At 43.2% G+C, this 58020-nt stretch overlaps 1 protein-coding gene across 3 annotated transcripts; it reads left to right on the top strand.

The window, feature by feature from the left end:
- Nucleotides 1-21192: 21192 nt before the first annotated feature.
- On the top strand, nucleotides 21193-57734 carry RBM17 (RNA binding motif protein 17). Of its 3 annotated transcripts, none has more exons than XM_033957985.1 (13): nucleotides 21199-21353; nucleotides 23795-23926; nucleotides 30050-30166; nucleotides 32166-32332; nucleotides 34431-34528; nucleotides 37809-37865; nucleotides 41359-41491; nucleotides 41961-42112; nucleotides 46012-46068; nucleotides 46841-46917; nucleotides 48051-48149; nucleotides 48444-48516; nucleotides 57132-57734. In XM_033957985.1, exons 2-13 carry the CDS (start codon nucleotides 23804-23806, stop codon nucleotides 57233-57235), a joined length of 1257 nt encoding a protein of 418 aa, XP_033813876.1. In that variant the 5' UTR covers nucleotides 21199-21353; nucleotides 23795-23803; the 3' UTR covers nucleotides 57236-57734. The 3 variants fall into 3 exon arrangements, with proteins under 3 accessions (XP_033813877.1, XP_033813876.1, XP_033813875.1); XM_033957984.1 differs by having other exon boundaries at nucleotides 21199-21357; nucleotides 23801-23926; XM_033957986.1 differs by lacking the exon at nucleotides 46012-46068 and having other exon boundaries at nucleotides 21193-21357; nucleotides 23801-23926.
- The last annotated feature ends 286 nt before the right edge of the window (nucleotides 57735-58020 follow it).

The following is a 58020-nucleotide window of genomic DNA, read 5'->3' as shown; positions in this document are numbered from 1 at the left end:
ATAATGCACACTATTTTATTTTATTTTTTTAATTTACATGTTTTTGGGTTTTTTCCAAGTATTTCTTTACAATCCTTCCATATAGTCTCCCTGCTTTGCAATGACCGAGTCCCAACGTCCGGGAAGTTTCATTATTCCATCCAAGACACCGTTTTAGTTCAGTTGCCGAATGGCTCGGGTGCCGGCGGAAGAAAGCTCTTGCAGAGATGCAAAACGATGTCCACGCATAGGTTGTTTCAACTTTGGAAAAAGGTTGAAGTCTGGTGGACTCATGTCTGGACTGTAGGGAACATAAGAACATAAGAAATGCCTCCACTGGGTCAGACCAGAGGTCCATCGTGCCCAGCAGTCCGCTCACGCGGCGCCCCAACAGGTCCAGGACCTGTGCAGTAGCCCTCTATCTATACCCCTCTATCCCTTTTTCCAGTAGGAAATTGTCCAATCCTTTCTTGAACCCCAGTACCATACTCTTCCCTATTACGTCCTCTGGAAGCGCATTCCAGATGTCCACAACACGCTGGGTAAAGAAAAACTTCCTAGCATTCGTTTTGAATCTGTCCCCTTTCAGCTTTTCCGAATGCCCTCTTGTTCTTTTATGTTCTGAAAGTTTGAAGAATCTGTCCCTCTCTACTCTCTCTATGCCCTTCATGATCTTGTAGGTTTCTATCATGTCCCCTCTAAGTCTCCGCTTTTCCAGGGAGAAGAGCCCCAGTCTCTCTAATCTTTCAGTGTATGAAAGGTCTTCCATGCCTTTAATCATTCGTGTCGCTCTCCTCTGAACCCTCTCAAGTATTGCCATATCCTTCTTAAGATACGGTGACCAATACTGGACACAGTACTCCAGGTGCAGGCGCACCATTGCCCGATACAACGGCAGGATGTCATTCTTTCGTTCTGGTTGTAATACCCTTCTTGATAATACCCAACATTCTGTTTGCCTTCTTTGAGGCTGCTGCGCATTGTGCCGTTGACTTCATTGTTGTGTCCACCAGTACGCCCAAGTCCCTTTCAAGGCTACTTCCCTCTAATACTAATCCCCCCATTTGGTAGCTGAACATCCGGCTCTTTTTCCCTATATGCATGACCTTGCATTTCCCTACATTGAAATTCATCTGCCATTTATTCGCCCACTCCTCCAGTTTGTTTAGGTCCCTTTGTAGTTCCTCACACTCTTCGGCAGTTGTAACCCTGCTACAGAGTTTGGTGTCATCCGCAAATTTTATAACTTCACATTTCGTCCCCGTTTCCAGGTCATTAATAAATACATTGAAAAGCAGTGGTCCGAGTACTGACCCCTGCGGAACTCCGCTCGTGACCCTCATCCAGCCCGAGTAATGACCTTTCACTCCAACCCTCTGCCATCTGCCTGCCAACCAGTGTTTGACCCATCTGTGTACGTCCCCTTCCACCCCGTGATTCCACAGCTTCCTAAGGAGCATGAGGTAACACCTCCCAGCCGTATTTGCGTGGTTTTTCAATGACGAGTGGAGACCTCCATCTTCCCCGCGACCAAAAAAATTTCAATAAGCTCAAAAGTCAAACACATGATGATTTTTGCTTATGATCATGAAGGCATAATCATCACAGACAAAGTTCCATGTGGAAGAAGTGTCACAGCAGTGTATTATCGTGACTTTTTGCAAAAAAATGCACAGAAAAATGCACAAAACCCAACCTCAGTTGCTCTTGGCTGGGCCATTCATTCTTCACGACAACGCTCGCCCATACATAGGGAATGCATTTAGTGTGCTGCCAGTCGAAAAAGTTTGTGGAACACTGCCCTAGAGGTTGAAAACACAATACAGGCTCCTCTACTTAAGCGCCTCAATGCCATGCCATTCATGTCAATTCTGTACTGTTTATTGGAAGTTTCTATACCACTAATAATGACTGGGGAGTCAATTCTGAGCGGTTTGCATGAGCTTATACATGAGCTAAATATATGTGAATCTTACATATTTATACGATCTACTATATATACGTATACTATTACCCGAATAGTCCATCCAGTCTGCCCAACCTGATTCAATTTAAATTATTTTTTCTTCTTAGCTATTTCTGGGCAAGAATCCAAAGCTCTGCCTGGTACTGTGCTTGGGTTCCAACTACTGAAGTCTCTGTCAAAGCTCACTCCGGCCCATCTACACCCTCCCAGCCATTGAAGCTCTCCCCAGCCCATCCTCAACTAAACAGCCATCTACAGACACAGACCGTGCAAGTCTGCCCAGTTCTGGCCTTGGTTCTTCACTATTGACTATTATTTTCTGATTCTAGATCCTCTGTGTTCATCCCACGCTTTTTTGAACTCCGTCATCGTTTTCCTTTTCACCACCTCTCTCGGGAGCGCATTCTAGGCATCCACCACCCAGTGGCGTACCAAGGGGGGGGGCAGGGGGGGCGGTCCACCCCGGGTGCATGGCCCAAGGGGGTGCACAGCTGGCCACTCACCGGAGAATAGGCTGCCGTGGGGGAAAGGCTGCCATTGCCGTCATCAGAAAGAAACCGGCTCTGAGTTCTCCCTCCCTGCTTCTCTTCCCCGCGAGCTGACCAACTCTAGCCGTCCGATGTCAATTTTGACGTCGGAGAGGACGTTCTGGGCCAGCCAATCGCAGCCTGGCTGGCCCGGAACGTCCTCTCCGATGTTAGAATTGACGTCGGGCAGCGAGAGTTGGTCGGCCCGTGGGAAAAGAAGCAGGGCAAACTCGGCACCGGCCTGTTTCCGATGGCCAGTGGCAGCCTTTCCCCAGCGGTGATGGCAGCAGTATGTTTCCCAATGGTGGTGGCATGGGGGAGGGCAGGGAGAAAGAAAGAAAGGGGGGGGGGGAGACAGGGAGCCAGAAAGAAAGAAAGAAAGGGGGCAGGGTGAAAGAAAGAAAAAAATGGGGCATGGGGAGAGAGAGAGAGAGAAAGACAGACAAAGAAAGAAAGAAGGGGGCAGGGTGAAAGAAAGAAAGAAATGGGGCACGGAGAGAAAGATAGACATACAGAAAGAAAGGGGGCATGGAGAGAGAGAGAAAGAAGGGGGCAGGGTGAAAGAAAGAAATGGGGCACAGAGAGAGAGAGAGAAAGACAGACATACAGAAAGAAAGGGGGCATGGAGAGAGAAAGAAAGAAGGGGACAGGATGAAACAAAGAAAAAGTTGGGGGAGGGAATGAGGTCTGGAGGAGAGGAAGCATACAGGAGGCTGAAAGAAGGGAAGAAATATTGGATGCACAGTCAGAAGAATAAAGTGCAACCAGAGACTGATGAAATTACCAAACAAAGGTAGGAAAAATGATTTTATTTTCAATTTAGTGATCAAAATGTGTCTGTTTTGAGAATTTATATATGCTGTCTATATTTTGCACTATGGGCCCCTTTTACTAAACCACAATAGCAGTTTTTAGCGCAGGGAGCCTATGAATGTCGAGAGCAGCGTGGGGCATTCAGCGCAGCTCCCTGCGCTAAAAACCACTATCGCGGTTTAGTAAAAAGGGAGGGGGTATATTTGTCTATTTTTGTATAGTTGTTACTGAGGTGACATTGCATAAAGTCATCTGCCTTGACCTCTTTGAAAACCCGTGGAATATAAATGATAATTAACATTTTCTCTGCGTACAGTGTGCTTTGTGTTTTTAAAACTTTATTGTTGGTAGATCATTTTGACTTGGCTACGAAGGTAAGGGGGAGGGAGGGAGGGGAGCTGCTGAAAGACATCTAGTAATCCTTGCAGGCTTGACTGTGCAGGGAATTATTTTTGTAAAATCATGTTTTGTTATGTGACTGGAATTATGTAGATTTTAATTTCTATGAATGAATAGAATGAAAATGATATAAAATTACTTGCTTGTTTTTATGTGCATGCGCTGAAGGAAAGTGGAGAGAGAGTGGGCTGAGGACGCTGAAAGGAAATGAGGAAGAGAGAGTGGGGAGAAGACGCTGATTTATAAATTGACAATTGTACAGAATATTGTTTCTTTTTATACTTTAATATAATAAGTTCAATATAAAACAATTCAAGGCTTGTGTGGATGGAATCAGGTGGTTTGTGGGGATGAGGACCCAGCTTACGGGGATTAGTCCAATAAAATGGTATTTTCTTATTTCTCATTATTTGTTTTATTTTTATTTGTTAATTTGTAAAGTGGTGATTGTTATGTATCAGTTTTCTCAAATTTACATCTACTGTCTTTATATTTTGCACAGTATTAGAGGACATGTATTACTGTTTTTGAGGTGTTGTGGTGTTGCTTTGTATGCAGAGTCTGGTTTCTTGGCAGTTCAGTTTAACTTTTGTCTACATATTTCTATTTTTAGTTTGTGATTATTCCATTGGGCGAGGGTGTATCTGTCTGTGTGTATGAAAGGGACATGGCTTTCTGATAGCATCGACTGTACAGGATCAATTGACTGTGCAGGATCTGGTTTGTTTAGTTTTACAATGTATGTGTTGGTGTTCTAGTGCTCACTGCAGTGTTTAAGATGCTGCCTTTTCCTAGGTACACTCTTGTTGGGCGATATGTAGATTGTTACTAAAAATCATATTTTTCATATAGATGGGAGGAGGGTGTCAAATAATGACGGGCCCCGGGTGTCACATATTCTAGGTACACCATTGCCACCACCCTCTCCGTAAAGTAGAATTTCCTAACGTTACTCTTGAATCTACCACCCTCAACCTCAAATTATTTCCTCTGGTTTTACCATTTTCCTTTCTCTGGAAAAGATTTTGTTCTACGTTAATACCCTTCAAGTATTTGAACATGTGAATCATATCTCCCCTGTCCCTCCTTTCCTTTAGGGTATACATATTCAGGGCTTACAGTCTCTCCTCATACGTCTTTCGTTGCCCTCCTCTGAACCGCTTCAAGTCTTTTTACGTCCTTCACCAGATACGGAATCCAAAACTGAACACAATACTCCAAGTGGGGCCTTACCAATGACCTGTACAGGGGCATCAACACTTTCTTCCTTCTCCTGGCTACACCTCTCTTTATACAGCCCAGCATCCTTCTGGCAGCAGCCACCGCTTGTCACACTGTTTTTTTGCCTTTAGATCTTCGGACACCATCACCCCATGGTCTCTCTCCCCGTCCGTCCATATCAGCCTCTCCCCTCCCAGCATATACGGCTCCTTCCGATTATTAATCCCCTTTCCTCTAACTTGTGTAGATCCTTTTTCATGTTTTCCACTCCCTCCTCAGTATCTACTCTGTTACAAATCTTGGTATCATCTGCAAAAAGGCAAACTTTTCCTTCTAACCCTTTGGCAATGTCACTCACAAACATATTGAACAGGATCGCCCCCAGCACTGAACCCTGAGGAACTCCGCTACTCACCTTTCCTTCCTCTAAGCGACTTCCATTAACCACCACACTTTCCATTGACCAATGTCTCTCAAACTTTTTTAGTTCTGGCATACTAAACAGAGTAAATGTTTTTCATGGCACATTATAATTGAAATTATAAAATTGCAAAACCAATAAAAAATTAAATTTGAGAGTTTTTAAAAGTTTTTTTAAAAGTTATGTATGGGTAATTGTAACAACAGTGAAACTAAAGTACATAGAATAAAATTGCTAATCAATGGAATGGATGAGCTTGTTTTTGAGGGCAAATGAACTCAAAACACGGCTCAATAGTCAATAGCTGATTTAATTTCTGACAGAGCTGAAAATCCAAGTTTGCAAAGATAAGAAGATCCAAATGGTACCACAGCCTTGATTGCTTTGTTGCTTGAGTTAGAATAACTGCTGCATAAAAAATACAAATAAAATTACTTGCCTTTAGTTTTCAAGGTCCAATCGTGTCAAAGAATGATGCTTGTCTGGGCAGTTGTATCCTTACGCACACAGATGCTCATAACATTGACAGACTCTTGCGTACGTGACGTACATGTCATCTATTCTAATGTATGAAGGGAATTTTGAAAAATAAAGTAAAATTCTGGAATCTCTCCTGGCACACTCACAATCTCGGGATCTACGCATTACGGGAAAGAGATGCAATCCAGTCCTCAGGGTACACCCAGCCAGTTTGATGTTCAGAAAACCCTCAATCAATAAACACGAGACAGATTTGCATGCAAATAAATCTCATCTTGTGGATATCCTGAATAACGTTAGTAGTTTTTCTCCTTAAACCTCCTACTCCATCTCACCCCAACAGCCTTTCTCTCTCTCTCTCTCTCTCTCTCTCTGTCTCCCCAATCAAGGCTGAGTCAAAGGTATCTGATGCCCCTTGTGTGACTGCCCCCTTCCCAGTGGCTCAAGGAAATCTGCTGTCTGAAGCAAAGGAAGAGATGGCTTTGACAGGCAGCTCCAGATTGGTGAGGCCCAATTTTAGTACAGGAAGAGGCGGTCGGAGCATACTGCGAGTGATTTCCTTCACTTGCCGGCGCTCCAGCTGACTTCTCCTGCCCTGTCATTCGCGGTCAGAAAATACCGCGAATGACCGGGACCGCGAATCGCGGGCTGCGAATTCGCGGAGGAGCACTGCTAATGACTGGGGAGTCAATACAGAGCAGTTTACATGAGCTTCTGTAGAGATGTTACAATACATGGGCTCTATAATAGGGCTCTATTCGTAGTTACAGGGGTTTCTGTAGCGGTGTTACAATACAGTTATTAATGCCATCATAATCAATCACCCTACTTATGTTACTGGCACATCAATCATCCTACTTATATGCATATGTTTATACCAAATCAATCAGGGGCGGAAAATTTCATGGCGACACCAGAAAGTATTTCTTCACAGAGAGAGTGGTTGATCATTGGAACAAGCTTCCAGTGCAGGTGATCGAGGCAGACAGCGTGCCAGACTTTAAGAATAAATGGGATACCCATGTGGGATCCCTACGAGGGTCAAGATAAGGAAATTGGGTCATTAGGGCATAGACAGGGGGTGGGTAAGCAGAGTGGGCAGACTTGATGGGCTGTAGCCCTTTTCTGCCGTCATCTTCTATGTTTCTATGTTTAATCGTCCTACGTATATTCACATAAAATACTAGGTTTAGTATTGCAGCTAAGTATACAATATTTACACACCTCCTAAGGAGGTTAGACAATTCAATTAAATATAGTCTATGTACACCTATCTGTATCGTGTTTTATGTTTATCTTTGAAATATTATCTTCCTCAGAGACTAGTTTTCTGGACTTCTGTGCTTTGTCTATTTATATCCCTATTGTGTTCATCCTATCAAGGATAACTTTTAGGGCTGACTCTGACCCACTCCTGCTTCCTTCCTGTGTCTCGGACCTCCCCAGACCTTACCTGGTGGTCTAGCAGTGACGCGGGGCAGAAGCGACCTTCCTACTCTCCTGCCCTGTGTAGGGCCGCCATCAAAAATGGCTGCCATGAGTTCCCGTTGTAGTCTCGTGGGACCACAGTAACTCACGGCAGCCATTTTTTATGACGGCTTTGCACGGGGCAGGAGTGTAGGAAGATCGCTCCTGCCCCACATCACCTCTAGACCACCAGGGGGAGGTCCGGGGCAAAAAATCACGAATAACCGAATTTGCGGGTACTAAACCCGCGGATTCGGAGGGAGAAGTGTAATTTAAAACACCTTTATATAATAAAATATGTTTGCTCTTTAAGCGATAGGTTTGGAGAATGCCTGGTCTTTATTTAATTTGTAACATGTCGTTACTCAACCAAAACTCAAATCCACGTACGTTTATGGTCATAATAGGATTAAACTAGAGGAATTTTCCAAAAGAGCTATTTTCATGGCACCTCTTTGTAGCTCTCCTCACCTAAAATTCAGGCAATTGAAGAGTTTTTGAGGATCCTACATTTAAGATGACCGCGATGGACAACCCCACTCTCCAATCCTTGGGAACCAATGTTGTATTGCATTTAATTTTCTTGAAGTAAGCTCTATGCAGTGGTGAGGAACTGAAAATATCTCCTCTGCACAGAAAAAAAAAAAAGAAAAACAAACTAAACTCATTAGCATATACTTTGTAATCTGTTTTTAAGGTCAGAGTTCTAGATACTTTGACAACATTTCCTTTTACGTGAATGTGGTCTAGCGATGCGGTAAAGATAATTTTGTGTTTATACCCAGAGGGTTGACTAAAGTTTTTTGAGATTGTTAATTGGAAGAAGTAGGTGTGCCTTATATGCATCAAGACAGGTGGGGGGGGGAGGTATTTTTTCATTGTGGTGGGTAAAGTCCCCATGTCCAATCGGCAAAAGGGTCCGATGGCTGTAGCCCACTGCCTGCCGCCATGAAGGGTCCATCAGCACCCGCAGTAGCAACGACAAGCAGGGGACCAAGGAATATCACTAACAGTGCATAAAGTAGCAAATTTCTTCATGAAAGAAGCAATTTTGGTTTATCCAAATTAGTCACTACTCTTCAAATGTATATGACGTTACATGTCTTCATGACTTGAGGAAACAGAAGCGTGTAATGCCAGTTGTGTTCTATGAAGGAATAACAATGTCATATAGGTGCAGTCATGTCAGTTGAAAAATGTGTTTTGAATTCATGGAAAAAAACCCCATAAGAACATAAGAATTGCCGCTGCTGGGTCAGACCAGTGGTCACGCGGCGGCCCTCAGGTGATAGACCAATGCTCTAAATGAGTTCAGCCTCACCTGCGTAGGTTCCAGTTTAGCATGAACTTGTCCAATTTTGTATTGAAACCCTGGAGGGTGTTTTCCCCTATAACAGACTCCAGGAGAGCATTCCAGTTTTCTACCACTCTCTGGGTGAAGAACTTCCTTACGTTTGTACAGAATCTATCCCCTTTCAGCTTTAGGTAGTGCCCTCTCATTCTCCCTACCTTGGAGAGGGTGAACAGTCTGTCTTTATCTACTAAGTCTATTCCCTTCAGTATTTTGAACGTTTCGATCAAGTCCCCTCTCAGTCTCTTCTTTTCTTTAGGATTCGTAATGTTATACAGGGCATTTTCAAAAGAACGTCCCAGATAATCATCCATCTGGCCGCCAGTTTTGAATAGGAAAAAACATTTGGACAATTGCAACATTCATTGGGATTTTCTGTCCAAAAATACATGAAGAGAGCATTCTTGCGTCGAAAGGCCCGGATTCTGTAACCGGCGATGTTGTTGGTGGCCGCAATTGTGTGTCAGTTTTGTGATGGTGCGGGAAACAGAACTGCACCTCTGGCAACGGTAGGCAATGGGAATGTAGGCCAGGGTTTTCCAGGCCTACATTTTCCAGGCCTATGCTAGGAAGGGAATGAAAGCCAACAATGAGAAAATTGTAATGCCTTTGTATTTACACCGTGGTGCGACCACACCTCAAATATTGACCTGGCAACTTATTCCACACATATAGACCTGCTATGGAAAAAAAAAGTTCTTTCAAATGTTACAACATAATGCATCATACAACAGTATATTTCTGCATCTTGATGGTCACGAATATGGTCTTGGAGGTTAAAGTGTACAGTGTCAGCATCTATGAGACAAGCTTGGTTATTTTTATTACATAGGATTTTTTGGACCCCAGTTCGTTTACAAAAACTAGATAGTTCTAAGTCTAATAGATGCCGGCATTGTCATATTGATATAGGGACTCTGGATCATCTGTTATATTTTTGTCCATTGATACTTAATTTCTGGAGGTCAATTTGGGGACAAATCAATCTTATTCTTGACTCATCTATTCCCTTAACTTATGCAGCCATAATTTATGGTATGTTATTACACATGAAGCCTACTTTGGATAAATATAAAAGCCATCTTTTCTTGATCATGACGGGAATAGCTATCCAACTGGAAGAGCCATGACAGACTTAATTACACATTCTGATGGGCAAATGTGTGTACTGCTTATAAGTACAAGAGAATGAATGCAGATTGTTTATGGTTTAGTAATTCATTTAATAAAGTGTGGAGCCCATTGACTACATTTGTTACCTCGCAATAATGGTCATGTATCTATCCTTTTATTAGATTTCCTTACACATCCGGGGGGGAGAGAGGGGAGGGATTTAAGGGCAAGTTAGATGCACATCTCCTCGTAAGGCAAATAGAGGGATACCGGTGACTAAGTTTTCACCAGGTCGCACCTGGCTGGGCCTCCGCGTGAGCGGATCACCGGACTTGATGGACCCAGGGTCTGATCCAGTGATGGCAGTTCTTATGTTCTTATGAGTATTAAAAATTACTTAATTATAATTGTATTCACATAATATGTCTTCTTGTATTAATAATTAGGAGGGGGGAAATGATTGTTTTATGTATTACTTGTGTATTTAATAGTGCATTTTATGCAGTGTTTATGTTCAATTAATTGTTTTGCACTGTCAAAGTTTGAAAATCAATAAAGATTTATTAAAAAAAATAAATAAATAAAAAAATACATCTTAGCCAGAGATGATTGCACCAAATGTCGGGATCCTGTTGACCTGAACAAACAACCTGACTCATAAGGTTTAACAACTTAGTACAAGTGAGATCATTGAAGAGCTTAAAAAGCAACATTAATAATTTATATGGTATTAATTGGCAAACACGCCTTCCTCAGGGGTCCAATGGTTTGCAAACTCACATATAAAGAATTGGACTGAAAACAGTCTATTGTCTTTAAACATGTGAGCGAAGAACACCGCAGACAAGCTGAAGTGGCAAACCATTGGACCCCTGAGGAAGGCGTGTTCGCCAAAACATGGACCATATAGGGTCCGGTTGGATTTTTTACCACTGTATTTTTTATCATTGTACTTTTTTCATTGAATTTTCATGTTTTTATATGTCAGTATATAATAAATTATCTCCAGAGCATCTGTATCCACAGTTTTTTGTTTTTGTTTTCATCGGAGGATTGTTTTCACTGTGGATCATTGGGTCTCCTTATTTTTCTTGTTGTAATTCAATTTTAACTGCCAGATCTTAGACTATTCTTATAATTTCTGTAGATCCTTCTGTAGTGTATACTCTGCTAGATATTTTCGTGTCATCCATAAAAAGATAAACCTTTCCTTCCAGTCCTTTGACAATGTTACTCACAAATATATTAAACAGAATTGGTTCTAGTACTGATCCCGAGGCACTCCACTATTCACTTTCCTTTCTTCCAAATAAACTCATCACCCTCTGTCATCTGTCAGTCAATTTTCAATCCAGTTCACCACCTTGGGTCCTAACTTCAGCACACTCAATTTATTCAGGAACCCCAGTGGAGGCTAGGATTCATTTTAAACTGTGCACTCTGCTTTTTAATATCATTCATGGTTGTGCACCTTTATACTTGACATCTTTGATAGGCCTTTCAGATAGATTGAGACTAGATTTATTGCGAAATTCCATATCCATTGAAGTATCTGACATTGCGCGTACAACAAATTTTTAATAAACTTGAAACTATTTGTTTTAAAATAATATTTTCCACGAGTTCTGGCTGATCAGTTATGGAGTGTGATTTGGAGTCAAGGCCGGATCTTGATAAATTATCGCTGACTTTTACAAAGCCACGGTAGAGGTTTCTACCACGGGTCCTTAAAGCTAAGTGTTTTCCTTTGTATATGTTCCTCCAAAACAGAAGTAAATGTTGAAAATTTTTCCAAAATTGATTTAAGTCAAGCTGCATAATTGAGACTACAATGAAAGAAGATATGTGTGATACTTTAGGAGTTTTTTTATTTAAGACATTCCATATATTCCCTTAAAAGACATTCTGCCCCACCTCATGCATCCCAGAATGCACCTACTAAATAAGGTGCTGCCATTTTGAAGATGACATCGCCAAAATAGCAGCAAATGGTGGGCATTGCTCCTGTCTCATTAAAAAATTTTTTCACTCAGAGAAGAATTAAGCTCTGGAATGCATTGCCAGAGGATGTGATAAGAGCGGATAGCGTAGCTGGTTTTAAGAAAGGTTTGGACAAGTTCCTGGAGGAAAAGTCCATAGTCTGTTACTGAGACAGACATGGGGAAGCCACTGCTTGCCCTAGATCAGTAGCATGGAATGTTGCTACTCTTTGGGATTCTGGAATCTTGCTATTCTTTGGGAATCTGTATGGAATGTTGCTACTCTTTCGGTTTTGGCCAGGTACTAGTGACCTGGATTGGCCACCGTGAGAACGGGCTACTGGGACTGATGGACCATTGGTGTGACCCAGTAAGGCTATTCTTATGTTCTTATGGCTCTGAAGGGGAGCTTGAGCAATGAGTTGAGGGGGGAGGGGTCCCCACAAGACACCAGGGACTTTAAAAAGAGTCAGGTTAGGTGGGGATCAGATAAGGGTGCCACTGGACACAAGGAATAACTGGTTAATAGTAAAAGTGTCATTTTAGAATAGAACGGGGGGGGGGGGTTATACAGGGATGAGGGCTACAGAGGGCTCTGGAGAAGGGATGTAATATATAGTTTTGTATTTGGGTCACACCACGTTGTTACTTTTGATCTGTGAGATAAACTTCAGGAAGCAAAGTTTTTCACAGGTCCCTGATCACAGGAGAAAAGAAAATGTCAAATTCACTCTGGTTGCTGAGCTCGGTCCTTTGTAGTAGACTCCAGACTTGTGAAAGGCAATTCAGCAGTCAGGGTGGGCTATTGGTGTCTCCACCCTAACTGGGGTCCTCCCTCCAGTCTGATCCCCCAGGCCAAAGAAAGCAGTGCTCTTCTCTTCATGGGTTTCCATCTTCTGCTGCCCAACACTCGCATTTAGGTTATCATTTTTCCATATACCAAAAAAAACAATCCAACCAGTCTGCAGTGAACAGTCAAGCGAAAAATGAGAAAAGGGAAAAACTGCAGAGGCAATGTACAAAGTGTCAGGTTACTTTATTAAAAACAAATCAAATATAGTAATCTCAATAGCGGTTCTCATATGTGAAGTGCAGGACCCGACACGGGCCGTGTTTCGGAGAAACACTCCTTCCTCAGGGGTCCGGATGAAACAGAATCACAATTATGGAGAACTGTGAGTGTTGAGAAATTAGTGCAATAAATCGGTGGACCCTGAATGCTGCCAGTTATGTCCTGCTTAATAAAGTAACCGACACTTTGTACATCGTCTCTGCAGTTTTTATTTTCCTCTCCAGATTGGACTATTGCAACTCTATCTACTTAAGCCTAACTAAGAAAAACCTCCACAGACTCCAACGGATTCAGAATGCCGCGGCCAAGCTCATCTTCGCTAAAAGTAAATTTGATCATGTCTCCCCGCTCCTGGCCAAGCTCCACTGGCTTCCGATAATCGCCAGGGTCCACTATAAATGCGCCTGTTTAGCTTTCAAAATCCTATATGGTATCCTCCCTCCCTTTATCCCTCTTTCTTGGAATTCCTCAAACCCTAATACCACCAGATCCTCCCACAAATTAAAACTATCCTTCCCCACACAGGAAAGCTAGGGACCTCCCTCCACTTCAAAATCACTGAGCTCTGGAACAACCTTACCTCCCCTCTTCGGAACTTGAGCTCTCTCCAAGTTTTCCGCAAACATCTGAAAACCTGGCTTTTCTCAAAAAATGTAAGTCTCCCTCCAACTTAGGAATCAAGGAAACTCTTATATCTTGGCATCCCAAGTCCTCTAAATTTTCTTCCCACTTCTCTGTTGTAGTTCCTTCCTATTTCTCCTACTGTAAACCGCGTCGAGCTCTACGAACGTGGAGATGATGCGGTATACAAACCTAAGGATTAGATTAGATTAGATTATTGTTCTACCCCAAGGAACTTTACACTCGGGGCAGCCGCCACTTTTGCTAACTCCTTGTTACAGCTCTGCTAGACTCATACTGGAGTGGCATAAAATCAGTGAGTCCAACCAGGTGTAAGATCAGCAAGACAAATGCCCAGAAATCCATCTCATGCAGGATGAGGCGTGGTCTAGTGGTAGAGCTGCTGCCTTGGCACCCAGAGGTTGTGGAATCAAATCCCAGGGATGCTTCTTAATTCTCCATTGCCCCAGGTACAAAATAAGTACAGTACCTGCAACCACTTTGTGTATGGTTGTATAACTACCAAAAGGTGACATACAAGGCCCGATCCCTTTCTCTTTCCATGTGCACAGCACACTTTTGTTAATGCCAAAACATAGAAACATGATGGCAGATAAAGGCCAAGTGACCTATCTAATGTGCCTATCCGTAGCAACCATTATCTCTTTCTCTCTGTGAGAGATCCTACGTGCCTATCCCACGCCTTCTTTGATTCAGACACAGTCTGTTTCCATCACCTCTTTTGGGAGACTGTTCCATGCATCTACCACCCTTTCTGTAAAAAGGTATTTCCTTAGCTTACTCCTGAGCCCATCACCTCTTAACTTCATCCTATGCCCTGTCATTGCAGTTTCCTTTCAAATGAAAAAGACTTCGACTCATGCGCATTTACATTACGTAGGTATTTAATCGTCTCTATCATATCTCCCCTCTCCCGCCTTTTCTCCAAAGTAGACAGATTGAGATCTTTAAGTCTGTCCCCATATGCCTTATGACGAAGACCATGGGCTATTTTAGTAGCCTTCCTCTGGACCGACTCCATCCTGTTTATATCTTTTTGAAGGTGTGGCCTCCAGAACTGTACAAACAGGATAGTGAAAAATATATCAACAATGTGAAAACAAGAACTACAAACGGTTGATATTAATGGAGGAAAAGATCTCAGATAAACCACAAAGGGAACATGTGTTTTTTCTCCCTTAATTCTGTGGTATAGGGTTTCTTTCATCGATACAAAAACCTCCATTACATGCAAATAGCTAGCCATTATATTATTTTTTAACTTTTTATATTTAAATTAATGGCAACTAATTTAATATTTTGAAATGACATTCATAAATAAATAAACAGCAGAAAAGATTATTACTTATCTGCAACTGAAGAGATGGGTTAAAGTGCTCGAGTGCTTCAATAAAGTGCAGGGATATCAGCGCTGGAAAAATATGCACAAAAGATAAAGTGCAAAGTGTTGGTTAATATTGCACAATATAACAGCAAATACTGCTAGTAAAACATACAAAAAGCACTTATCTGTAAAAACAGATCCAAAAAGCAAGTAAAGTGCAGCGTGCTCATGGCAAATCAACGGGTATAGCACAGTACGCTCAATGCACAACCCTCTCTATGTTCATTCATTCAACGGGTCCCGTTTCACCCCGAAGAAGGGCTTCATCAGGAAACAAGCTGTATCTAATGTTGAAGATAATAAAAAAAGTCATTCAAAATAACATTTAAGATGAACATATTCACATACGAACCTAAAAAACTTTTTAAGAACTTACTTTTCGTGTGGATTTAATTCATCCTATTCACATTATGTGGCATACAAAATGGCGCTTTTAACCATCCCCACGCCGACGCATGCGCAGTAAATATGTAAATTAGTCAATGACATCATGTTAGACGCACTGACATTTTCAAATGCTGAAATAGCTATAAAGCTGGTTCGTATGAAAAATATTCAGTATAAAGTTGGATTGATTTAGGACTATACAGTAACAAGGTTGTATTATATCAAAATTAAATGAACGTCGACCGTTCAATTCTGGTGTTTAATCCATGAGGATGTGAGCTGTTCAACCTGTGAATCCATCGCGATTCTCTTTGTTGTAAACGACGAAAACGATCTCCACCTCTGATAGATCTTGGTTCAATATCAATAACTAGACATTTTAAATCTTGAAATCGGTGATTAAATGCTTTGCAATGTTCAACTATGACTTCAGAATCCGTAATGTAATGTAATGTTCACGTTTCAAATTTGATTTATGTTCTCGCATTCTAGTTCTCAAATTTGAGAACTAGAATGCGAGAACATAAATCAAATTTGAAACGTGAACTCCAGAACTGTACTCAATATTCTAAATGAGGTCTCACCAAAGTCTTATACAGGGGCATCAATACCTCCTTTTTCCTACTGGCCATACCTCTCCCCTATGCAACCTAGCATCCTTCTAGCTTTCGCGGTCACCTTTTCAACCTGTTTTGCCACCTTAAGACCATCACATACAATCACACCAAAGTCCCGCTCTTCTGTCGTGCACATAAGCTCTACACTCCCTAATCTGTACTGTTCCCTTGGGTTTTTGCAGGCCAAATGCATGACCTTGCATTTCTTGTTCCAGACTTTAACCAATCCATCCAGTCAGCTATTAAGAAATGAGTTTTGCTTAATAAACACTCAGAAAGAAATAGTGAGGGTACTGTAGCCTATAGCCAGGACTGAAATTTTCAGTTGGCAAACAGCAATCACCAGTGACCAGTAGGCACCCTTCCTCTTACCTCCCCCCACCCCACCTAAATTAAAATTAATTAGCTGGAGGGGATCCCTACATTCCACCAGCTGAAGAAATCTGTAGCCCACCTGACCACCTAAACAGCAGCTGTCAGCGGCTCAACTGTCATGCTGATGTTTGAATGGCAAACCTGGTCAATTCTAGTATGTTCATGGTGCTGGGGTAGCAACAAAAACAGCACTTTGAGCTGCTGGCAGCTGCCACTTAGGTAATTGAGCAGGCTTCACATTTCTATAGCTATCAGGGATTGAGAATCTCCACCAACTACAGAAAGGTGTGTTTGGCTGGGCCTGATGTACATAAGGCCATAAGAATGACCATACTGGAACAGACCAAAGGTCCATCAAGCCCAGTATTCTGTTTCCAACAGCGGCTAACCCAGGTCCCCAAGTAGCAGACAGAAACCCAAAGAGTAGCAACGTTCCAGAGCTGAGATGGTGATGTCATAATGCCTCATTCCATCGATGCCTAAGAGCCAACCTCATCAGTGATGTCACAATGGCTTGATTGTCCTAGACTTGGCTCACATAAAAACATAAGAGCTGCCATACTGGGAGAGACGGAAGGTCTATCAGGCCCAGAATCCTGTTTCCAACAGTGGCCAACCCAGGTCCCAAGTACGGTAGTAATTCAGATTTTATGCTGCTTATCCTAGGAATAAGCAGTGGATTTCCCCAAGCATTCTCAATAAAATGTGTAAATGGATGGGCTCAGGCTATACTCTTGATTGGTGAGACCTTTTGATTGGGCTAATGCTAACTTATTTGACTAGATTTTGAAAACTGCTGCCTTCATTGAAGGTGAGCTAAGGATGGTACAAGATGCATTACAACATCAGTGTGTGTGTGTGTGGGGGGGGGGGGGGGGTGTATTCTCACAGTTGTAAAAGGATGAGAGTAATGAGGGTAGAGATGTGTGAGAAAATTGAAGGGGAGGAAGAAACATGTTTAGAAAATCTATGTCTGGTTATGAGTGAGGAAACCAACATTTGTATAAGGTAAGGTATGCTTGTTTTGAATTTCAAAAGTGTTAAGTTCCTGGGTAGTCTGAAGTTCTGTTTTTAGTATGTTGTTCATAGAATTGTGGATGTAATTATCCGTCCAGGAAATTTTATCCCCATTTTTTTAAGGTCATTGTAATGGTCATTTTGATAAAAATTAAGGCAATTTCTAAAAATCATATACTTCTACATATTTACTTGGGTCCTTCCTTCATCAATATGGACTGGTTGAAAACTTCCCACCACTTTTGTTCTCAGGGTTTCCGCAGCTAACATTGTGCTTATTGCAGGTTTCCAGGTTTTGCTGCATCTTGTCAGGTAGAAACCGATGTTTCAGCCACCATGCTGTGGCTTTCATTAGGGTATGCTGTGAAGTCTGCAGTTGTCTTTGAAAATACTGGATCCACTGACCTGATTGGGAACAGGGCAGTCACCAATTTGAGTGGAAAAGTCTCTGGTGAGTTTAAAAAGGTGCTCCCCGTGAAGCTTGGTTATATATTTTCTCAGGGTTTCCACAGCTGGCATTGTGCTTATTGCAGGTTTCCAGGTCACAAGCAGCCTGTTCACAGTGTTGCTTCTGCTGGTCAGCCACCGCCAGCTCTTTGACAATATGCGGCTGCTTTGGAAGGCCCGAAGGTATGTCAGATCTCACAGTTGGTCAGGAGGTGCTGCACAGGGGGATAGGAGGGATGGAAAGCTGCTGCACATTGGGGGAGAAAGGAAAAAGTAAGATTGTTGGACATGGGGTAGAGGAGAGGAAGGGAGAGATGTAAAAAAGAGGTAGAAAGGGATGAGAGGGAGAAATCCTGCATATGGTGGAGGGGAGGGAGAAATGTTGGACACAGTAGCATAAGGGTAGAAGGCACTTGGGGCGGTGGAACCCCCCCCGTGCCCTCTTCCTTGCACCCATGCTCCTTTTGCATCCCACTCCTTCATCTGCACACCAAGCATCCAACAGCATCCCCAGCCTCTACATACTCTCACTCTCCCTTCCTCCCCACATACCTCTAAATCTTTGCCAGCGTTGAGTGGCTTTTCTCCAGCATGCTCATTGCGCCAGTGTTGGATTTGCCTCTAATATCACTTCCTGGTCCCGTGGCCTGGAAGTGATTCAGAGAGGAACCAAGCCAGGCAGGAGAAGTTGCTTGCGTTAGCGAAGATCTACAGCAGTACAGAGTGGGGGAGGGAAGAGATGGCATAAGTGTGACGTGGTGTGGTGGGACAGGGTGGAGAGATGCCGGCATCCCTACCGACAGAGTGCCCAGGGGGGTCCGCACCCCCTGCCCCCTTACTACGCCACTGGTTAGACATAGGGTGGAGGGCAGGGAGAGATGTTGCATGGGGAGAAAGAAATATTGCATATGATGATGGAGGGGAGGAAGGGAGATATGCTGCATGGAGAGGAAAGGCAGGGAAAGAGAGCGATGGTAGACAGTGAGAAAGAAACAGAAATGTTGGATATGGCAGTGGAAGGGAAGTTACAGAGATGGAAGATGGATAGTGAGCACAGAGATAGAAGAAAACATCAATTGGGCAGGAGACCCTGGTGAGCAAGTTAACAGAAGACAAACAGAAACCAGAGCCTGGGACCAACATGATTTGAATAATAAAGTGACAAGACCACAAAGGGTACAAAAAATAATTTTATTTTCTGTTTTGTGATTACAATATGTCAGATTTGAAATGTGTATCCTGCTAGAGCTGGTGATAGACAGCAGGCGTGAGCTGGGACCTATCTGGGCCAGAATCTTTAAACTTAAGGTTGCCTTTAATTTGGTTACTGTGGTCTTTTCCGAGCTTCCTAACAGTCTGAAATTCTGCCATGCAAATGGGCTCATCAATATTTAAACGAGCACTCCGGTCAATTCTTCATCATTGCCGAGTGATTCTCCAAGCGCTTCTGCTTTTTGGCGACCAAAAATCATCAACTGGTCCGAGGGTGCTGGTACTGTGAAAAGTACATCTCTGGTGTGTGTTTTTGACTGGCTCATGAAAAAAATAATAAAATTTACATGATTCACATAAATGATAGTCTTTTTTTCTTTTTTTGAGCACATGTATTATAGCCGTGTCTTATGTGTTTCTGGCTGTGGTTCATGATAAAATTTGACATTAAAAACAAATTGCAAGATTTACATGAATTATAGCAATTTTGAGGGGAAGAAAAGGCATGTCTTGTGCGCGCTTGTCGAAAGCTGACCTTGCATCTCCCCTCCCTTCCCTTCATCCAGTAGCTCTGGTACACCTATGACTGACACACCGCTTACGACATTGCTTTTCCTGGCACATGCGCACATTTACGCCTCTTTCATGGTGTTTTCTGCGCATGTGCTGATCACTATCATCAGCGACTCATCTCATGTAAATTTAGCGAACCTTTGCTACTCTTCACCAACCTCATTTGCATGCATGATTTTTTTTGAGAATGACTCGCCTTTTTTTTTTAAATCGCTACAATAACGGCTGCGACAGTGGCCCATCGGTTTTTACCGCAAAGTTTTGAGAATTTAGGCCAGAGAGAAGAAAAGTCTCGTTTATGCTGTTTTACACCACAGCACCGACGTGAGATTGGAGAGGGCAAATGGGGTTGGGATAGGTGAAAAGGCTACAAAATAAACCTGCCAGGATGTTTGAAAAAAATGCCTGTTTGGGCGGGAAAAGCAAATCAAATTTAAAAAAAAAAATCAATTCAATAGGCCAAATCAAATCAAACTTTTTTCCCCCTGAATCGGGCAGCACAAGCTCAGTGGCGTAGTAAGGGTAGGAGGCACCCAGGGTGGTGGCAACCCCCTTCACCCTCCTCTCTGCGCTCCCTGCTCCTCTCTGCCCCCCACTCGCGCTCTCCCTCCCCCAGTACCTTTTAATCTTCACCAGTGCGAGTGGCTTTTCTCCAACGTGCTCCTCGTGCCAGCTTTGGATTTCCCTCTGATGTCACTTCCTGTCCCCTTTACCCAGAAGTGATTCAGAGGGGAGCCAGGCTGACGTGAGCAACAGGCAGAAGTTGCTCACTCTAGCGAAGATCTACAGAGTTACGTGAAGGATGGCGTGAGCGTGGGGTGGCGGGGCGGAGAGATTCTGGCGCCCTCCCCCCAACAAAGCACTCGGGGATTCAGTGCTCCCTTACTATGCCATTGCACTAGCTGGTGACTAGGGGAAGCAGCAGCCAGCCTTTATAATGTGGGTATTCTGCACATACATATAAAATGTGCAGAATCTTCAAACCAGGTGCACACATACCCCAGAAGTAAAGGTTAAAGAGAGAGTTGAGAGTAAGCCTCGATGCATTCATCACGTGCCTAGTGGAAATGACTTTTTTGAACGTCTGGGCTGGTCTCCCACTTGTGCTTTTTACGTAGGTGTTATTAATATGGGCAGGGCTCTAGCTGTTTGGGATACGTCTTGAGGGGGAGATGACAAGATCCCACAGTGGCCAACCCAGGTCCCCAAGTACCTGGCGCAAACCCAGAGAAACAACATTCTAGAGCTCAGTCTGTGATGTCATAATGCCTCATTCCACAAATGCCCAAGAGCCAATGTAATCAGTGATATCACAATAGCTTGATTGTCCTATACTTGGCTCACATAAGAATTGATGTACTGGGGCAGAGTGAAGGTTAATCAAGCCCCAACAGTGGCCAACCCAGGTCCCTAGTACCTGGCAAAAACCCAAAGAACAGCAACATTCCAGAGCTGAGATTATGACATCATAATGCCTTATTGCAGCCTCATTAGTCACAATGGCTTGATTGTCCTATACTTGGCTCACATAAGAACATAAAAGCTGCCATGCTTGGACAGACCAAAGGTCCATCAAGGCCCAACAGTGGCCAACCCAGGTCCCAGGTCCCGAGCAGCAAAACAGATTTGATGCTGCCTGTCCTAGGATTTGGCCAGGAAGCGGGGAAGCATCGGCGGTCCTCCGGCCGCCAGGTGTCGCCAGCTCCCGCCCGGCGGAGTTCCACGCCTTACGCACCTCGCCTTCACGAGCCTGAGAGGGCGGAGCGCGCAACTTCCGCTGCGTCGGCGACGTCAGCGGCGTGACGTTCAATCGGCCGGGCCCGCCGTCCCTGAGCTCGGCTTCGCCGGTGGCGGCATTTCGGTGGCCGCTGAGGCCGGCTCGGCCCTAGGCCGCCGGTGGACACCCCCCCCGCAGGTGAGCCCCCCCCCCAACTCCCCACCCCCGTCCGTCAGCGCGAGGGCGTCTCCGGCTCGTCGGTGGAACCCCCCTCCCCCACCTCACGAGGGCGGTCACGTTTCCCAACGCCTCTCCCCTCCCCCCCCTCGGTCGTTCATTAGATGGAGAATTTGGAACGAGGCCTCGTGGCTGAGGAAATGGAAACCGGAACAAAATAATGGGGGAGGGGCTACGTCAGCTTTGAGGGTGTCAGGGAGGAGGCAAAAAAAATCTGCCTGGGGCTGGCCATTGCTTTAGTGCAGTGGTTTCAGGATAGCCCTCATGAATATGCATGGAGCAGGTTTGCATGCCTGGCACCTCCATTATATGCAGATCTCTCTCATGCATATTCATTAGGGCTATTTTGAAAACCCGACTGGCCTGGGGGTCCTCCAGGACAGGGTTGGGAACCACTGGTTTAGTCCACTCAGGGTTCCAGGATATCCGCCATGAATATGCATAAACCTGATTTGCATGCACGGTCTCCATTATCCCTTATAATAAAACCCTAAGCGCGCATGCGCCTCTACGATTCCGTGATCCCTGCCGCCGTGGCCGATTTGCATCACACGTGGCTTGCTGGCACGTGCGACGGTTTGAGCGGCGCCGATAGCAACGGCAAGAGGGTGTCCTTTGGCCTGGTCAGGGTGCGGGTGCTGCAAGACGTCCGGCTGCTACTGCTGTACAGGGAAGTGGAGGGGGAGAGGGAAAGGGGGCTGCTTTGGGGGGAGGGGTTTGCTATCCGGGTTTTGAAAAGCTTCCCGACAAAATTGCGTCGGGAAGGGGCATGCATGGACGCAACGCGGTGACATCATTGCATTGTGTCTGCGCATGCGCGGATGCCATCTGGGGGGTGGAACTGGGCGGTCCTGGCCATGAGTCTGGATTTTTACCTCTCAAAATATGGTAACCCTAGTTGTATGTGCCATATGAGCTAACTCTTGAATTATTGGGGGTGCTTCTCCCTTAACACAGGCTACTGCTAGTATTATTTGTCATTTCTATGGCGCTGAAAAGCGTACGCAATAATAGACGATCCCTTCTCAGAAGAGCTTACATTCTGTTTGGGCAGCCAGGACATTGTCACTAAAAGAGTTTTCACTGGTAAATTATGAAAGTGCAAAGGTATCTGCAATTTCCAAAGCAGGGGTGTTTTTATGGAGTAAATTGACAGCGCCATTGACAGCACTTCTGGATTTACGAAAGTTTAAGAAATACTTAAAACGACTCTGTTTCTGGAGGCGTTTAAATGACAGAATTAATATTTTATTTATGGAGATATTAACATTATTGGAAGGGGAGGTGTTTAAATGAAAGAATTTAATTCTATGCAGATAGACATTATTGTATGTTACTTGTATGTATGTTTAATTATTATGATTGTACTGTTCTAAATCGCTTATGTATAAGCGGGTAAGAAATTAGAGAATGACACGGTGACAAAATTCATCACCGTTCCCGTCCCCGTGGATAACCGCGGGAAATAATCCCATGTCATTTTCTACTGTCTATTTCAACCTCAGTCCTTCTACACCAGCATTCTTCAAAGCAAAGCTTGCGGGTCAGTGGTTGTGGCCATTCATACTCTGATTCTTCCCTCTCTCTTTAAAGAATGACATGAAGATGGTTTGCCACGGTTATCCGCAGGGACGGGAACGGTGATGAATTTTGTCACCGTGCCATTCTCTATAAGAAATCTTTTAAATAAATAAATATAAGGGTTGGGAAGTTTCTTGCAGAGAGAATGATGACATGGATGTAAGTCATATCATGGTGAGTGGGAGTTGAGTTGAAGGCAGCATCGAAAAAGTGAGCTTTTAGCTTGAGTTTGAATGCTGCCAGAGACAGTGCCTGATGTAATGACTCCTTCAGAGGGAAGCTGTCTACAGCCACCACCGCAGGCTGTTCTGCAGTTAAGGAGTTTGTTTTGTATTGGGGGTGCTTGAGCACCCTAGAGTTGGCTCCTGTACAGAATGGGGTATGACTAATTCAGCATTAACCCCCTTAGTTGGAGGGGGGGGAGGCCCTAAAGTGTACATATGAGTACAGCCCTTTAGCATTAGACAGTATATTAAATATCATGTAATGTATGGATCAATGGGAGTTTTTTGAAACTGATGATTGAGATTTGACCTGTTTTAAAGTGGAAGATTGTTTGAATATTTATATCTCCATTCAGGTCTCTGAGGTCTTTTTCTCTCACAATTTAGAATTTAGTATTTAAATTCCTTGTGCTTGTTTCAGTTTTCTGGGCATTTTTTGGTAGTTAGATATTGGTCCCTCCCAGTTGACAAGCCACTGATGTTGTGCTCCCGGGAGACTTCTCCTCTGTGACTCTGGCTATCTGGATTGCCAAGGTGTAACATGAGCAAAGACAAATGGAAAAGTGCAATTTATATTTTTCTCATTATAAATTTCGCAGAAAATGTCCCTTTATGATGATCTTGGAGTGGAGACCAGCGACTCGAAAACAGAAGGCTGGTCCAAAAATTTCAAGCTACTGCAGTCTCAGCTGCAGGTGAAGAAAGCAGCTCTTACACAGGCAAAGGTAAAGGCAATGAATGTGCAGTATCTTATTTGTATTACATCAAGGAAAATACTTTTACTGCTTTCTAGCTTCCATTACCAAATTTAACAAATGTTGATGGTAGAATGATCCTTGACTCAAGGAGACCTCAAAGAGAAGAATTAGAAGAAAAAAAAAAAAAAAAAGCTCACCTGGTGGTCTAGCAGGCTTTCAGGGCAGGAGCAATCTTCCTACGCTCCTGCCCCGGGCAGATCGGCAATAGGAAATGACTGCCGTGAGTTCCCATAGTCTCTCTTGAGACTATGACAGGAGCTCATGGCAGCCATTTCCTATTGGCGATCTATATATGAAATCGCGATTGCCGAAACCGCGAATGGGGAGGGGGAAGTGTATTGTTTTTTGAGGAAAGCTTTATAATTTTATTGTGTATAACTCAACTGTATATTCTTATATTTTCTGTGACCTATCCAACAGGTTTGCATTGCCTCTGCTGTTGTGTTCACAATTACTGTTTCTGATGGTGCAATCACACTCGGCTATTAACTAATAAAATGAAGGGCATTATTCATTAACCCCCTCCTTTACTAACGCATGGGTTTGAGCGCCGGCAGTGGCGGTAACTGCTCCAACGTTCATAGAATTCCTATGAGTGTCAGAGCAGTTGCTGCCGGTGCTCAAATCCACGCTACACGTTAGAAAAGGAGGGGGGTAAACCAGGAAAAAAACTTGTTTTAGAGCTTTTTACACTGATTGATTAAACCTACTTATCGTGGTAAGACCTGATAGAAGATTTTAGTTCTTATTGTACTATAGCCAGCTTGCTGCCTCAGTAATGGTATTGCCATCTAGATGAGGGATGGATTCCACACGTGAGATCTGTAGCTTATCAAGGCTTGGCGGTGTGGCAGACAGCACTCCCAAGTGGGGCTTCAATGAATTTCTCTCGTTATGTTCTGATGTATTAAAATGGCCTTTTCAGATAGAATATAGAATTATTAAAGCTGTTTTGCATTGTAACTCACTATTATCATTCTTTATTTCAAACATGAGCAAGGTTGATTTATTAGCTTAGGGGTAATGTTTCAATTAGTAACAATCAGCAATTTTTGGTCACTGCCAGCATTATGGATGTTCAGTGCTGAGCCACGTCCAAGCACCAGCATTGAATATTCGGCATTGTGCAATGTTTCAGCACTTATCTGCCTAAGCAAAGCTGGATAAAGATAGGACTGTTTTATGCAGTTCAATGTGTCTAGTTAACTTAGGTGGTTAAGTAAGGAATATCGGCACTTAACTGCATGGCCCACATTACCCACAAAAATAACCGACTATGATTTTAGCAGTTGGTGCTGATATTTGGTGGTACTAATTGGTTAATTGCCACTGAATATTATTGGATAGCCCCATACGGGTGATTTAACCAGCCAGGAGCCTCCGATATTTTCCAGGATATACTTTAAATGTGCCTGCTTAACTTTTAAGATTCTATTTGGCATATGTTCCTTACTTGTTCCTCTTTCCTGGAACTCTTAAAGACTGGGTCTGGTTAGAACTATGCAAAAACTGTCTTTTCCTTCCCTTAAAGGCATATTGGGAAGAATAACCCAAATCACAGTTACCGAATGCTAGGGTTCACCTTGGGGGTTAGCGCCCAAGAAAGGGATCTGAGTGTCATTGTAGACAATACAATGAAACCTTCCGCCCAATGTGCGGCAGTGGCCAAAAAAGCAAACAAGATGCTAGGAATTATTAAAAAAAGGGATGGTTAACAAGACTAAAGATATTATAATGCCTCTGTATCGCTCCATGGTACGACCTCACCTGGAGTATTGCATTCAATTCTGGTCTTCTTATCTCAAGAAAGATATAGCTGCACTAGAAAAAGGTTCAAAGAAGAGCAACCAAGATAATAAAGGGGATGGAGCTCCTCTCATATGAGGCAAGACTGAAAAGGATAGGGCTCTTCAGCTTGGAAAAGAGAAGACTGAGGGGAGATAGGATTGAAGTCTACAAAATCCTGAGTGGAGTAGAACGGGTACAAGTGAATCGATTTTTAATGCTGATAAAAATTACAAAGACTAGGGGACACTCGATGAAACTGCAGGGAAATATTTTTTGACTCGGAATAGTTAAGCTCTGAAACATGTTGCCAGAGGTTGTGGTAAAAGCGAATAGTGTAGCTGGTTTTAAAGAAATGTTTGGACAAATTCCTGGAGGAAAAGTCCATAGTCTGTTATTAAGCCATGGGGGAAGCCTCTGCTTGCCCTGGATCGGTTGCATGGAATGTTGGTACTCTTTGGATTTTGTCCAGGTATTAGTGACCTGGATTGACCCCCGTGAGAATGGGCTACTGGGCTTGATGGACCGTTGGTCTGACCCAGTATGGCTATTCTTATGTAAACTGGGGAAATCCTATTCATTTAAATTAACAGAAATATGGAACAATATTCCCCTAAAGTTAAGAGAATTAGGTTCACTTTAATCCTTCTGCAAAAACTTTAAAACTTGTCTATTCTCAAAACTAAGTTTATGTTAATTTCTTTAACTTTTTAATTTATTGTAAACCGAGTCGAGCTTTATTATTTGAAGATGGCCCAGTCTATAAATTCATTGACCTAATAACATAATAAAAAATATGAAAGCATTAAAATTCAGTACAGTTTAAGAAACCCTCATTCAAAGCACTGTTTTATTGCTGGATTTCTTTCTTAGTGCAAGGAGTTTATTTCAGAGATTGGGTCCTAATTAAGAAAATGCCCTTGCTCAAGTAGACGACAAATGAATCATAGACAGAGATGTTGTAGCTTCTGATCCTTGGTTCAGGAATCATGTAGAGTTCACAGTCGGAAGAGTCGTTCAACCAAGTACTGCTTTAAGGTGTCCCCTGGAGCAATTCTGGAACTTCTAATGGGAACTGCACTTTCTTCTCTGTGGCCATGAAAGATAGATCACTGGGAGGAGTAAGGAGAGAAGGGCCTTATGTGGTAGAAGCAGAATCAAATGATGATGAAAGCTTTTTTAATGTATATTTATTTAAAATGTATTACCCGCAGCATTCTGCAGTTCTGGCAGGGTACAATAAAGCATCCTATATAATAAAAGACTAAGCGCACATGCGCACTTAGGATTTTGTGTTCCCTGCCGCTGTGGTGTGTGATCCGTGGCCGCCAATCCGGCGGCAGGGAACATTCTGGCCACTCCCCTCCTCACGCCCTCACTCACCATGGAAGCCAGGCAAGCTCTCTCCCTGCCCGCGTCCTCAGCAGGGAACACACTTCCCGCCCTAACTCGCCGCTGCCACCGCCGCTGCTGCTGATCCTCCTGTAAAGAGCAGCCTGCGATGGTGGCCGGCTTTAGCGAACCTCACAGGCCGCTCTCCAACCTCAGTAGCACATTCCCTCTGACGCACGGGATCACGTCAGAGGGAATGTGCTACCGAGTTGGATAGCGGCCTGCGAGGTTCGCTAAAGCCGGCCACCATCGCAGGCTGCTCTTTACAGGAGGATCAGCCACCACGGGGATCGTGAGAGGAGCCACCGGTACTTTGAAACTTGAAAAAAAACCTTCAGCCACAGCAGGCCAGCCCGCGGGAAGGGAAGGGGGAGGGGCCGAACGGAGCAGGCCAGATCGTGTTAAGAGAAGGGAGGGACCGAATGGAGCAGGACAGCTCACGGTAAGAGAAGGGAATGGGGGTGGGGGAAAATGCTGCTACTGCTTCAGCAGGGACCTGGAGGGGAAGGGAAATACCGCTGCTACTTCTGCAAAGGGGGTGAGAGAAGGGAATGGGGGGGAAATGCTGCTACTACTTCACAGGGATCTGGAGGGGAAGGGAAATATCACTGCTGCTTCTGCAAAGGAAAGTGGGGGGGGAGAGAAGGGAATGGGGGTGGGGGAAAATGCTGCTACTACTTCACAGGGACCGCTGCTGCTTCTGCAAAGGAAAGTGGGGGGGGGGGAGAGAGACAGAAAGAAATACAGACAGATAAAGGAGGCCAGGGAAAGAGACAGACAGAAATAAAGACAAACAGGGGACCAGAGAGACAGACAGAAAGAAAGACAGACAGACAAAGGGTGCCAGGGAGAGAGAGAGAAAAATAGCAGGAGGGAGAGAGACAGAAAGAAAGGAAGAAAGAGACAGGAGCAGGGAGAGAGACATAAAGAAAGACAGACAGACAGGCATATATTCTAGCACCCGTTAATGTAACGAGCTTAAACACTAGTACACAATAAATCAAAACATACAGGGCTCCTTTTACTAAGGTGCGCTAGCGTTTTTAGCGCACGCAGGAAATTACCGCGAGCTGCGCTTCTAGAACTAACGCCAGCTCAATGCTGGCGTTAAAGTCTAGCACATGCAGCATTAAAGCAGTAAAAGGAGCCCACAGTCTCAAAAACAACAGAAAAATACGAAGTAAAAGAGGCCATGGTTATTTCCCCCTATAATCAAGTTTCAAGTGTATTAGGTTTTTATATACCGTCTATCAAGGTTATCTAAGCGGTTTTATAATCAGGTACTCAAGCATTTTTCCTGTCTGTCCCGGTGGGTTCACAATCTATTGTACCTAATCCTAATTATACTTTCCCATATATGTTGCTCTCCTATAACTAATGTAGTTCTACCCCAGTTCCTTTTGTATCAAGTAAGTCCTTGTCCGACTCTGTCTACATTTTAAGTTGTAATATAATGACTATGTTTTATCATGTGCATCACTTAGAAGATTTATAGGTGATATTATCAAATTTTAAATAAACCTGAAACAATCGTAAAATAAAAAAAATGGCTTTCAAGGAAAAAGCTTGCTTAAAATTGCCTTCGTATATTTGCTAAACGCTGGAAATTCCCTTAACCTCAGCAGGCAAAGTATCGATATCATGGCGTGCCGAAAAGTTGAATGAGCCAGATTTAAATGACAGACTTTCAAGCAGCATTTGGCTCTCAGAACGTAGTGATCGTAGGTACGAAATAAAGAACTTAACGCAACAGGACCACTGTCCCATAACAACTTAAAAATCAAGCACACCACTTTAAATTCAGTGCGAGACGAAATAGGTAGCTAACGCAAATCACACAAAAATAGGCACAATGTGGTGAAATTTGGACGCATGCATAATGCTTGTAGCAACATTCTGTTTCCAGTTGTAAAGAACATAAGAATCGCCTTACTGGGTCAGACCAGTGGTCCATCAAGCCCAGTAGCCCGTTCTCACGGTGGCTAATCCAGGTCACTAATACCTGGCCAAAACCCAAAAAGTAGCAACATTCCACATAGAATCCCAAAGAATAGCAAGATTCAAGAATCCCAAAGAGTGGCAACATTCCATGCTACCGATCCAGGATAAGCAGTGGCTTCCCCCATGTCTTTCTCAATAACAGACTATGGACTTTTCCTCCAGGAACTTGTCCAAACCCTTCTTAAAACCAGCTATGCTATCTGCTCTTATCACAACCTCTGGCAATGCGTTCCAGGGCTTAACTATTCTCTGAATGAAAAGAAATTTCCTCCTATTAGTTTTAAAAGTATTTCCCTGTAACTTCATCGAGTGTCCCGTAGTATTTGTCATTGTTGACGGAGTGAAAAATCGATCCACTTGTACCCGTTCTGCTCCACTCAGGATTTTGTAGACTTCAATCATGTCTCCCCTCCGCCGTCTCGTTTCCATGCTGAAGAGCCCTAACCTTTTTAGTCTTTCCTCATACGAGAGGAGGTCCATCCCCTTTATCATCTTGGTCGCTCTTTTTTGACCAAGATGATAAAGGGGATGCCTACATATTTAGGCAGACCAAGATAAAGCGAATTGCAATAATCAAACACAGGGGTCAACAGTGCAGTAATAATTTGAAAGTTGTCCAATGACAGAAATCCCTCGATGTTTTGCTTTGGGAAATTTTGGGGAAATTTGGTCCAGGAGCAGTTGTGGCCTAGAGCAGTCATACAAGCCTTCACTTTCAATCTCTGTACAGTCTGCTAATAATGCAATACCATGCCTTGGGGCATAAGGAAACTTAGCACAGATTTAAATAGATATTTTCTTTGTGAAAAGGTCTGACACTAAAACTGTTGTTCTGGTAAGATACTTTTGAGTTCAACAGTAGATGGGTATTTTTTTTTTTTTTTTTAAAGCTCTGTTCTTGTTTGGTTGCAGACCCAGAGGACAAAACAAGTTACTGTCTTGGCTCCAGTGGTTGATCTAAAGCGTGGCAGTGCAAGTGAGGAAAGGCAGATTGTGGACACACCTCCACATCTGGCGACTGGACTAAAGGTAAGGCCAGGGGACCATGGAAGGCACTACTGACGAGCAGTTTAAGTGACGTTGAGTTGGGTCCCTAGCTCATCTCTTCCTTTGCTTCTCTTCTTAGTTTCAGTGTTCGTGTGTTCTAAACTGAGAGATAAATTTTCAGTTTTTCAGGCAGTCAACTGGATTAATCTTTGTGGTCCTATTATTGCTTGGAAGTGTTAAAAATCATGGAGACACTCTCGTTAACCCTGGTGTTTAGCTTAGGAGTGTGGAAGGTCCTAACTCCTTATATCAACTACCCCAAAAAGTAACATAAGTCATAGTAAATACAAAGATAGTAGTATGTCCTCTAAAGCAGTGTTTTTCAACCTTTTTTACACCTATGGACTGGCAGAAATAAAATAATTATTCTATGGACCGGCATCGGTCCGTGGACCGACGGTTGAAGAACACTGGGCTAAGTCGTGGACCAGACCCCGCCCATCTCTACCCAATCTCCACCCCAGACCCCGCCCCCATAATAGTACTAATTGCACCTTGCACGTCCCGTGCCTCATCTGGAAGCCTTCCCTCTGACGTTGCAACGTCCGAGAGAAGGCTTCCGGTTCAGACGCAGGATGCCCGTAGGAGCCACTGCCTGTGGCTTTGTGCGCTGAATCAGTTAGGAAGAGGGAACTGGCTCGAAGATAACACTGCATCGATCGCACCGTGGACCGGCGGTTGAAGAACACTGTTTTGGGCCTGATGTACGTGCTGGCCCTATGGACTGGCAGGAAATTTCTGTGGACTGGCACTGGTCCATGGACCAGTGGTTGAAGAACATTGCTCTAAAGCACAACAAAATATTCCAAAGGATCACTGTTAAGATCAAAATCACTAATCCATATCAAAAAGACATTTATAGGAAATCTTCTGGTTGTTATGTTCACTATTCAAGGCAAATATTTAAACTAGCACCCAAGGGAAAGCAGCATCAGAATTCAGATTGTAAAAAGTGGGCATCTTTTCGTCATGGGCAATAAGTATTCTAGGTGCACCATCAGCCTAACCCCCCGCCTCCTCCCCCTCCAGCTCCAGTAACTTCCAAGTTCCACAGTCCACTCTGAAAGTTGATAAAGTAAACGATTGTGATCATTGTAACGCCATGCCTCCCACAACAATCCTGTTAAAGACTTGGGTGTAGATGCCCAATGGATGCAATTTTGCAAAGCCATTGACCCGGTAAATGGGTTATTAGAAATTTGTTTGCTGACCTTGCACTGAGGTGCCGATGATTTGCTTGAGTTTGTGTAACTGTCGTGGCCGGTGTTGCTTTTATTGCCGCTAATTTTACTGCTAAAGGTTAAGCCAGCCCTGGTGGCCCAACAGGCATTGATAATTTCAGTTGTAAACCAGGAAAGAACAAAAAGAGACCTGATAAAACCCCAAAATCCATTTAGTTTGTTTGTTTGTTTATTTATTTATTTATAAATTTTTGCATTCTTACAATATTTGAATTTTACATATTATATTCAATTAATGCATGAAAATTGTGATTAGTATTTATAGTCTAAGTGGTTTACATTCAGGTAATCAAGCATTTCTCCCTGTCTGTCCCGGCGGGCTCACAATCTATCTAGTGTACCTGGAGCAATGGGGGATTAAGTGACTTGGCCAGGGTCACAAGGAGCAGTGTGGGATTTGAACCCACAACCTCAGGGTGCTGAGGCTGTAGCTCGAACCACTGTCTCACACACTCCATATTTCTTTCCAACATTGTTACTGTCATTCATGAGCCTGCGGAGATTGCAGGAACTCCTGGGAACAAAAATATTTTCAAAAAATGCTTTTGATGTTTCTATTTATTTCCTCCCTCCCTCCTTTTTTTTTTTTTTTTACAGTTTGTCACTGTTGGGTGTCGGAGATTTGGAAATAGAAAACCTAATTAAAAATTGAGGTCTTGATGTATCTTATATGATTTCCTTTAGTTGAAATGATACTTCTCACTGACAGTTAATCCCATGATCTGTTCTTCTCTTTTTAGGAATCGGCACCTAGTGGCTTTTCCACAGGAGATGTGCTGATCCCGCTGGCTGACGAGTATGACCCCATGTTCCCTAATGATTACGAGAAGGTGGTAAAACGGCAGAGAGAAGAAAGACAGAGGCAACGTGAACTGGAGAGACAGAAGGAGATAGAAGAAAGGGAAAAGTAAGATCAAAACACTATTTCATTTTGGCTGCTCTGATAAACTTTGATAGTGGTATCAAAAATGCTAGATGTCCTAAAAATTCAGAGTATTCTCAGGTTTCCTACATGTAATACTAATCTGTTGTCAGGAAATCTCAAAAGTAATTCCATTAAGATCTGGTCTTTAAATTCGTAAGGCTTCCTATGGCGACACAGGTAAATTAAAATAGACAAGGCAGCAGATAGTAGACAATTCCAGTGCCGTTGTGGAGAGTGTAGACCAGGGTTTTCTTGGCCGAAATGCATGTACCCAAGTCAAAAACAGAAGCCTAACTCACACAGCCACAATCCGTCTCTAACCGCACCCACTTTTAGGTAGGTGTCTACTTTCTATAGAATTGTGTTTTTTGAGTTAGGTTTTCAATTAAGTCAGTGGCATTTATGAGGTGTTAAGTGCCGAATAAGCCTGTCAGTTAAAATAGGAATGTAACTTTAGGCAGACTTTATAGAATCAGGGCCATAGGCCTAGATTCACTAACCTGGCCGAGTCAGTCCGCTCCGTATCCGATCCGATGCAGGACGACTGATTCACAATGGACCTGTATTCAAATGGGGGCGATCGGAGGAACGTCTCCCCCTCCCACTGACCTCATGGATCGCTCTGCAGCGATCCAGATGCATGCTCAGACCATCTACTTTGCCTGTAGATGGTCTGCGCATGAGTTTGATGTTTGTGGGTTTTAAAAATTTTTTTTAACTTTTTACTCGCGAGCCCGTGGTTTTAACCCACAGGTTTAAAGTGGGTTAAAATCACGGGCTTGAGTTGGGGCAGGAGAATCGGGGCAGAGAGCAGGGCGGCAATGGAGCAGGAGAGTCGGCAAGGATGTGTGTGACTGGTCCCCAGCAGTCGCTTCTTCTGTTGATGGGCCAGTCCAGTCAGTGTCCCAGATTTGTTTAGCGAATCATGTCCCTGTCTACTTTGCATGCCATTTCCCTTTATTTGCATGCAAGGATTGGAATCGGATCGGAGGAAAATTGGGTCACAAAGAGGTCGCAAACCAATCAGTACACGATCGGTTTGCTTAGTGAATCTAGCCCATAGTGTCTAATAAACAAGACCCAGAGGGGATGTCCTCTTTAATCCTTCTAAGGCCATGATCCATCTAAACATGCTTCAACTGTTTTTTATTTTGCATCCTCTTTGGCTGTCCTGCTACCCTGGCAAATTCAGTTGCTTTTTAAATATAGTTGGAGTTGTGAAGCTATTTTTGCTAGAAACTTTGCAGCTTTGCTTTCAGGCCTTGCTTCAGTGCTGAATAGAAACATTCCTTGTACCAACCTTTGTCTTACTAAGAACTGATTTACCTTCTGGGCAAAAATGGGACAAGAAAAGCATAAACCCTTTTAATTTTAATGGGTGCACAGTTATGCATGCAGTTGCTTGCACAGTTATAGACTAGTACCACTTACATGTGTAACTTAATTTGCAATAGCTGTCATCTTTTTACTTCCAAGCTCTGAAAACTATCACCACAATTGTAATGCAGCCTGTAATTTGCTTGTTTATTGGGGAACACCATCCCTAGCTCATTCTATGCTGACTTGCTGAAGACGAGCGGAGCTTTGAAATGCTCCTCACAATAAAAGCAGTCTCATCTGTAACCTGCTCGTTTCACCTTTTTAATTGCAATTTTCCACAGAGAAAGTGTGCAAGCAAAAGAATTGTACAAAAAAACACTCTGGAATTTTTTGTTTTGTACAGATGTATATATTGTTGCTGGGTCAGAGCTTTATAGAACTTTTTACTGGTTTTTGCATGCATCATTTTTGCCGTGGGTGTCTTCTCCCCTTCCGAACCTGAGGCGCTTAGAATCTTTGGCCAAAAAAGTGCACAGTTCTTAAAACTGACGTTATCAAAACCATAAATCTGAGTGTAAAAATGATATTGAACATAGTATGGGTTTTAGACGCAGACTGGCACAAAACCACTGTGTTCCAATAATAAATTTCTACTTACGGTGATGTATATTTTCCCTTTAATCTGGTCAGTATGCAGCATATTTCTATAAAATGGATGCTTAGGGTTCTCATTGTGGCTGTCCTTGATTTGCTTTATTAGGAGGCGGAAGGACAGGCATGAAGCCAGCGGCTTTTCCAGGCGCCCAGACACAGAGTCTGACGAGGAGGAAGATTATGAGAGGGAAAGGAGGAAACGAAGTAAGTGACTTAGAGCCTCCCACCTGGGCCCAGTTTAGTTTTCAAGGTGCCTTTGACACTAGTAGATTGTCTCCAGCAAACAGCAGAAGGTATTATCATGTGTAAAGTGCAGAGGACTGGATTTATGTGATTAAACATCTGCGGTGAAATTCAGATTGCTTTCCAAACTGCGGACTCTGGAAGTGAAAGTGGTGCCTCATGAGTTTTACTAGTGCCTGCTGCTGTGGGTTGTGAGATGCAGGCTAGAGCAGTGATTCCCAACCCTGTCCTGGAGGAACACCAGGCCAATCGGGTTTTCAGGCTAGCCCTAATGAATATGCATGAGAGAGATTTGCATATGATGGAAGTGATAGGCATGCAAATTTGCTTCATGCATATTCATTAGGGCTAGCCTGAAAACCCAATTGGCCTGGTGTTCCTCCAGGACAGGGTTGGGAACCACTGGGCTAGAGAATGACACGGGAACAAATTTTTCCCCGTCCCCGCAGGAACTCAATTTCCCCCTCCCATTCCCGCAAGTTTTGGTGGTGTCCCTGTCCTGTAAGCTCAGTCTTCACCGCACAAACCTCGAACACTTAAGATCGGAGCTTGCAGGAATGGGGCAGGGACAGGAAAAGAACTCACGGGAACGGGGAAAAATTTGTCCCCGTGTCATTCTCTAATGCAGGCTACAGGATTTCACCATGGATGTGTCTGTCACGTTCTTGCACACAGCAGGAATAGCAAAGTTGTGCGAGTCACAAAGTCCTGCAGCAAATGTAGTCACTTGAATGTAACTCACTGTGAGGTAAATTTTTTTTTAAAATATGGGGAATATGGAAACATGGGAAGCACCAGATAAGCATCTGCCTTCTATCTATGAAAGTGGTCAAGAATCTGTAGCCACCAGATCCAGCCTGTTCTTTAGATTTGCTTTCAATTTGTACTAAATCACCAGGTCCCTCTAGTGATTTATTAGCTGCAGATGGTGCTGGGATGGTACAACTCAATGAGAACATGGTGTTCCCTTGTCCTAAGAGAACATCCAGGTGAGCAAACATCAGCAAAGACAAAATCTTTGCGCAGTGGTAGCATTATGGATATTAGAAAGGCCTGGAAAGATCTGGAAACTTCAGGAGAGCTGGAAGGGCCAAAACAGAGAAGCTGCAAAGAGGGGGTTACAGGATGGAGAATTTTTATATCATTGTTGGAAAAAGTGGTTAAATTCCTTATTTTCCAAATGTATATTTTGTTTTGTGTGGAAATGCATGAAAGAAAAAAAAAAAAAAGATTTGGGCTAGGTGTACTAGAAGATGCTACAGAATTAGGATGTGCTGCTCCCGAAACTCATAGGAACTCTGAGCGTTGGAACAGAGCGGAACATTTAGTGTTCCAGCTGGCGCTAAAAAACACTTTTGCGGTTTTGTAAATGGAGGGGAGTAAGTTTGAAACACGGACTGGGTGTACTAAGCAAATTTATATATGGTGAATAGGGATCTAAGCCGAATTCTAGGTATGAGAACCTGGACTGGTGACATGAGTTCTTCCAAGCTGAATACAAAATACAGCAGACACCAGCCCTCCTAGTGGTAGTGGCATGGTACTGCAGCCATGTATGGGAAATTGCTCCTTGTACTTATAGTATTCTCAGGGCCACTAATGCGTCCTTACTGTGTCCTAATGCTTAGAGGACCTTCTGGACATAGGACACAGATAATACAGGAAATCTGTTACTGTAACAGTTAAACAAATCCCTCAAATAACACACTGAGCCAGAATTGCAGTGTTCAACTGCATATCAGCTCAGATACAGAATAAGAGTAGCTTTTTTAAAATATACTCTTCATCTGAGTGACATCAAACCAGGTTCTCATACCAGCGCTTAATAGTTGCCTTTGTAAAGTTGTAGCTCTTCAGATTTTTAGACTGCCACTTCCATGTGACGAGCAACTGCTGCTCTCTGCTCATTCCCCCACTTTGGGCCACTTTATTCAGCAATCTGGTTGGCAGAGTAGAAGCCATTGGTTTCCTCTTTCAAATGGTGGGATTATCACCTCATTCATCTCTGAGTCTTTGTAATTACTTTGCCTGATCTCTTGACGTGCTTAGTTGCTGTCCTGTGAAGGTTGGAGGCTGGGGAGTTTGAGTACCATGGCTCTTTTCAGGTGCTTTGCTGGATGAAGCACTTTGAGTCTGTTTGGGGGTGGGGGGCATAGAGAGGAGCTGTGAAATGGATCGAAGCCTTAAATATGTAGAATTCCATGCATTTCCATTCTGTAGAGTGTCCTAAAGTGAAAGAAAAACCAATTCAGATCTCTTCTAGGGCTGCCACACCCTGGGCAATTCAGATTGCAGGACAGGCAGAGACTTTGCCCCAGGATGGATAAAAATCAATGATTTAAAAAAAAAAAAAAAATTAAAATCTATCTAAGGATGATTTAAATACATTATGGTCCAAAAGTTATTCATCATGAAATAGGGATTAGTTTTAAATTATGTAGTTTGAGGTTGTATTTCATACAATGTTTTAAAATTTTTTGGCAAATTATTCCATTCACAATTTCATGGGCATGATATAAATCAAGTCTTTCTGACTAGTGATTTAAATCAAATCCACCTGGCTTTGCCCAGTCACATTTTTGCCAAAAGAATGATGCTGTTCATCTCGCCTGTTCCCTGTGATCCTTTATGCCAGTGGTCCCCAACCCTGTCTTGGAGGACCACCAGGCCAATCGGGTTTTCAGGCTAGCCCTAATGAATATGCATGAGAGAGATTTGCATATAATGGAAGTGACAGGCATGCAAATCTGCTTCATGCATATTCATTAGGGCTGTCCTGAAAATCCGATTGGCCTGATGGTCCCCCAGGACAGAGTTGGGAACTACTGCTTTATGCCACATTTCAGAAATGCAGCCTGCATCAGAGAGAGCCCTTTAACCTGACTCATGACAAGTTATGTTTATGAAGTACCGTTCTATCTTGGAGAAGTTCAGAGCGGTGTACAATTTACAGTCTGGTTTAGGTCAAAGATGTTACCTGAATTTGCACCTACAGGCATCAGCTGGTGTTGAGGTCAGTTCCAAAGAAATCAATCTCAAGCCATTAGGACCCATGTTGCTATTTTATGGATCGATTTAATAAAGTGGGGCGTGATTTTCTTCACTCAGTGAATGAGCTCCTGTATGTAGGGACCCATCACAAACTTTTCTAGAAGCAGGAAAAGCCTAGTGTTCAAAGAACGTTTCTAGTCTTGTAGTCTGAATAATTCGGTTGCTCTGATTATTCACTTCTCTTTCTCAGGTATGGGAGGCGCTGCCATCGCACCACCTTCTTCTCTCATGGAGAAAGATAAAGAGTGTAAGTACCACTAATTATTTGCTTTTAAGGTGATCTAATCGAATCTAATCCTTAGGTTTGTATACCGCATCATCTCCACGTTCGTAGAGCTCGACGCGGTTTACAGTAGGAGAAATAGGAAGGAACTACAACAGAGGGTTAGAGGTAGAAGTGTGAAGAAAATTTAGAGGACTTGGGATGCCAAGATATAAGAGTTTCCTTGATTCCTAAGTTGGAGGGAGACTTACATTTTTTGAGAAAAGCCAGGTTTTCAGATGTTTGCGGAAAACTTGGAGAGAGCTCAAGTTCCGAAGAGGGGAGGTAAGGTTGTTCCAGAGCTTTTCTATTAGACTAATGAGAGAAAGGGCTGTGGCTCACTGGTTGAGCTGCTGCCCCTGCACCCAGAGGTTGTGAGTAGAGAATGACACGGGGACAAATTTTGTCCCATCCCCGTGAATTCCCTGTCCCTGCGCCTGCCTCATTCTTGTAAGCTCTGCCTTAACCGCACAAACCTCGAACACTTATGATTTTTAAAGCGTTTGAGGCTTGCGCAGATGAGGACAGAGCTTAGGCATTGGTGGAATGAGGCATTATGACATCACAATCCGAGCTCTAGAATGTTGCTACTTAGGATTTGAAAGTGTTTGAGGCTTGTGCAGATGAGGACAGAGCTTGCAGGAATGGGGAAGGGACAGGAAAAGAACTCATGGGGATGGAACAGGAAAATGAGTTCCCGCGGGGACGGGGAAAAATTTGTCCTCATGTCATTCTCTAGTTGTGAGATCAAATCCCGGTCCTGCTCCTTGTGACCCTGAGCAAGTCACTTAATCCTCCAGTGCCCACCACTTTGAATGTCAGCTCTTAATGCTATAAAAAGGCGGTATACAAGTCCCCATTCTCTTTTCTCGGGTCAGAACAGAATAAGCCCAATATGGTCTTACAAGGAAAAATAAGTGAGTTGTACAAAGAATTCCAGTGACAGACAATAGAATTTTAGGTGTAGCCCTGGTCTGCATTTCTTTCTTGTCAGTTCCAAAGTATCTGTCTTATTTTATTTTTTAATTTGTTTTATGTGTTTGCTGTATTGTTTATAATTCCATTTTGTTTTATAAGTTAAATAGCACCAGTCCCAGTACAGATCCCTGTGGCACTCCACTATTTACCCTCTATTGAGATAAATGGCTATTTAACACTACCCTCTGTTTTCTATCTGATAACCAATTCCTACTCCACAACTGAACTTTGCCTCATGTTCCATGACTCTTTAATTTTCTCAGGAGCAGTGGGTTGTCAGGAGGTCAGTTTTGGTGGTAATCTTTGTAAGTCTTCCAGGAGTAGTGTCTGTAGGTCTTTTAAGAATATTTAGTTCTGGATTGTGACTACAAGCAGTCCCCGGTTTAAGAATGCCAAACTCGTACGTCCTGCCTCTCCCTTCCTGTCAAAATGCAACCCTCCTCCTCCCTTCAGTGTCCCAACGTTCCCCTCGTCATCTTTCCCTCCGTTCAGCATCCCAAATTTGTGCTCTCGCAGGTGTTTACCTCCTCTGGCCAGCTCTCTCCTTTCAGTCGCCTCTGGTTCCTGCATGCGACTCAGGGCTGACCTGGAAGTCTTCCTTCACGTCAGAGGGAAGGCTTCCAGGTCAGCTGCATGCAGAAAGCGCAGGTGCTTACCTGTAACAGGAGTTCTCTGTAGACAGCAGGGGAATGCTGCCACACTTGAAGGTGAAGTCCTCCAACTGAGCCTGCGTGTTTTGACAGGAAGGGGGTAAGAAGGGGCATGTTGGCACAGGAAGGGAGAAGCAGGGTCGTGTTGAGACACAAACGGAAGGGAGGGAGCACAAACTTGGGACACAGAATGGAGGGAGGGAGCATGAACTTGGGACACAGAATGGAGGGAGAGAGGGGAGCTTGAACTTGGGACATAGGATGGAAGAACAGAGGGAGTGATGGGAAGAGATACTGAGGTGGACGAATGGAAGAATTGTTGGGCATCGGTGCCTGAGAGAGAGGGAGGGGAGCATGAACTTGGGACATAGGATGCAAGAATGGAGGGAGTGAGGGAATGAGATGCTGAGGTGGGGAGGGAATTGAAAGGGAGAGTTGTTGGGCATGGGTTTCTGAGTGAGAGGGAAAGAGAGAGGGTTCATATGGGGAATGAAGAAAGAGAATTATTGGGCATAGGGAGGGAGAGAGAAATATTGGATATGGTGGTGGGAGAGGCGTGAGGTACAGATGCATGGGGAAGAGAGATGAGAGAGAGAAATGTTGGATGTGGAGGTGGAGAGGGAACAGCGGGACAGATGAAGAACAAAAGTAAGTGTAAATCTATATTTTCTTTATATTTAAACTACAGTACAGTACTTTGTTTTGAGGACTGTTTCTTTAATGTTCTTTAATGCTTTTATGGACTGTATTGTACAGGATGCGAGTTACATACAAGTTTAGCTTAAGAACGATTTTAAAAATGGAGCTCATTCTTAACCTGGAGACTTGCCTTTACTAAGAGTACCTCTCTGGTTTTCTTTTTATACTACACTTCTCCCTCCGTATTCGCGGTTTTTAGCATGCTGGCTTCTCCCCCCAAATGACATCAGTTTGCATAGAGAAATCGCTGATTCCAAGCGTTTACAGAGAAAATCGCTGATTCCCAGCACTTTCTTCACTGTGTTTTGCCTCTTCTTCAGGAACAGGCCAGGTCTCCCACCATGTTATTCACGGTTTCACCACAATGAAAAAGTTATTCACGGTTTTTCTGTATTTGCGGGTCTTTTAATCCCCTATCACAGCGAATACGGAGGGAGAAGTATACAGTCTTCCTGGAGATAATCAATTTGATTTGAGTAGGATGAGCTTGTAATAAATACATTCTTCCACTAGGTGGCATGTCTTGACTTTTGCATGGTCTTAAGATCTTTTTTTTTGTCCTAGGAAACCTGTGGAATTTCCTTTAAAATTATATCTTAAAAACTGGAATTGCAAATAAAGTATTAATTGAGGAAATCTGAGCAGTATAATGAGCTTTTTTATGACAAAGCTTTTTGCAAAAAAGTACTTGGTTAAGATGAAATCTGGTCTTTAGACAAGTACTCTAAATAACCTTATTTGAATGTTAGATTGTTGATCCATACTATCTTCACATGTTATGTATTGTATACTGTTGTAATCAGCTCCTGGTCTTACAATACAGGTCAGATTTATCTTTTAAGTGCAAAATACTCTCTTTTTGATCCTGTAAATTGGATGATATTTGGTTCATGGAAAGAGTCAAATGAAATCCATGCAGGAATGTAAACGAGGATCACAGCATACAAAGTGCATAACATAATCTCTGCACTTACTATGTAGTCACACTATATAATGCATAGAATACAGTGTAACTAGTGACAGTGAAATTGAGCGTAGTGTGCATATTATATACCTGTAGTAATTTTGTGGGAAACCTAATTTTAAAGACACTTGATGTGCAGGCACCTAGCATAGTAACATTTGCAACATGTTCTGTCTTCTTCACTCAGCTGCTCCTTATGAAGAAGAGCAGAGGTCCCGAGGTTCAAGTTCCAAAGCTGCTATTCCACCCCCAATATATGAAGATTCGGACAGACCGCAGTCTCCCACAGGCCCTAGTAATTCCTTCATTGCTAACATGGGGTAAGCATCAGCCTTACGTATTTAGGAATGAATGCTCGGGCACAGCTAGCAGTACAGAAAACGAGACAGCTAGCTAGAGCCATCTTGTTAGCTTAGGCACACTCACAGCTTTACAGAAATCTGCTAAATGAGCCAGCTACCATGTGAGTGACCTAGTTTGATTCCTGGCTTGTGCTCCTTAGAGCAGTGTGTTCACAGAATCTGCTGGCAGCTTCAGCCATTGCTTAAGGGCACACTTTTACTGAGCTTTACAGGAAACCATAGCCTTGATTTTTGAGAAATAGAATTCATTCTGCATCAACTGAGCTGGCCTGGACGGAGGAAAACAGGAAGGTCATGGGTGTCTCTGAGTCTGCGCTCATGACACCTCACCTCTACCAAGGTCAAAAGCCAGAAGTCAAAGGGCACCATGAGTAAGCCATCGGGCATCAGAAATGGTTAAAATATGTTTTCCTTTTTGCTGCAACAGTGGGACTGTAGCCCATAAAATTATGCAGAAGTATGGCTTCCGAGAAGGGCAGGGACTGGGCAAACATGAGCAAGGACTGAGCACGGCACTGTCGGTGGAGAAAACCAGCAAGAGAGGAGGCAAGATTATTATCGGAGATCTTGCAGATAAAGGTACTTCAACATGTTAGATTTTGGTGCTGGGAAGCAGGGTATAGACTTCAGGATGCACTTAGGTAGCGCTCGATTGGGGAATTTGAAAGCTAGACAAATACCTAAGGTATTTGATTTCTAAAGTAAACCTGAGCTGCAGTTAGAATTCAGGAAATATCTACCCACAGAACACATTGGATGCTTTTGTCCTGTTTTGCCATGTGGGGGCTGGGCTCTAGTTTGCTCCGAATAATCTTGGCATCCTCAAGCTGCAGTTTGCCTTTGATTTAGAGATCACCTCACTTCTCCCAGGAAACTGAAGACTTCAGATTATTGAGCATTTGGGTTACAGCTGCAGTGCATTCCAAAATACACATTTTAAACCTGCAGACAGAAAAAAACATAACAATGCAGAGCAGTCAGAGTGTCCCTTTTTAGATCAGATGTGTGTTAAAAATCTTTGAAAGGGATTATATTTATTTATTTATATATGCTCATTTTCTTACTCGGCCATTCCCTTAGAATTTTGGTCGGAGTACACGTGTGTACAGTTGTGTTGCATTTCTCCACACACCTATGCTTCTTATATCAGAACATTGCTCACCTGGAGCTCTATTTACTAAAATGTATTGTTGGCTCTAACACAGCTTTAATGCAAAATTAAAATCTGGCCCGACTCATGCTGGGAATGAACAGCTCATTTTCAAAGAGATTGAATGATTCCAGGACTTGAGTGAAAGGAGTTAGCAGTGTTTAACAAAATGAAGGATCTAGACCAGGGGTGTCAAAGTCCCTCCTCGAAGGCCACAATCCAGTCGGGTTTTCAGGCTTTCCCCAATGAATATGCATGAGATCTATTTGCATGTACTGCTTTCATTGTATGCTAATAGATCGCATGCATATTCATTGGGGAAAGCCTGAAAACCCGACTGGATTTCTGCCCTCGAGGAGGGACTTTGACATCCCTGATCTAGAAACATAGAACCATGACGGCAGATAAAGGCCATTTCCATCTAGTCTGCTCATCCGAGATCCTACGTGCCTATCCCAGGCCCTCTTGAATTCAGACACAGTCTCTGTTTCCACCACCTCTTCTGGGAGAGTGTTCCACGCATCTACCACCCTTTCCGTAAAAAAGTATTTCCTCAGATTACTCCTGAACCTAACACCTCTTAACTTCATCCTATGCCCTCTCGTTGCAGAGTTTTCTTTCAAATGAAAGAGACTCGTCTCATGCGCATTTACATTACGTAGGTATTTAAACGTCTTTATCATATCTCCCCTCTTCCGTCTTTCCTCCAAAGAACAGTAAAACCTTGGTTTACGAGCATAATTTGTTCTGAAAACATGCTTGTAATCCAAAGCACCTGTATATCAAAGTGAATTTCCCCATAGGAAATAATGGAAACTTCACAACCCCAAAACTTTAATACAAAATACTGTATGTACTCATATTGCAAGACCTTGCTCGTTTAGAACAGTCACTAGACTCCCGCAGCGTCAGAGAGAGAAGAACCATCAGCTCAGTTGTGATGTGTGTATACTGTATGTACTTGTATTGCAAGACATTGCTTGTATAGCAAGTTAAAATATAATCAAATGTTTTGCTGGTTCATAGACAACGGCGCGAAAGACAAAGGCGCGCCCGGACAATTGAGAGCAGCGCGGAGGTGCGCGCTGCTCAAAATTACTGTTTTTAGGGGCTCCGACGGGGGGTTTTGTTGGGGAACCCACCCACTTTACTTAATAGACATCGCGCCGGCGTTATGGGGGGTTTGGGGGGTTGTAACCCTCCACATTTTACTGTAAACTTAACTTTTTCCCTAAAAACAGTAAAATGTGGGGGGTTACAACCCCCCAAACCCCCCACAATGCCCCCACAACGCGGCACGATGTCTATTAAGTAAAGTGGGGGGGTTCCCCCCCACGCCCCCCCGTCGGAGCCCTAAAAACAGTAATTTTGAGTGGCACGCGCCTCCGCGCTGTGCTCAATTGTCTGGGCGCGCCTTTGTCCTGGCGCGCTTTTGACCTGACACCGTTTTGCTTGTCTTGCAAAGCACCAAGTTACTTGCAATCCAAGGTTTGACTGTATACAGATTGAGATCTTTAAGTCTGTCCCCATACGCCTTATCACAAAGACCACATACCTGTTGCAGCTTAGTTTTCCAAGTTGTTTTTGCAAAAACCCACAATGTCTTCTGGTGACTCCTGATCCTCCCCAACACTTTACAGGAATATCCCTGGGGTCTTACGAGGGCAAGAGTGATCTTTATCTATTTCTACCCTTGCAGTGCTGTTTTACAGTTTTGGGTAGGGGATAGGGGGGGAGGGGGCTTTCAGAGAGGGACATTGGTTTTTTGCACATTTGGGGCTTAGGGGAGAACTCTCCTTTCACATCTAGGACCATCGGGTGGAGGGGATTGACGAGCACCATTGCCTTTATAACTAGATCACCAGGGGACTGGAAAACTAAGCCCCAGAGCCCAGAGGAGCTTGCCTTCCCCCCCCCCCCCCCCCCAGTGCTGACCACCATGCTGTGTGTTTGCAGCCAGGAATGTGTGATGCTCCCAACTAAAACATGAAAATTACTGCAGGTTTTAATAATCTGCGGTACTCGAGTACTGCAGCTGACTAAATCTCACAGTGCTTCTGCACATTCAACCTGTGCTGTGTTAGTGCTCTTTAGTAAATACAGGCCCCGGTGTGTATATGAGGACACTGAAAGGAGCCAGGACAGCCCGGGCATCAAAAGGAACCTGGTAGAAAGTGTGTTACCTTATTATAAAACCCCTATGAATTTTTAATTTGAGAAGTATTAATCATAATTTAAAGATGTTGGGGGGGGGGTGAACTTTCAGCAGGAAAGAGCATCCCGTCCCCTAAAATTCAATGCTGAGTTCTGTTTGGTGCATAGAGGGGGAAGGGTGCTCTATAAATGGTGCTTAAACATTGCCACTAAACGCTATACTATAAAGGGCATGCACTCTCATTCACGCCCAGCTCTGGGCCCCCGACTTGGCACCTGCTAAAACCTGGCCTAACTCATTATTCTATAACACTGCGCCTACATTTTTTGGAACACCCCGATCCACCTAGTGCCCCTTTCTTGGCCATGCCCCCTTTCAGATTTAGGAACTCGGAATGTGTGCTCAAATCCTAAGTTCCAGTTAACGTCAAACTGGTTTTGCCTCTAGTTACTGATGGTTAATAGCTTGTTAACTAATTAATTTGAACGCACATCTTGAATTGGCACCAATCAGAGAATAACAACCAACCATTCCAAATAATATTAAAACATTAATTTTGGTATGAAGTGTTCAGTGGAAAGTTCCCCACCAGAGACTATTACAGGTTCAGAAAACATGTTGAGATGACGAACAGTAACCCCTGAAGCAGCCAAAGTTATTGGCAAAACAAGGACCCTTGTAAGGGGCAACAGTTACATATAAAGATGGGCATGAAGATCGATGACGAAGATAATTGATTGCTGAAGCCCCACACCAACACTTCTGAGATATTGTGCGGTTTGAAAGTGGCTTTTTTTTTTATGCCAGCGCTGACTTTTCTGCTACGTGTTGCTGCTATACTAGTTTGAGGCTTTCTCCACCTTGTTTTTTGAACCTTTTGTAGTCTCTGGTGGGGAACCCTACAGTGAACCCTTTGTAACAAAATGAACGTCTTAATATTGTTTTTACTAAAATATAGGCCCTTGGCTAGTTTAGTGGTCTTGTTAATTGAAATTGTGTTGTTGCTTTCCAGGCTAGACTAATGTAGAGTGACCTGGGGTGGCGGGTTGGGGGCAAAAACTGTGTGTGTAAGTGATGCCTGTGAAGGATGCAGTGTGAAAGGTGTGTGACTGATAATACACAATGCATGTTACCTGTTGCACAAAGAGTAAGGACTACAAGTGTCTTGAACAGAAAAGAAAGGAAAACCAGGAAACTTGCCAACAGAGGATGCAGCTGTGGGCTTCTCAGGTAGGGCCACATTTCTACCCTTTTGCTTTTTCATGAATGCTGTGTAGAGAGGACTTGGCCAATCAGCAGTAGCCGTGTGACGTATGCCCACCCTCTTTTGGTCTTATTCCTGGTTCTCTTTTTGTGTTTCCAATAGTTCTGCCTTATTAAGAGAATAAAAGCACAAAGGGTGGGCATCTTCGTAGTTAGCTGTTGTGTTATACCATCTTGCTTATGGTGTCCTGCTTAAATAAGGGACACCCACCCCCCTTTTTTGGGGGAAAGATCAGGCCTTTGGTGTCATAAGTCTGACTTTGCAACCCCCAGAACTGGCGTCCAAGGTGGTCCTGAGCTCCTTAACAGGCTGTGGGGGAGTGGCAGGACACCTTGGAGCAGGTACCAAGGGATAACCCAGGCCATGTTCAGTAGAATTCTCTACATTGATCTCATGTGTGTGTCAGGCAGCTTATTCTCTTTACCTCTGCCTGTCGCTGTACTTGGGGCCTGTCAACCATGTGAGATTAGCTCAGGCTTTGATGATCTTGCATGTGTATTTATTTTATCCCACTACGGCTCAGCCTGCATGCTCCTTTTAAAGCAAATAAGCTCTTCGTGAAAGATTATAGCCTCACCAGACTGTCTGCTGCATGTTCCTCTTGTTTTGGAAAGGCACTAACTCGGGGTCATCAAAACAGAGGCTTTGTTTCTTCCTGCTTCCTAACTCAGGATCTGCTTGCTTATATGGGGGCTCTAAGAGTCAAACAATTACAGCTTATGCACTTTTGTCCTCCAGTTGATGCGTTGAAGAAATCGGACTCCAATCCACTAACTGAGATCCTGAAGTGCCCTACAAAAGTGGTCTTATTAAGGGTGAGAATGGACAGATGTTATGACAGTCATTTCAAATTGGCTTCCAGACAGCTAACCAGCCGTGTGGCCATATGCTGTTCGTCAAATGCCTCAAACCTTTTGTCTCTCACTGCCTTCTCCCACAGTCCTAGGTCTTGCATGAAGGTTGGAGTAGCAAAACTTCTCCATTGATGCATGTGTGTTAATTACTTCCAAAAACAAAAGAGACTGCAGAGAGGAATGTACAAGTATAACAGTCTCCCAGAAGAGGTGGTGGAGACAGAGACTGTGTCTGATTTCAAGAAGGCATGGGATAGGCACGTGGGATCTCTTAGACAGAGGAAGAGATAATAGTTACTGCGAATGGGCAGACTGGATGGGCCATTTGGCCTTTATCTGCCGTCATGTTTCTATAATCATAAAGCTCTATGACCTCACAATGCAGGTGTAAAGAGCCTTAGCCAATAGGAGGAGGAGATGCAAATGTTAAGAGTCTTAGCCAATAGGGAAAGGAGAAGATAATGGTTACTGCGGATGGGCAGACTAGATGGGCCATTTGGCCTTTATCTGCCTTCATGTTTGCATGTTCCAAAGGGATGGGTCTCATGTGCATGGGGACCGGACCCAACACTCCTTCCTCAGGGCTCCAAGTTGTCCAGAACTGTGCTAGTTGAGAACCATATGGATTACAACATTAGCTACTCAGGAGCATTTACGGATTTAATTCAACACTGTTGTAATCCATATGGTTCTCAACTAGTACAGCACAGGACAACTTGGAGCCCTGAGGAAGGAGTGTTTCTCTGAAACATGCACGTGAGAGCCATCCCTTTGGAACATATTTTATTGATTTTTACTAAAATTCCTGCAACTTGTACATTCCTCTCTGCAGTCTCTTTTGTTTTTGGTTCTACTTGTTCACTGCAGACCTGTTGGATTTCTCTTTGTTTTTGTTAATTACTTTCATAATGTTCCTCAAGGTCCATTTGTTAACATCCCAAAACTGTGAAAGATGCAAAGTGGTGGAATTCTTGGGGGGGGGGGAGTGTTTTTTGTTTTAAAATTCTTAAATGCCAAATATGTTTCCTGGGGTTGACACGCAGTCTGTGCCTAGTGAAGTTACAAGCTATCAATTGCCTATGGTTTGCTCCCAGAATATGGTAGGTGCCGGGGAAGTCGATGAAGACCTAGAAGCAGAAACAAAAGAAGAGTGTGAAAAGTATGGCAAAGTGGCCAAGTGTGTCATATTTGAGGTAGGAATCCAGTTCCATCTTTGGTTCCGTTGTATTTTGTATTGAGAGGCTTCCATAGTTCTAAGTGTAGAGTGCCAGAGAGATTAATATGTAAAATGCGTATTTGTACACCTACAGAGACTTGACGGTATCTCAGTGAGAGCATTTGGGGCTGCAAGAGGGAAGCAGGTTGCTGGAAGCCTTCAGCTCCTGCAGGACATTTCATTTTTTGATGACATATGTTTGTAACAATGTGTAGCCCTGCTCAGAGACAGACTTGCAAACTGCCTTTCTCAATATCTTAAACCCTTTCAGATTCCTGGTGCCCCTGATGATGAAGCCGTAAGAATATTTTTGGAATTTGAAAGGGTGGAATCGGCAATTAAAGGTAAAGTTCTGCTTGGAAATGAAATATAGCTGGTTTCAGTGTTAGGTTTAGAATATAACCCAGGGGTAGGCAATTCCGATCCTCGAGAGCCGGAGCCAGATCAGGTTTTCAGGATATCCACAATGAATAGGTATGAGATGGATTTGCATGCACTGCCTCCTTGAGATGCAAATCTATCTCATGCATATTTATTGTGGATATCCTGAAAACCTGACCTGGCTCCAGCTCTCGAGGACCGGAATTGCCTACCCCTGATCTAACCCAAAATATAATGGATCACATACTGTCTGGTGTGGCTGGTTGAAGTGAGAGTTTTCCCAGCTTGAGCCTTTGCTTAGATAGGCCAAAGGTGGAATTAATTCTCTTCCATCATCTCCTAGCATCAAAACTCTCCTAGTGCTTTTTACAGGATTAGAGATGAGTAAACGTAGTTTGATGGTGAATAGTGACAAGATGTGCTTTAACTTTCAGAAAGTCACTTGAGAATGAGCCAGAGGAGCCTTAGAAAAATGGCCCCTGGTAATTGAACTAGAGCCAAAGATTGATTATAGACTAATTTGAAAGCTGGGAAGTGAATTATAGCAATTCTGAAGGTGCAAGTTTAGGAGAAACCCTTATGCTTTGAGGCCAAAGAAACTGAAAGTTTGCAGTTAAAATTGGAGACCCTCTTCTTCAGCCAAAATAGACTGGTTCAGCCGAGCTCATGCAACCAGAGTGTATTTATTTATTTTTTATTTTTATTTTTTTTTGGGGGGGGGTTGTTTATTTGTTTTAACTTTAATGGTCAAATGTGCTTGTGTAACCTCAGGGTTAAAGGTTAGTGTTAACATTTAACACTGAAGTTTTATATGTATGAAGACAGTAACACAGTCAATCATCTAAAATTTTATTTAATTAACAATGTAATTGTAATTGTCTGTAATTGCATCCCAGGTACTTTGTTTGGGCAGCTGGGTACAGATCGAGGTATTTAGTAAAGGGTATGAAGAATGATACACGAGCTGTGAATGAGAAGGGACAAGGTAGAAATTTGTATATTAAGACCAGGAACAGAGGCTGCAAATGTAGACATGATGTACGAAGATGTTTTATGATAAAAAATTATAACTTAAAAAAACCTAACTGAAGTCTAACGAACACACACTTTGGTTTTTGGTTTTTGTTTTTTAAATTCTTTATTCATTTTAAAACTGACAAACAAATGATTAATATTAAAACATTACATTACTAATAAAATATACAGCACTTGACATTCTTATACATATATTCCATTAAAGTAGAAATTATAACCCTTTCCCCCCCACCCAACAATTCTTCAATGAAAATTTTCATAATACATACAGAAATCCAATCACACACACTTTGACCTGCGATAAATAACCTGTCATTCCAAAAACTGGCCCTGCCTTGATTGAAGGTGGTGGGAAAAAATGTTAGTGTGGGTGGGGCGTCGCGTGGAAAACGCTGTTCAAGCGTTTTCACACACAATTGCAGGTGGCTCTTCTGAGTAATATTGTATGACATTTCAGTAAGTCAAAGAGTTAATGTTTTAAAATATATATGTCCTTAGTTTTGCTGTGGCAAAAGAGCAAAAGTCATCTGAAAATAGCTGTGAACTGTTTTTCTTTTCCCCTGCATGCCCACTTTTGACATCTGTCTTGGATTTAAGAAAAACATTGGCATGCCAACTTTGTACATATTACCAAAATAATGTGGAGGAATTAGAGATCCTTTCTTGGAGTAAAATAGAGGATTACTTGCAGAGATGGGCTATTTTTTTGAAACAATGTATTCAAAAGAAGAAGTCAAGCACAAATAACAATAGTACAAAATTTTACAGTAACATAGGAACTAAAACCCCAAGAAATACAACACAGGCAGAATAGCATGAGTCCAGGTGTTGGTTCTTATAACCCAGACCAGACTAACAAGAAGTTACCCCACAACCAAACTACCCCTTCCTCTCCACCCTCCCACCCCACAACTAGATTACCCCTTCCTCCTGCTCCCACCCTCTCAACGGTTAACAAAGGCAACAAAGGTTCTGCTGGTTTCTGCAGTCTATTTATAATGTGACTCTTTACAGTGGGGGATAGGTTGTCTAGATTAGGGGAGCAAACAGACAAAAGACCTTACTCCGGCTTCTAGAGAAATGCATCGACATAGATTTCCAAGCCATTAAGAGGTAAAATTTATTTGTCCAATACCAAATAATGGGTAGGGAGTCCTGTCAGAGATGGGCTATTTGGAAACTTTCTACTCTGTGTGGCATTCCACAGTACACTACCCAAAAATGAATAGATCTATCTCAAGGTGCTCAGTAAAATGATATTCAGCATCCCAAAAGGTAATGAATGGTTCAATCTACCACATCATAGCACTGCCTTCCTTCCAGATCCAAAAACTGTTCGAAACCAGTCTAATTTGAGAAATAGAAATATAGAAGAACCCTTATCAGATCGTCCAAATGCATTCTTCTGTCTGGATATAGCAGAAGGTGGTAACCCTGACCAATCTCTTCAAATCCCCAAACAGTGACCAGTGAAAAGCAAAATCCATAATAAGCTGTGTGGAACGACTCTTCCTCAACAAGAAATCGTGTTTCAAGGTGCTTCATCCAGAGGAAGAACGATCTCCTGAGAGGAAATGAAAAAAAGAATGTGAACCAAAAGACTATAATCGGCTTATTCAAATTCCACAGTTCCCAACATTTTACCTCTGTTCTGCAGAAGCTATCTTGGAACCAGAGCTAGGGTAGAGAATGTGTCATTTTCAAAGAAAGTACACACAGAAAAGAGGTTCAGGTGTGTGTTAGAACCAGAACAAATATTATTCCAAATGTGGCCTCCAAAATTGCACACAGTATTTGAGGCCCCACCTGGAATACTGTGTGCAATTTTGGAGGCCACATTATCGCAAGGATGTGCTGAGACTGGAGTCGGTGCAGAGAATGGCCACCCGGATGGTCTCGGGACTCAAGGATCTTCCATATGAAGAACGGCTTGACAAATTACAGCTATACTCGCTCGAGGAGCGCAGAGAGAGGGGAGACATGATCGAGACGTTCAAGTATCTTACGGGCCGCATCGAGGCGGAGGGAAGATATCTTCTTTTTCAAGGGTCCCATGACAACAAGAGGGCATCCGTTGACAATCAGGGGCGGGAAACTACGAGGTGACACCAGGAAATTCTTTTTCACTGAAAGAGTGGTTGATCGCTGGAATAGTCTTCCACTACAGGTGATTGAGGCCAGCAGCGTGCCTGATTTTAAGGCCAAATGGGATAGACACGTGGGATCTATTCACAGAGAAAGGTAGGGGAGGGTCATTAGGGTGGGCAGACTAGATGGGCTGTGGCCCTTATCTGCCGTCTATTTCTATGTTTCTATGATTCTGACAGATTCGGTTTCTGGCGGTATCTGATAGATTTTGCTGCTCTAACCAGAGCCAAAGCAAGGATATTGAGCAACTTAAACAAACCCTCAGCCTTGTGCCCCCACCCCACTGAGAGTTTGCGAATTACACTTAACAATCATGATCGTCCCACCACCAGTCGGTAGTGGGATCTGAAAAGATGGATAATTGGGACTTAATTTGATATGTATATTTGCAGAGGCTGTTTAAAAATGACCTGCCCTCCCTGTGGGTAAAGGTATGCACTAGCAGTTCCTTGAGCTTGTGTGACTCTCGGGACCTGTGTATTGCATTGACTGCAGCTGCTTTGTATTGCCCATCGAACATAAGAACATAAGAATTGCCATCTCCGGATCCCTGGGTCCATCAAGTCCGGTGATCCCTAGTTTTAGTCCCCATATCACCGTATGCTTCTCAAAGGAGATGTGCATCTAATTTACCCTTAAATCCTAGAACGGAGGATTCTGCAATTACTTCCTCTGGGAGAGCATTCCAGGTGTCCACCACTCGCTGCGTGAAACAGAACTTCCTGATATTCGTCCTGGACCTGTCCCCCCTCAGCTTTGATACTCTTTGGGGTTCCGAAATGCTGCTACTATTTGGGGTTTTGGAATCTTGCTACACTTTGAGATTCTGCACGGAATCTTGATACATAAGAACATAAGAATTGCCATCTCCGGATCAGTCCCTGGGTCCATCAAGTCCGGTGATCCGCACACGCGAAGGCCCCGCCAGGTGTACCCTGGCCTAGTTTTAGTCCCCATATCACCGTATGCTTCTCAAGGGAGATGTGCATCTAATTTACCCTTCCCTGTATCACTCTATGCCACTCTTAAGGAGATGTGCATCTAGTTCAGTGATTCCCAACCCTGTCCTGGAGGAACACCAGGCCAATCGGGTTTTCAGGCTAGCCCTAATGAATATGCATGAGAGAGATTTGCATATGATGGAAGTGATAGGCATGCAAATTTGCTTCATGCATATTCATTAGGGCTAGCCTGAAAACCCAATTGGCCTGGTGTTCCTCCAGGACAGGGTTGGGAACCACTGATCTAGTTTACCCTTAAATCCTAGAACGGTGGATTCTGCAATTACTTCCTCTGGGAGAGCGTTCCAGGTGTCCACCACTCGCTGCGTGAAACAGAACTTCCTGATATTCGTCCTGGACCTGTCCCCCCTCAGCTTTGATACTCTTTGGGGTTCCGAAATGCTGCTACTATTTGGGGTTTTGGAATCTTGCTACACTTTGAGATTCTGCACGGAATCTTGATACATAAGAACATAAGAATTGCCATCGCATAGTTTTAGTCCCCATATCACCGTATGCTTCTCAAGGGAGATGTGCATCTAATTTACCCTTAAATCCTAAGATGGTGGATTCTGCAATTACTTCCTCTGGGAGAGCATTCCAGGTGTCCACCACTCACTGCGTGAAACAGAACTTCCTGATATTTGTCTCTACAAATCGTGAAAGTCCAAATGGCCTATCCATTCTAGCCATCTGCAGCACTGGATGGGCTCTACAGTCTCTTCCTCCTCCCCACCAGAATGCTTTCTGCTTGTCCCATGCTTTCTTAAAGAGAGATGCCATGTTCATCTCTACCCACTTCCTTGGGAGGCCATTCCATGAATTTACCACCCTTTTCCTTTCATTACTCCTGAGTCTGTCCCCTTTGCTTGCTGAGCCAGCCCTGCTCTAGCTGTTCTTTCCAGGAGTGTATAAAATTTTTGGGGGGATGAGTGTATCTTTCCTTTGCATTTATTTACAAGTATTCAGTGCTTGGAGCAGATTACATAGCTAACATTGATAAAAATAAGGCACAGATAATGAACCATAAACTTGAAATAACCTTAAGGGCGGACGCTGAAGAATGCTGTTATCTTTCGGCAAAAGAACAAATAATAAGCTGGAAGTGAATTCCACAGTCTGGCTGTAGCAGTGAAACTGGCATGGTGTCTGGTAAGAGAGGATACCACGTTAGGGAAATGCAAGCTCCTAGAATGAAAGGCAGCAAACGATCCCTGCTCCTCACAGTTATCGTGAAAAACATCTATGCTAATTGGTAACTAATGTAATTCTTGAAAATTTCAGGAAAAACAGGGTTTGAGGAAATGGAGTTGTGTGTTTACATATACCAGCATTTATCATAAACTCAACAGTGGAGTTCTGGGTAAGCTGCAAGATGCAATCAGGAGCAACAGAAATCCCCAACATAACATAAGAATCGCCTTACTGGGTCAGACCAATGGTCCATCAAGCCCAGTAGCCCGTTCTCACGGTGGCCAATCCAGGTCACTAGTACCTGGCCAAAACCCAAGGAGTAGCAACATTCCATGCTACCAATACAGGGCAAGCAGTGGCTTCGCCCATGTCTTTCTCAATAACAGACTATGGACTTTTCCTCCAGGAACTTGTCCAAACCTTTCTTAAACCAGCTACGCTCTCCGCTCTTACCACATCCTCTGGCAGCCCGTTCCAGAGCTTAACTATTCTCTGAGTGAAAAAAATTTCCTCTCTTGAAAACTGAATTGTCCTTGACTTTCCTAAAAACTCACAGCTCTCGGGAACAAAAGCTGCCACTTCTAAATGGGCTGCTGGTCTTTTATCTGTCATGTGTTCCTTCTGCAACGGTTTGTCCTGCAGCTGTGCAGCTTGTTTTCTTTCAGCTGCCCTTAGAAACTGCTGTGATTTCACACTCTGCTGCCTTGTAAAGTCGTGTGAGGCTTTTAGCATTTCCAGTGCTGCCTTAAAGATCTTTGTTATGGTCACTCAGCAAATGCTCATGTCCTTAATATAAAGATGTAGTTTTCCTCTGCTCCTCATGATGAAAACAGGGTGCTTTGGGATATTAATCTGCATTTTGCGACAGTGAACAGACCCTTTTTGGGACCCATTTTTTCTTCATTGTAGTAAAACTGTCATCCACAGTTTTCTAATTGTAAACTAAACTAAACCTTAGGTTTGTATACCGCGCCATCTCCACAAGCGTAGAGCTCGGCACGGTTTACAGGGTTAGATTGAAAAGGAGCTACAATGAAGGGTTATAGGAAAGGAGCTAGGAAGATAAAGAGGGACAGGGTGCCAAAGAGCGGGAGGTGTTAGATTTTGGAAAAGAGCCAAGTTTTCAGGTGTTTGCGGAAGGATTGGAGGGAACTTGAAACTGAGCAGGGATGTGAGATTATTCCAGAGTTCTGTGGTTCTAAAGGGGAGGGATGTTCCTAGTTTTCCTACACGGGATATACCTTTTGTAGAGGGGAATGATAGTTTCAGTTTTTGGGAGGATCTAGTGGAATTAGGGTTAGAGGAATTCCAGAAGAGTGGGATAACGGGAGGGAGGATGCCATGTAGGATCTTGAAGGCTAAACAGGCACATTTAAAGAGGACTCTGGAGTGAACTGGGAGCCAGTGAAGTTTGGACAAGAGTGGGGAGATGTGGTCGAACTTGCCTTTAGCGAAAATAAGCTTGGCCGCGGCGTTCTGGATTAGCTGAAGTCTATGGAGTTTTTTTTTTAGTTAGGCTTAAATAGATGGAGTTGCAATAATCCAGTCTAGAGAGGATGGTGGATTGAACAAGGACGATGAAGTGAGAATGATGAAAGTACGATCTCACTTTCCTCAGCATATGAAGACTAAAGAAGCATTTTTTCTAATTGTACTGTATGATTAACTATATTATGTACCCTTCAAGTTTCAAGTTTATTAAAAGATTTTTTAAACCGCTTAATCAGGTTTCTAAGTGGTGTACAATATAAAAATTACATTAAAACAAATTTAAAAGTTAGGGATACTAAACAATACCAAAAAGACGTATGGACTAACTTCAGACAGTAGGGAAGAGAGGAGAGAACTACAGTCATGAGAGAGAGAGCACAATGAAAGGGGGAAAAAAAACACAAAAGGTTAGGGTAAAAAATAATAAAGCTTGATTTTGTCCTTAAGAGGACAGTTATTGTCCAAAAGCATCCTGGAACAAGAATGTTTTTAATTTTGATTTAAATTGATTTATTGCGGATTCACTGTGCAACTGATTGAGCAGCGAATTCCAAAGAGAAGGGGCGGTGACCGCAAAATTATTGGAACGCAACGTGTTGATTGATTTTAATGATGGTACCCCTAGGTGCATTTTAAGTTTAGGTTTTAAAAAATACGGCAAATTGATTTTCATTGTTGTGATAGTGGAAAAAGGTTTAAGAATGGCAGCCAATGCTATGCATCCTTTTATTCAGTTCTAAATAGAGTTGCACAGGTCAGAAATTTCACCCATCCCCTCTTGTAGCTGCTAAGAACCATGCCACCCCCACAATTAATCTCCTCAGTCCCTATTAGTACCTGTAGGAGTTAATGCTATTATTTACTTGCTCACAATTCTCTTGTTGCCTCCCATGGATTTTTGGATAGTATTCAGTGTTCAACCAATGAGTGTTCCAAGCCTCAGTCTGGTGCTCCAAGTGCTTTTTACAGTGCATTCCAAGCCTCATTCTGGAGTTAATAGAGTTACTCCTGCAGGAATCCCAGGGCAACTTCTTCCATATGCGAGTTCCGCAGGATTCCTGCAATTCCCATTCCCATGCAGATCTCTAGTTCTAAAAGTGCATATGGCCCAAATAAATGATATAAGTCAAGGATTTTTGATTGAATTAAATTAGCTCACTCTCTGTGCATCATTGAGCATCTCTGACCTGTTTCAGCAGCGCTTTAGAAAGATATTTGCATTCACCTGGAGGCTGTTGGCGATACCTGCTGGTTTACACATAGCATAACAGTGAGGAGAAAAAATATTCTTACTGTGTCTTCATTTATCTAACTAAGGTTACACTTCTATGTCAGGATCAGGTAGATTCTAGATTATATTACAGAATTTAACTATGACACCCCTCTTCTGATCCTTCATCATATCAGTATGTAGGCTGAGAAGAAAGAAGGGCCAAGGCAGAAAGCTACATGGTAGAGCGCATGACTTCTACCATGAAATGAATGTAGTGTGCGCAAATGTTTACCATGTGAGTTAACTTCTGGGCTGATCCTTTTTCTGCATTTTACACCTAGTAACATGAGGGTAGATCTCATAGTAACTGTGCATTTCTGCACACAAAAATGTTTTGCATCATTCCTCTCCCCCCAAGTTAAGTAGTCCATCACTTGTTGCTTTACCAGGCTTTTGCCTTACATTTTTCTAACCATTTTCTTTTTCTCCATTTCAGCTGTTGTCGATCTGAATGGAAGGTATTTTGGTGGCCGGGTGGTGAAAGCTTGTTTCTACAATTTAGATAAATTTCGCATCCTGGACCTTACGGAGTTGTATTGAGAAATGCCTGGGATCAGTCATCCTGTCTTTGAGCTGCAGACTGTGAGCACAGAGGAAACACCTCTTTTGGAAGATTGGACACATTATCTCCCAGAGGAGCTCTGTGACCTTCATTACGATGGCCCTGTTTTTATTTTGGCTTTGTTTTTTTGTAGTATAAAGAAACTTTCTAAGTGGTCAACGTCTTTGAGCCTTTTCTTTTTTATATAAGTTTTCATGGGAAATGGAAACAATCTTTTATTTTAATTTCATGCATTTCTACATCCCTTTGATGAGAAGTCGCTGTATTTCATTGTTCTTCCTGACTGAGATTTCTTCTCCAGAACGTGAACTCTTCCGTTATTCAGTAAGCTTGGAAGAGGACATTCCATAAGAATCTCTTCCTGAAAAGAATATTAATGTCTGCTGGAATTTTAGGTTACAGGAGAAGTCTGTTTTTTTTACATTTTGATCTTCAACGTGTTCATGTGAGTAGAGCAATAAAAACGCTCTTTGGGTATTGTATGTTGAAGGGTGTGAAAGCAAATTAACCTAACTTGTACCAGAGGGAACGTCTCCAGTATCTCAGAATGCAGTGAGAGTGAATCTTGCTCTCAGGTCCTAGGCCTGTAGTCCTACCTGTAAATATCACTCCACTTTCCAAGATCGCTGCAAATGCAGAATTCATGATAATGCAGTGAACGTTGGCTATAGAAGCAGTTCCCTGTCTTGTCTGTGAAAAGGCGATACAGCTATGTTTTTGGTGGTACATGATTCCAAGACAAAACCTTGTTGATGGAAGTGTC

This window comes from Geotrypetes seraphini, chromosome 9, assembly GCF_902459505.1.
Source record: "Geotrypetes seraphini chromosome 9, aGeoSer1.1, whole genome shotgun sequence".
NCBI classification, from domain to species: domain Eukaryota; kingdom Metazoa; phylum Chordata; class Amphibia; order Gymnophiona; family Dermophiidae; genus Geotrypetes; species Geotrypetes seraphini.
Note: the sequence above shows the minus strand (reverse complement) of the source record. Positions and strands in the feature narration are given on the sequence as shown.

What these genes read in the sequence shown, in the direction of transcription:
- RBM17 (XM_033957985.1), top strand. Translation starts at nt 23,804, where the DNA reads ATGTCCCTTTATGATGATCTTGGAGTGGAGACCAGCGACTCGAAAACA. An exon ending in CATGGAGAAAGATAAAGAGT is followed by an intron (nt 37,866 to 41,358) that starts GTAAGTACCACT and finishes TTCTTCACTCAG; the next exon opens with CTGCTCCTTATGAAGAAGAG. An exon ending in CAAAAGTGGTCTTATTAAGG is followed by an intron (nt 46,918 to 48,050) that starts GTGAGAATGGAC and finishes GTTTGCTCCCAG; the next exon opens with AATATGGTAGGTGCCGGGGA.